The sequence below is a fragment of the Crocodylus siamensis genome, chromosome 1, assembly GCF_052110815.1.
Source record: "Crocodylus siamensis isolate JL-2025a chromosome 1, ASM5211081v1, whole genome shotgun sequence".
NCBI lineage: Eukaryota > Metazoa > Chordata > Crocodylia > Crocodylidae > Crocodylus > Crocodylus siamensis.
In genome coordinates this window covers 372,107,268-372,179,356 of record NC_143395.1, presented here as the reverse complement: position 1 = coordinate 372,179,356, position 72,089 = coordinate 372,107,268, and the positions used below count along the sequence as shown (strand labels likewise).

Genomic DNA, 72,089 nt, shown 5'->3' with positions numbered 1-72,089 from the left:
TGTCCTCTAAAAACTCTCATTCACTTACTCACTGAAGGGAATCCTTTCTCAAGCCATTGATTTGCCTTCCTACTTATTTCCCAATAACACTGTTGATTTCGTCCTGTATAGCCCTACAGTAACATACCAGTGACCAGATCATAACTGTCATAAAAAATTGCAGGTCAGCTCCATGTTTATTACATATGGTATCACTATGAGATCAAACCTTTACCAAAAATGATAGCTGTTGCACTGCCAACAACTGGCAATACAGATATTTGATATGGTGAAAATAGTGATGCCATTTGGGGAGGGAAATGTAACAGTCCATTTTCTGGGCCAGCTTCACTGAATTCTAGAATACAGCTGTGAAAAGCTGCAGACAATAGGGTGATTTTTTCCCCCCCTTCACAAATGACATAAATAGATTTCCTAGGTATGCTAGTGTAGAAGTAATTAGCTTACTTGACTAGAAAAAAAACAAAGACCAGAAGTGCTGATATTGCTTAATTCAAATGTTCTGAGATAAGGAATCCGCATTCCTGCATTCCTTGGGTTATCTTGATATCTTGCCCTATGCATAGATAGATTGTTTAAGTAAACTTTCTAAGTTTCTGTGTAATTTACTATTGTTTTGTTTCTCCAAGGTGTATTTTTTTATCTCTTTCTCTGTCTTTACTATAAATATGCTTGTAAACTTAGAGAGTCTGAGAAATCCTTTGAAACAGACAAGTGGGTGATTCCTCTTGCTGTGTGGAATTCTCCCTGTGATCACAGTATAGCCTTAAATAAAGAAAAGATGGCTCTGTCAGTTCTGATTCAACCACAACGCAAAGTTTGATTTCTTCCACAATTTGCTGCCATGACTCAGATAGAGACGCCCGGAGTGATCAGTTGGGACACGGACATCTCTTCACTGAAGCCCTGGCACCAAACCAAGGTAAGAGACCTTGAAATCTCTACTGGGGCTTTTCAGTGAGAGGTTGTCTCTGTGTCTTCCTGATTCACTACTTGAGGCTCACTCTATCTGAACTTTTGCTGCCAGAACTGTCAGACCCACTGTGTAAGTATTAACTGTGAGTAGAAAGAATCAAGGTTAAGAGTCAAGGTTAAGAGTTAAGACTCTGTGTTGCTGTTGTCAGTGAAAGTATTTCCCTGTATGAATTGAGTTCAGTTCTGTAAAGAACTGTGAGGTCTCTCTGAGGCCAGAAGTAGAAACCTTGTGCAGCCGCCGCGAAGACAACAGATTTGTTCTGTGTGTTCTTCAAAAGCAAGGGTGCAAGTGTGAATGTTTTTCCACAATAAGCATTGACCAAGGCTGAGACTAAAGAAATGTTCTTGAACCTTGTGCCTCAATGCAGAAATTCCCTTGTGTGAATTGAGAGTATGAATTGAGAAAAATGAGCCACTGACCAGGTCTGAGACTAAGGTTGGGTTCAGCCGCCCCAAGGCTGTCCGGAAGGGCGGTTTTGAATGCAAGGGGGCCCAACTGGAACCTCGTGACCCAGTGGACAGGTTTACCCTTTCCCCACCCTCATAATGAGCCATATCTAACCGTAAGTAACTGCATTGTGTGCTGTTATTGCAGTGGAGTCTTGTCTTTGGACATTAGCCACAGCATCTCTACGCCACTAGCAAATTTCACAACCTAACTGGACACCCTGAATAAGGCATTCCTGTATGAAAGACCTGTGTGAATTGAGTTTAAAGATATGGGGAGCAGAGTGTCTAAAGACATACCGGCTCCACCAAAAGGGACTCCAGCATTGTACATGTACACACACTATGGCCATAAACGTTGTAAGTTTCTAGACAAATGGAATTGGTATACCAGAGATGATTTTAGCCGGCAGTTTCCCCTGGAAGGAACATTTGATTTAAGTAAAATTGTTCATCTCCACAGAGACCTTGAGTTAAGAGGTAGTAATATACCACAGACTCAGTGGGACACATTTTTGATTGGTATGAAGAAGCTTTCAAAAGACATCAAGAATCTCAAGTTCAGAGTCTTAAGGACTCCCAAGAGAAACTAAAATTGCAGATAAAAGAATTAAAGCAGAGAGGAGCACCAAAAGGGGGCCCCCCATCAATAGTACCATCAGCACCAAAACAACTTTATCCACAAATAACTGAGAATTTTTCTGCAGAAGATGTAACTGATTTTCTTAATGTGCCACCCCCATATCAGTTCCAGGCACAATCTGAACCTGAAGAAGTCCAAAGTAACCAAACAGACTCTTCTGGCAGGATTAGCCCACCTCACCAGGAAACTATCACTCAACAGCCGTCACCTGCCCCCAGGGCATGCCCACACCCACCGAAGACATGGCGTCTGTCTCCTGAAATCTCAACTCCCTTCTCTTGTTTAAGGTCTGGTACCCAGTATGGTCCAGCCCCTTCTTTAAAATCTAAGAAGGCTCAGCTTATGCCTTTACGTCAACTTCCAGGGCAAGGTCCAAATGGGGAAACTACAATCACAGTCCCTGTCCCCTGGACCCCAGGAGATCTCCTAAACCTTGTTAAACAATTTCCCAACATCAGAGAGGAGCCCCAGAAATTTAAAGATGAATTGGAAACTGTAATCCATTGTTATGATCCAACATGGGCAGATTTGAACCAGCTAATGAGAAGTGTTCTGCCCTCTGAGGTTCGCAACTGCCTCATCACACAGGCTACTTGGCCTACTCAAGACCCCGGAATTGGAGATCACTTAGCAGATGCCCGAAGACGTCTCCTTGCGGCTGTGCTTAAAATTTGCCCCAGGAAAACTGACTGGGCCAAAATACATAACGGTAAACAAAATAAAGGAGAATCCCCAGGAGACTACATAGACCACTTGAAACTAGTATTTGAAAGACATTCTGGTATTGAAAATGCAGCTGAAACTGCCCCAGAAGCAGTTGCTTCTGCTTTTGTCCATGGACTTCTTTCTAAAGTCCAGGAACAGTTGTGCACAATTGCTGTAGGTTGGCAGACTAATCCACTTGCAGAACTAGTCACCATTGCAAATCATTGTACAACCTGCCAGGAAAAGAAAAAGGAATCCACGGAAACTAAGTTAATGTCATTGCAATTACAGACTTTAGACGGGGCAGAAGCCGAGGTTTCCATCGAGGACAGTTCAGAGGCAGGGGACATGGTCATGGGATGGGATGAGGAGGATTTCGGTCCCAAAATAATGGCAGTTGTCATTATTGTGGCCAACCAGGACACTGGAAGGCTCAATGTCCTCGCTGGCCTGGCCAGCCGGGGATGACGTTTAAACCTCCACCACCTCCTCTGTCCCGAATCAGGGAGCCTCCTGTTAGGCCAGCCTGAGGAATAGTAACATCATCACAGCCCTGCTTCTCCCACTTAATCAAGATGATCCCTTTGTTTCCTGCATGATAAATGGCATCTCTACAAAATGTTTAGTAGGCACCGGTACAAGCTGCTCTAGTCTACGAGCTGAAGAATTTTCCACAACTCCCCTCTCCTCTGCTGTTGTAAATGCTGTGAGAATTTCAAATCAAATAGTTCCTCATCCTGTTTCCCAACCATTACTTGTTTCTCTTGGTCCAGTTTCTGATCAACATGCCTTTCTCCTTAGTTCTTGTTATCCTGTTAATTTGTTAGGCAGAGATTTGCTTTGTAAACTTGGCTGTACTATTGTTCTCCCAATGTTGTTTATTTAGATGTCCCTTGTGATAACGAGATAGCAGTACTTGCCGCTTTAGCTAGCTCACTTCCTGAACCTGAGTTTCCTGATCTTTCTGTGTTGCAAGAAGAAATCATAAAAGCTGTCCCTCTGTTTCTCTGGTCCCAGCATGCTAATGAAGTAGAACAAATCCATACTGCCCAGCCTGTAAAAATTAGATTAAACCCAGCTAAGCCTTTACCCAAAGTTGCTCAATACCCTGTATGTCCAGAAGCTGAAGAAGGGATACACCCTGTTATAACTGCCCTTTTAAAGCAAGGTATCATTGTCCCAAACTAAGAGCCCTTGTAATACGTCTATTCTTCCTGTAAAAAAACCTGGAAAGAATACCTACCGCTTTGTACAAGACCTCTGTGCGGTAAATTCTGCAGTTTTACCTACTTTTCCTGTTGTACCAAATCCAGCTACTATCTTAGCCTGTATTCCCCCTAAAGCTTGTTATTTTACTGTTGTTGACTCGTGTTCTGCATTTTTTTCTGTTCCAATACACCCTGATAGCCAGTTTCTCTTTGCATTTACCTATCAAGGACTTCAGTATACCTGGACACGATTGCCCCAGGGTTATACTGAATCCCCTTCTCTCTTTTTTTTCTAATTCTGAAAAAAGCTCTAGATGACATAATATTTTAAGAAAATTCTGTGCTTGTGCAATATGTTGATGATTTGCTCGTGGCATCTACCTCCTTAAAGCCTGTAAAAACAAAGAAGGCACCACATCCCCCACGTTTGTAAATTTACAATTAGAATTTATTCAAATGCAGAAATGTTGTTCTTATGAATATGTTCTTGTTATTGTATGTATGTTTTCTAGGTGGGTAGAAGCCTACCCATGTGAAAAAGCTGACGCCATAACTGTAAGCAAAAAGTTGCTCAGAGACTTTATTCCAAGGTTTGGTATTCCTTTATCCCTAAACTCTGATAGAGGAACTCATTTTACTGGACAGATAATGAAAGAAGTCTGCAAAGTCCTGCAGATCCAACAGAACTTTCATTGCCCATACCATCCGCAGGCCTCGGGTCAAGTAGAATGCCAAAATGGCATTCTGAAAAATAAACTGGCCAAAATTTGTGCTGAGACTCACCTAAAATGGCCAGATGCACTTCCCATAGCCTTTATGAGTATGAAATCTACTGCCAACTGAAAAACTGGGCTCAGCCCACATAAAATTCTAATGGGAAGACCCATGAGGCTCCCTGCCTCACCACCTGTTACTTCCCATTTTTGCGAACATACATTCACTTGATCTTACCATTCTAGACTATTGTAAAGCACTAATGAAGTGTGTTAAGGCTTTTCATTCACAGGTACAGGCAGCTCTCCCCAAAGAACCAGGTGAGCCGTGCCATTCTATCCTGCCTGGAGATTGGGTCCATGTAAAAGTCCATCAACAAAAGTCATCGCTGGAACCTCACTGGAAAGACCCATTCCAGGTACTCCTGACCACCAACACTGCAATAAAGTGTCAAGGACTCCAGACATGGATCCATGCTTCACACAGTAAGAAAACATCAGCCCCATTAGACCTAGAGTCTCCTCCATATCAATCTTGTAATCAGCCTCCACAGATGGGTAGTGAACCTAGTGCCTGCCAGCAGGAGAGCTCAAGACCAGTAGTGAGCCAAGCGCCAACCGGATTTGCCACTACAGAGCAAAAAGGATGTGCCCCAATGACACAACTATGCCCTTCGGGACAGGAAAAAGGCCTCTACCTAGTTTCTGGTTCCCGAGGTGGAGTTGGTTAGTCATGATTTGGATAGTTCTCAATATTTCTTTTTGGTCCATCTTATATGAACTTGACTCATCAGTTATAAAAAAACTCTGTAAACCAAACTACACTTCTGCACCGACAAAGAAGATCACTTCATGAAAATGTGTTCTTGTCTTTAGTTAATCAAATTGGAATAGATTTAAATGTCTCTCGTTGTTGGATATGTAGTCATGTCCCTATCTATTCCACTGGAGGAATACCCATGATACTGGTACTTTTGAATGCAACTCAGATGTTAGCCCCTTCCTATTCAAATTTTCATGGGAACGAAACCTGGCAGAATGTAAGTTGCAACCGGTCTGAATATGTACGATTAGCTTATGCCACCCCTGGAAAGTTCTGTTGGACCTGTAATAGATCTCGTTTTGCAGTAGAAGTCAGTAAGTGTGAGGTAGAATTTAAAATAAATGGTGCTTAGTTTTTTAATGGCTATAAATCTCTAACTTGTTAAAAAAAAAATTAGGGAATGTAGAAGTAATTAGCTTACTTGACTAGAAAAAAAACAGACAAAGACCAGAAGTGCTGATACTGCTTAATTCAAATGTTCTGAAATAAGGAATCCTCATTCCTGCATTCCTTGGGTTATCTTGATATCTTGCCCTGTGCATTCCTGCATGCCTTGGGTTATTCTGATATCTTGCCCTATGCATAGATAGTTTATTTAAGTAAACTTTCTAAGTTTCTGTGTAATTTACTATTGTTTTGTTTCTCCAAGGTGTATTTTTTATCTCTTTCTCTGTCTTTAGTATAAATACGCTTGTAAACTTAGAGAGTCCCCTTGCTGTATGCAATTCTCCCTGTGATCACAGTATAGCCTTAAATAAAGAAAAACTGGCTCTGTCAGTTCTGATTCACAACACGAAGTTTGATTTCTTCCACACTAGGAAACATGGGCCTTGTGAAGCCAGTTGAACATTAATGATATACATGAAGTGATACATATCCAACTTTTTACAATTAGACTTTGTATTAGGCCACATCCCAAATGTCCTTGTTTTTATACTTTAAGGCAAAAGCCTGTCCTGCCTCTCTTGTGTCCTCATGTGATTGTCATAACTGCAAAACTGTAGGTGCTCTGGAGGTAGCCCTACAGCAAAAGACTTAGAATCTGAAAACAGCCACAAGGGTACCCTTCCCCCTCCAAGCAGCCTCACCCCTACACTGTTTATTTAGAGCAGGAACACAAAAGCAGGGGACACATCTACACATGTGCTTTAATGCACAGTAGCCTAATTTGCTACAGTAAAAACTGTGCTAATTTGCTAATGTACAGTAAAATTAGGCTACTGTGCAGGAAACATCACTAAAAAAGTGTACATTTTTGCTACTGCACATTAGGGCAGCCTAATGCACATTTAGTTAGTACCTCACATTAGAGGTACTAAATTTAATGTGTGGTAGCAAAAGCATGTTAATGAACACGTAGACACACTCAGGGCATATTTATTTGGGAGTTGCTGCTCCAAGGAGCACCAGGTATGTCCTAAAGACATACTCCATATTGCTGTTATCCTCAGGAACATTAACAATCTCAAAAGAGATGGGTAGGGCAGAAAACAGCTAGGTCCCTGGTTCCCCCTGCCTTTCCCCTGCCCACTTCGGCTGAACTTGGCAGAGAGAGCCTGCTCCACCCACTGGAGGATGACCAGGAGGAAGAATGCCTCTTAAACAGAGGTGATGGCATTTCTTTTTTGCCCTGTGGCAATTTCAATGAAAAAAAATATTTGTCAAAAATGCCTATGTTAATTGCCAACTTTTTGGTGGAAAATATAATATCTTCAAGGCAGAGAATATCTGCCTGTGTATATAGTCCTGTGTATTTGCCCATGGCACATAGACTAATTTTAGTTGGGACCTCTATTACTGCCATTACAGTAATGTCTGCTAAGAGACGGCTACTAGGGCATTTGCAACTCTGTGTTGTCATAGCCCTTTAAAAAGCTACTACACATTTTATATGCTCTGAAGAACACTAGTATAGATTTTGCCTAACAGCATGTTTAGTGGGATACTTTAATCAGTCTTGCTTTCTTCTTTAGCTAGATAATGAACCAGAATTAGAGAGAGAACCTAGAGAGAAAAAAAATGAGTTAAATATAGTGGAGAAAAGACATAACGTGAACATGAAAAATAAATATTATAATGAAATCTTCCACCCACATGGATACTGGAAAGCAGAGTCCAAAAGTTCCATGCAAAAGTTCACTCATGTTTCTGTTTGCAGTAGGTAACAACAAACAATGCAAATTATAGCTGTGTTTGCCAGATCTTCAGGTAATTTTTTAAAATCTATAATCACTAATTCTTTGTGAGTATAGAAATCTTTTGTTTGGAGCTTGCACTTCATCACATTGTCTAGTCCTTTCAAAGCTCACACTCTAGAAGGGCATAAGCACTAAGGACCTCTAGTGACTTTATGCTACATTTTTTTTTTGTTTTTCAGTGTAGGTGACTAGAATGGATATTCAGAAATTACCATAGGTATTTCTATCTCTATTCTATTATGTCTGCTCATAAGAAACGCTCTGTAAACATGGAGGGAGTGGTTGGGAAGAATTTGTTATTAGCTGAAATTTATAACAGTGATTCTATTTCCTATTATTATTTCTTAATTCTCCAGTATAATATCTTCTACACTGACCTATGCAAAAGGAATTTACTATTAAGTCTACAGAGGAAAATATATCAACAGCATAACTAGAGATGGTCAGAAAACTCCCAATGAAATAGAAGATTCCAGTTCACTGAATCAGAAATGTGCTCAGTTTTAATGGACCATGGGTGTGTCTACACATGCATTTGATCTGGGAAAAGTTTAGCCATGAATAAACACTCCTGGGCATATGTATACATGTGCAGGGTATTGGGAACACATTTGCTGCTCATGGCAGCAATCTTTGCCTGCTCCCACTGGCCCTGCACTGGCCCCCTGCAGCAGCCAGGGTGAGCTCTGGGCTGCCCCTGAGTATTAGCCCAAGGGCTGGCAGGCAGTACAGGGCCAGGACACAGCTGTCTCCTCATGGGGCTAGGACATTGCTCCCTGCCCCCATGGGGCTGCATGCTTCTTGGGCAGGGACAATGTCCTCCTGCCCTGGAAGCAGGGAGCTCCTGGTCCTGAGTTCCATCCCCCTGTCCCATCCACCAGTGTGGCAGTTACCAGTAAGGCCCCTTCTGGGTGGGGAACCTCACTGCTAGCTGCGCAATTGGTCAATGGGGCAGGGGGCTTGGACCAGCCTCTCCCTTGCAGCTTTCTCCAATCCCCATGCCTCCATCACCTGATTGGGGCATGGAGATCGGACCTGCCCCTGACTGAGACAGTTCCCAGCCCCCAACTCTATGATCATGGGGTGGGGGCTGGACAGACTGTTCCCTGCCCAGCTCTGCAATCATGGACCTGGGAGGGAAACATGCTGGAGAGCCTGTTCCCTCCCCAGATCTGTAATTCATAGATTCATACATGATAGGGTTGGAAGGGACCTCAACAGATCATCAAGTCCAGCCCCCTGCCTAGGCAGGAAAGAGTCTGGGGTCAGATGACCCCAGTCATATGCCTACCCAGCCTTCTCTTAAAGACCCCAAGGTAGGGGAGAACACTACCTGCCTTGGAAGTACATTCCAAATTTTGGCCACCCGTACAATTTTTCCTGATATCTAGCCTAAATCTGCTCTCTGACAGTTTGTGACCATTGTTTCTTATTACCCCAAGAAGTACACTGGTGAACAGAGCATCTCTGATCCCTTGCTGCATCACCTTAATGAATTTGTAGGTGGCCACAAGATCACTTCTCAGCCTTCTCTTGCAGAAGCTGAAAAGGTTCAGGTCCCTCAGTTTCTCCTCATAGGGCTTGTCCTGTAAGCCCCTGACCATATGAGTGGCTCTCCTCTGGACTGCCTTGAGTCATCAACATCCTTCTTGAAGTACAGCACCCAAACTGGATGCAGTACTCCAACTGCGGTCTGACCAATGCTGCACAGAGGGGAAGTATCACCTCCTTGGTTCTATTTGTCATGCATCTGCTGATGCATGATAAAGTGTGGTTAGGTTTGCTGATGATTTCATCACACTGATGACTCATGTTCATTTTGGAGTCCGCTATGACTCTGAGATCCCTATCCACTTCTGTGCTGCTGAGAGGGTCACTTCACAGCCAGTAGATGTGCTGGATATTTTTGCGCCTTTCCTTCTTGTACTGCATCCTATTGTGTACTGCCCACTTTTCTAACCTGTCCAGGTCTGCCTGCAATCATTCCCTACCATCTGGAATGTGCACTTCAACCCATAATTTAGTATCGTCCGCAAACTTGGACAGAGTACACTTCATACCAAGCCACTGATGAAGATATTGAAGAGTACAGGTCCAAGAACTGAACTCTGTGGGACCCCACTACCCACGTCCTTCCAGGCCAATACCAACCTCTCTACTACCACTCTTCAGGTGCAACTGCTAAGCCAATTTGCCACCCACTGGACCATGTAAACATCTATGTCACAGCCTCTTAATGTATTTATGAGAATGGGATGTGATACCATGTTGAAGGCCTTGCTAAAATCCAAGAAAACAACATCCACCTCTACTCCTCCATCTAAGCATCTAAGCATTTTTTGACCCTGTCATGAAATGAAATCAGATTGCTCAGGCATTATAGACGTGCTATGAATTCATGCTGGTTTCCTTGCTGTATTATTTTTCCCACTGGACTCCCACAGATATGATCCTTCATAATCTTTTCAAAGACCTTTGCAAGGATGGAGGTGAGACTGACTGGCCTATAATTACTTGGATCCTCCTTCCTCTCCTTCTTGAAAACAGAGACCACATTGGCCCTTTTCCAGTCCTCTGGGACCTGACCTGAGCACCACGAGCACTCAAACAGCCATGCCAGTGGTTCTGTTATGACACCGGCCAATTCCTTCAGTCCTCTCAGATGAAGCTTATCCAGGCCTGCTGACCTGAACACATCCAGTCCATCCAAGTGACTCTGCACAAAGTCAATGATGACAGTTGGTGGGCTGGTGTCCCTCTGATGCCTGTCTAAGAGCCCATTGGGAGACTTATCTTGACCCCTGTTCAAGAACACTGAGGCAAAAAAGCAATTGAATAGCTCAGCCTTGTGCCTGCTGTCTGTCACTACTTGCTCCTTCTTGTTTAGTAGGGGTCCTATGATGCCCCAGTACTGGCCCTGCAACCATGGAGCTGGTGCTGGGAGATAAGGATCAAGAAGCCCTGTGATTGTGAAGTGGGGGCTGGGAGCTCCCTGCTGCCGGGGAAGGGGAACATTGACAGTCCCAGGGGCAGGGGCAATCTCCCGCCCTCTGCTGCCAGGTGACTGGGAGCACATTTGCTCCCAGTCAGGGTCTACACATACACTGCTGCACAGTTACTAAAATTGGATGAATTTGCTACTTACATTTTCAGGCAGCAAATTTACTTATGATTAGAGCCAATTACTGTGCAGTAAGTGTCTGCACGTGTAAACCCAGAAGCTTACTGTGCAGTATAATTATCTCTACTGCACAGTAAAGGGTGTTGTGTAGACTCACCTTTTATCAACTTAGAGGCAAGTTTCTGCCTGGGCTGTTAGGGATGCCAAGCTTCTTGGATCTACAATTCTGGAACACCTGACTGTGAAAACTATTTTGGGGCTGGGGACACCAGACCTCCATGGTTTCTGCATCTAGGGGGCCTCTTCCATGCCAAGAAGGTCACCACAATCACCATATACTTTAGGCTTCCTGTTGTGGGAGCTCCAGCTGTCATTGGGAATTGACTCTGCAGCTTGGGAGTTAGAGGCTTTGGGAGCTTTGCTGCAAACCAAAGCTCCCAGGTCTTAGGGAAATAGAATTGGAAGGAATATAATAGAATAACAACTCCATCCTTCTGCAGTCATAGTTTCACAGGTGGTAGGGTCAGAAGGCACCTGAGCAGATCAAGTCTGACCCCCTGCCATGGCAGGAAAAAGTACTGGGGTCAAATGACCCTGGCCAGGTGTTCATCCAGCCTCCTTTTAAAACCCCTCAGGGTAGGAGCCAGCACCACTTCTCTTGGAAGTTGGTTCCAGATCATAGCCACCCTGATAGTGAAGTAGCGCCTCCTGATATCTAACCTGAATCTACCCTCTGCCGGCTTGTGACTGTTATTTCTTGTCACTCCTGGGAGTGCTTTGGAGAACAGGGACTCCCCCAGTGCTTGCTGGTTCCCCCCTGACTAGTTTGTAAATGGCCACTAGATCCCCTCCGCCCAGCCTTCTCTTGTGGAGGCTGAACAGGTTCAAGTCCCTTAGCCTCTCCTCATGGGGCCTGCCCTGCTGACCCCGATTATGCGGGTGGCCCTCCTCTGGACCCTTTCCATACTGTACACATCCCTCCTGAAGTGCGGCACCCAGAACTGGACACAGTACTCCAACTGCAGCCTGACTGGCGTCGTATAGAGGGGGAGGATCACCTCCTTGGACCTGCTTGAGATGCATCTGTGGATGCATGACAAGGTATGGTTGGCCTTCCTGACCCCATCCCCACACTGTCAGCCCATGCTTATTTTGGTATCAATAATGACTCCAAGATCCTTCTCTGCCTCTGCACTGACAAGAAGGGAGTTCCTCAGTGTGTAGACCTGCTGCTGGTTCTTTCTCCCCAGGTGCAGTACCCTGCACTTGTCAGTGTTGGAACCCATCCTGTTCTCTTCCACCCACCTCTGTAGCCTGTCCAGATCTGATTGCAGTCTATTCCTTCCTTCTATCATGCCCACTTCTACCCACATCTTAGTGTCATCTGCAAATTTGAACAGTCGTAGTCAACCTCTTCATATAATCTCTTTCATAAACCAATTAAGGTCCATCTAAAAGTAATTAGGTTTTTAGTCCAAAGTGATCCTACTGGAAAGCTCCAAGGGTAAGAAACCTTATCCTAATTCATAGCCTAAAGGCATTCAGTTCCAGTTTTTATCTATTTATTCTTCAATAAAGTCAATTAGCTTAATTAGTTCTCTTCCTTTTCTCTCACTTATGTATTTATAGACAGCAATTGTATCCTCTATCAGACTTTCTTTTTTTGGTGTAATAAGCTAAGCTGTTTCAATCTTCTCTTGAATCATAGGATTTCCATTCCCCTGATCATCCCAATAGCTCTCTCTCTACCTGTTCCAGTGTGAATTAAACTTTCTTGAAATACTAGGGAACTGATTCTTCCTCTCTGGCTGGCACTGGTGAGACCACAGTGGAGTATTGCATCCAACACTGAGTGCTGCACTTCAACAAGGATGTGATAAAGCTCATAGTTTCATAGTTTCTACGGTCGGAAGGGACCTGAGCAGATCATCTAGTCCAACCCCCTGCCATGGCAGGAAAGAGTACTGGGGTCAAATGACCCCAACAAGATGTTCATCTAACCTCCTCTTAAACACCCCCAGGGTAGGAGCCTGCACCACTTCTCTTGGAAGCTGGTTCCAGACCCTAGTTGCCCTGACTGTGAAGTAGCGCCTCCTGATATCTAACCTAAACCTACCCTCTGCCAGCTTGTGACCGTTATTCCTGGTCACTCCTGGTGGTGCTCGGCGGAACAGTGACTCCCCCAATGCCTGATGATCCCCCCTGACTGGTTTATAACAGGCCATGAGATCCCACCCTCAGCCTTCTCTTTTGGAGGCTAAACAGGTTCAGGTCCTGTAGCCTCTCCTCATAGGGCCTGCCCTGCTGTCCCCTGGTCATGCGAGTGACCCTCCTCTGATCGTAAAAGGCCACCAGGTTGGTCTGACAGGACCTGCCACTGATGAACCCATGTTGGTTGCCCCTAAGCATGCAGTCCCTTGCTGGCCCCTCCTGGATGTGTGCCAGCATAATTTTCTCGAACAGCTTGCCTAGGATCGAGGTAAGACTAACCGGCTTATAGTTTCCTGGGTCCTCCTTCCTCCCTTTTTTGAAGATGGGGACCACATTGGCCCTCTTCCAGTCCTCCAGTACCTCACCCCAGCACCACAAGTGCTTGTAAAGTTGTGCTAGGGGACTTACAATGACTTTGTCCAGTTCCTTTAGAACTCTATGGTGGAGATCATCTGGGCCGGCTGACTTGAATATGTCCAACCCCTCCAGAAGCTCCCTAACTAAATCCTTGCTAACCCGTGGCCTAATTGTGCCTCCCCCAGGCCCTGAGGGGGGCCCAGCAGGGAGGTGGCTGTTCTGGTCCCTACTTAGGAAGACAGAGACAAAGAAATCATTAAACATGTTAGCTTTGCCGTCTGGTGTGACGACCAAGTTTCCTATTGCGTCCTGCAAGGGCCCCACATTACCCGCGAACTTCTTTTTACCCCCTATGTATTTAAAAAAGGACTTCTTATTGTTCTTAATCTGGGAAGCTAGTCCCAGTTCCATCTCTGCCTTGGCCTTCCTAACTACCCCCCTACATCCCCGAGCAACTACAGAATAGTCCTCCCTGGTGATGACCCCTTCTTTCCATTGGGTTTAAGCCTCCTTTTTAGCAAGGAGACATTCCCAGATGCTTTTGGTGAGCCACGGAGGCTTGTGTGCTCTCCTGCTCCCTTTGATCCTCATTGGGATTACCTTCCTTTGGGCTTGGAGGATCGTCTCCTTAAGGAGTGACCACTCTCCTTGGACACCTGGCTCCCTTCCCCTCCGGGACCTCAGCGCTTCTCCAACTATCCTCCTTAGCTTGTTGAAGGAGGCTCATGAGAGCTCAATAGAGTCCAAAGAGGGCCACTCATATGATCAGAGACTTGCATGGTGAACTGTACAAGGAAAGGCTGAGGGGCTTGGGACTCTTCAACCTGAAGAAGAGAAGGCTGATAGGGAACTTGATAGTCGCTTACTGCTACATCAGGGGTGTACATCATGGGCTCAATGAACAACAGTTCACTAGGTCACCCTTGGGGATAATTAAGTGTCATGGCCATAAACTCCTGGAAGATCATTTCATACTCAATGTTAGGAAAACTTCTTCACAACCAGGGTGCCCAAACTGTAATATAGGCTCCCTCTAGAGGTGGTACAATCGCTTACCCTGGAAATCTTCAAGAGGAGACTGGACAAACACCTTGCTGGGGTCATCTGACCCCAGTTGTCTTTCCTGCCTGGTGCAGGGGGCTGGAACTGATGATCTTCCAAGATCCCTTCCAGCCTTGCAATCTGTGAATGAATCTATGAATCTATGAAAATGGGTTCCCAAAATTGTATGTGGTATTCTAGATGAAGTTTCACCAGTGTCTTGTAGAAAGTATTAATACTTCCCTTCCTTAGCCGGAAATACTTCATTTGAGGTCATACTTGTAGCTCAATCTGTGACAACATGTCCCTACTTTCTGTTATTTCCAGCTCATGAGCTTCTATCATACAGCAGAAAATCTGGCCAGTAAACCAGGATCCTGGAAATGATAGGGGGTCTCAGACCTTCTTAATGATCCCTAGACGGGTTCCTAGAGTCTGCCTCTGTGGGATAGCACATCATGACAAGGACTCTGGGACTTGGAACTCCAGGGTTTCCAAATTCCCAAATGCCTGGTTCTCCAGGCTTCCAGACTTCATCAGTGAAACTGACACAAATGTTTAATTTATTAGTGAGAAACTGCTATGGTCCAGGACAACATCTTTCATTTTGGTTTCTTTAGCTTCTATATTGGGTGGCACAATTTCAATGCCAAGAGGGAGACTGCTAATCTCTGCCAGTCTGACATAAACTAAATCAAAGTCTACCAGTCATGCAGTATATCCAGGTGCCATAAATTCTCAAATATCTTTACTTTTGGATAACAGTAGAAAGGTCTAGGAATATTGCCCATATATGATGGTGAAGCCTAGACATAAAATGGATTTGGGGGAATATGAGCAAGGACATCAATGAATTTATAAGGGTTTCCATTTCAATAATGTCTATAATATCTTTCTACTATTTCCATCCATCTATATTAAAAGTTTAGTATGTGAATTTATGTTCATATATACTACCTGTCAGACAAAGAAATACTGGCCAACGAAGGGAAGCAAAATCTATGGAATTGGTCACGGACAGAATTGGAGATATTGGCTATAGAAACATTTTACTAGGCTGGCCAAAAGAGAATTTCACATTCATCAGGGAATAAATCTTCATTGGCTAAGAAGTCTAATAGGACTTTTCCATCTGTAATGCCTCTGATTCTTTGATTCACAGCTGCAAAAATAATAAATACAGACACATGTTTTTGTGTCTGCATTCCAAACCTGTGCAAAGAGGGATGGATCAGTCCTTGCCAAAACATGAACCTATGAAAATGATTCCACATATAAAAGGTTCAGCCTCTTTTCTGTCATTAACATTCAATTCATTACCCCCCCCCCCGGGTGCTAGCCCAGGGTCTAGCAGGAAGCACCAGGCCAGGAGACAGCTGTCTCTTGGCTGGGGTGAAGATATTGCACCCTGTCCTGGGGGGCTGCCTGCCACCCAGGTGGAGACAGTGTTCCTGTGCCCCAGCAACAGGGCAGCAGATTTGCAAAGAGCTTCAAGGGAGGGGCAGGTCCTAGGTCCCTGCCTCAATCCACTGCTGGGGCAGCTAGCAGCTAGCTGGCCAACCTGTGAATTGGGGCAGGGGATTGGGACCTACCCCATCCTTTCAGGTTTTTCCAAGACCCATTCCTCAATCACCTGATGAGGTACAGGACTGGGACCCACCCCTAACTGGGGCAGTTCCCAGCCCCCACTCCCTGAATGTGGGGTAGAGGCTGGGGAGTTTGTTCCCTGCTTAGCTCTATGAGCATTGACCTTGTTGGGGAACAGGCTGGGGAGGCTCTTCAGTCTCTTCCCCACCCACAATCATGGAACTGGGCAGGGAATAGACTGGTACTAGCAGACTGGGTACCCCACCACCCCCCACCAGCAGAGCATTCCTAGTGCCAGCTCCATGATCATGGGGCTGGCTCTGGGAGAGGCATCATGCTGTTTGACTTCAAAATTCATAGAATCTTAGAAACATAGGAAAGTAAGGATGGAAGGGACCTCACAAAGTGATCTTGTCCAGCCACCTGCTCAAGGCAAGATCATCAGTGAATACATCATCCCAGCCAAGTGTCTGTCTAAGCTGCACTGTTAAACTTCCACAGGTAGAGATTCCACAACTTCTCTAGGCAGCCTGTCCACAACCTTGTCTAGGTCTGAAAACCTTCATAATCCAGAAGTTCCTCCTAATCTCCAATCTATTTTTTCCCAGTGCATCTTGAAGCCATTGCTCCTACTCCTACACCCTAAAGCCACATTAAAAAGCCCATCCCCATCCTTTTCATAATTACCTTACAGTAGTTGAAGGTTTTTAAAGTTTTCTAGGTGCTTAGAGATTTCTCTTTCTGGACATGGCCAGAACTGTTTCATGTTGAGTAGCTCAATTCCTGTATCCTAACTTGGCCTAACTAAATTCATCAATGATCATGTAAGTCCCTGAGGGGCCGGTTGTAGTAAGCCTCACAGTAGGTTTCAGCTCCTTACACTACACCACTTTGGACATTTTCTTTAAAAAAAAAGAAACTGGAAGAGAAATTGATGGTGGTCTAATTTTATATATTAAGCTTATGTTTAGCACAATTGGCCAGGAGGTATGAAGAGTGACCTTAGCCAATGAAACCTATAGCTTAGCAGCTAGAGCACTCTCTGGGAACTAGGGAGATAAGTATTTGAATCTCTCCTGGCTGAGGATAGTCTAGACCCATGCCTCCCATTTATGTGGGAACATCTTAACCAGTGGGCTCTGGCATAAAAGGTGAACATTACCACAATGCTTACTCTAAGAAGAAAGTTCCAAACACTGGAACCAAAATGGAAAGAGTCATCTCTCTGCAACCCTAATGCATACACCTAAACTCCAGAAGAGGCTGTGGGTTCAGGCACACCTCTGTGCTTAGCACTTCCTGTTGGTGAACTAAAACTGGCTTCCTACTGAACATTGTTTTGGGGGTTTTCTGATCTCCCTTGTTTAGTCCCTAACTCTCCACAGGAATTCTATATGGATTTCAGTTTCTAAGACTGAGGGTTCTGATTTCCTTTTAGATGAGCAGGATCCTAAGTGTTAAGCAGGCACCTAAATCTTTTATTAGATTAATGGGCATTTACTAGGTGTCACACTCACCCTGTGCTCCAGGCTGAATCCACAGGGCTGCTTGTAGGATGGATCCTGCCTTGGCTGTGGGGCACATATGGCTTGGCTGGTAGTGGTGGCAGATGGTCTGACCCACGTCATGGAGTGGTGAAGGTGAGAACAGTTATCTGGTAGAGTGGGGTGGTGGATCCAGCCCAGGGGATCAGTAACGGTGCTATAGGGCAAATACCCAAAGGCCAAGCAGTGATTTGCTGGACCAGTGACAATAAGCCAAGTGACCATTGGGAGTAGGGCTGTGGTAGCACAGTGCTTGCTCTTGCTTTTGCTCCCAAGGATCATGTACACTAGTGCCTAGGGGGGGCTGAGTTATGTCAAACCATGTCCTTTGGATTTGCCCCAACTTCCCTATGCTAAATGAAGTGGCTCTTCAGGCCAGACTCAGACCACAAGCCAGGTTTGATATCTCTGCTTAATTGGATTTAGTCCTAATTTAATGTGGGTTCCTTTTGGGGATCCTGGCAACCCTTAAGATTTCCAAGGCATTCGAACTACTTGTCATAGAGCTGAGAGCCTGGAGGTCTTGGGACAAGCTTCCAGGGTCTGCCTCTGTGGGGCACCTCAAGTCCATTTGAACTGCAAAATATGACGTTTTTGTACTACTATCTTTGCCTTACTTTAATGAGCACATGTAGAGAGATCATGATGGTAATTAAGGTGTCTTGCTACAGCTCCAAAGGTGTGAGTGCGACCCTTACTGCAGACTCATGCAGAAGGCCATTCCTAGTTAATCCAACTATAATGGTCTGGGTACACCGTCTGCTAGCCCCAACACCCTTTGTGTTCTATTGGCTAGAGAAACTGGGGTGTCTTAAGCATGATAGTATGATGGTCCAATTGGCTTGAGAGGAACACTGACCATTTTTAAATGGTCAATTTAATTTTTGTTAATGTTTAAAAATTCCATTTCACACTAAATTTACTCCTTTTGGCTGAAATATATTCCAGATTCTGAGTTGATCTCACTGTTGGCATACTAAGCTGATGAAAAAGCTATCAAACGTTTTCATTAAGAAAATAAAAGGGAATTGGATTAGCAATTAGAGGACTATTTGGCCAATAATCAATCCAGACACGACTGAAATAATTCTGAGAGAACAGAGCATATAAGCAGAAAGAATGGTGCAATGCATACATGAAATGTGATTACCCACTTAATAAAGACTGTTTGTCTCAATCGTCCTAGGATCTGAACTGACTTCCATTTTATTTTAATCTAAAGGTCCCTACATATTTTGCCTTTTGTTTGCTTCTTCCTTTGTGTGTGGTACTACCCTAGTAATCATTATCATGAGAAACTAGACAAAATGGTCAAAATTATCAAAAGATATTGCTATTCAAATTTGTAAACCAAAATCTAGTTTTCTTTGTGCCTTTGCAGTGCCTGCAAAATGGACCCTTCACCATCACTCATTTCTAAACCTGAGTGAATATTACGATAATATTAGTACTTGAGTTAAGGTTCTTATATAACAATTCTATTTCATGGCTGTGAAACAGAAGAGAGGTACTAATAGGAATGTTTAACAGAGCAAAATTGCAGGAGAAAGGATAAGTTGAATAGTGGACTATCAAGACTATTACAAAGGAAAGTGGGTCATTAACACCCGTGGAATGAAGATAGGGCTGTCAGTTAATCGCAGTTAGCCCACATGATTAATGCAAAAACAAACTAACGAATTAATTTTTTAATGAACATTTATTGCATGCACCATGCTGCCACTGGCCCCAGCTCTGTGATACTGGTGGGGACCCATGTGCAGAGCCCTGACCTCAGCCTGCCCCACACCTACTTTGAACTCAGCCTGGCAGAGCAGACCATCTCTGGACCAGCCATAACCTGTGCACACAACCCTGACCCCAACCCACCCTGTGCCTGCAGTGAACCATTAAGCAGCCCTGACCATTAAGCAGCAGCAGCAGCAGCAGCAGTGGCAGCAGCCAGGCAGAAGCTGCTTCTCAGCACAGGGAAAAAATGCTCCCCTGCCCCCCTCCACTGCCAGGCCCTTGTTGCTGCAGCCACTTGAAGCCCAAGCCTGGGCTACTCTGAGGCTCCTCTCTACCACTATCACTGCTGCCTCCAGCAGGGCAGCAGTGGCAGTGCAGAGGGGCCACAGGGTAACCTAGGTGCAGGCTTGAAGCAGCTGCATCAAGAAGGGACCAGCAGTGGTGAAGGGGAGAGGCAGCTTTTCCCCCGTGCCAAGCAACAACTTCTGCCCAGCTACTGACGCTGCTGCTCAGCATGGGTGGGTGAGTCTGCAGCAGGCACAGGGTGCCTGGGTTCAGGGCTTTTCGAACAGGTTCTGCCTGGTCTGCTCTGGCCAGCAGAAATCCAAAGTGGGCACAAGGTGAGCTGGGATCAGGGTGGGGCTGTGCATCATTAGTGGTGGTGGGGAGGATCTGCAGGGTGCACAGGCTCCAAGCTGTTGGGTGAGGGGGAGGAGGGTGCTAACTTGTTTAACTGTGTGATCAAAATTGCAACAATTTTTTTTTTAAATCTTGCAATTAATTGCAATTTTAAAAAATAGTTTGTAAGCCCTAATGAAGAGATATTAGCAGGAAACAGGTAGATTATAATAAGGCATGCAGTCAATTGACTCAGTGCTACCTGAATAGAAATGCCACTACCCCTCCCAAGTAGTTGATTTAAAAGTTTGGGTGGAACAGAAATCAAAGAAGACAGGGTGCAACTGTACCATTGTACCCCAGATGTGCCCCTGCAAGACAGTGACCCTGCAGATTGATGCATGAAGGGAAACTTCTGTGGATACACACAAATACATGGGATTCAAAGGAACTCTTCATGGGTCTATCTTGGCTGGACTGGTACCTAAATATCTAATGACATCAGTAGGAATAGTAACTTTACTGTTCCTGGAGAAATCAGGGTTCTTTTTATTTAGGAAGCTAAAAATGGACATTGGGGCCAATATTCTGGCTCTCAGTCTGGTAAATACTGACATTTGATATCTCCATACCTAGAACAGAGCTTACCTATCCCATGTGGTCACTGCATGCCTTAATTCATCTAAATTAACTGATTCAGGAGTGAGCATCAGTTATTATGATGTAACTGTTGTGTTTATATGCTCCTGTAGAGATTCAAGTTAGCTAAATTGGTAAAACTTAAACCATGAATGAAACACAGTTAAGGTTGTAACAGTTTTGCTATACTTGTATGACAGCAGGCACATACAGACACAGCACTTACATCATAATAGCTTATACTGGTGTCATTTGCCAGTGATATCCTTGTTACTTCTTTCTATACACAGGCACCATTTCATGAGCAATAAAATACATGTATGCAATATTCATATTTTACATCTTTCAATTTGGATGTTTTGTTTGATGATTTTTTCCCAATTTCATTAAATAGTTAAAAACAAACATATTGAGTTATTTACCACCTTTCTAATCTTTTATGTTATGTTTTATAAGAGAATACATTATAAATAGAAAGGATTCAGTGTAAAATCATCCTAAAAACTGCAGGTGCAGGAATGTTTTATTATTATAACAAAAGTCTATGCAATTCTTATTACAGTAACTGAATTTAATTAGACCCAAATAAACTCTGAAAAATAATGGAAGCCATATTTCTTTAATAAATGGGAGGCATAATTTTTTTTAAAATTTTATATTTAAAAAAATTAAAAACAAGCCTATGAAACACATTGTGGAATTTGTTTGATGAGATACCATTTTGGTCTATACCCAAACCAAGAACGCCAAATAAAAAATTAATAACTCATTGTGGGATTAATAATGCCCTTACAAATAGAGCTATTTAAAACTTTCGTTGGAAAATTACTTTTATAAAAATATCCATTCTCTAATTGTGAGGGGACGCTCTTCGTTTACCGCCCGCCTCACAGGGGACCCCCGGTGGGAGGGGAATGTGTCGTCCTCACTGCACCCACGCCAGTCTTTCCTGCCACGACTTTGATGGTAACTTGGGGTTCCCAATATTGTGGCACGTGCAGTTTGGAAAACGGTACTCCGTCTCCGCTGAGTCCAGGGGGGTCCTGAGGGCTCCTCCTCCCCTACACCCTCACCCGGTCCTCCGGGAAAGTGGCCGCCTCTCAGGACGGACCACTCGACAGGGCGCTAGCCCCAACAATGTTCATAAAGGGGAAAACAAAAATGCAAAGTCCAACACAAAGTTCCTGGCAGGAGTTCCCCGGGGCCGGGGTTTGTTTGACCCCTAAGCTGACCCCCCTTCCTGGATCCGGGCTGGGATCTTCCGCCTTCTCCCAGGGGCCTCCTTCTGCCCTTAGTCTTCCAGAGAATCACAGGCCCGCCTGTGATTGCCCCTATTTTACAGTACTTACGGTACCCGGCTCCTGCCGGGTGCCGCAGCTTCCCGTGGCGTTAAGCTGCTCGTCTCTCCGCCGCTGGTCGGCTGGGCCTCCTCGCTGCACTGGGGCTTACCCCTGCCCCAGAAGGTCCTGCCTCATCGCCAGGCAGCTCGCACCCGCTCCAGAGTGGATTCCCCGACGCCAGCTCTTTCCCCGCTCACCTCCGGATCTGCTGCTCGCATCTCTGGATCTGCCGCTCCCATCTCCGGATCTGCCGCTCCTGCCCCCAGATCTGCCAGGGCCCTCTCCTGGCCTGCCGGGCTCCTTTTATCCATCCAGGTAGGTCTCGACCTGGATACTTCCAGGTTCCTGGAAGGGGGAAACTTGAGTGCTTGGCTTTCCGCCCGGACCCGGAAGTCGAGCCAGTTTCTGCTGCCGTCGGCATCACCATCGCCCAGCACCTTCTTCACCCCCTCGCACTAATTTATATTTTTGGGAAAAACTGTCAACATTATCACAATTTTCCTTTCATTCCAAATTGTTATTTGCCATTTGTGCAGGGAATGAGATTTGTGGTTCTATTTTTCATCTTTTTAAATAAATATCATACATTCCTTTACTAGTTTAGTATTCTGTTTGCATACAGAATGATAAATCAAAGGAGTCTATTGGGGAGAAACAAACAGGAACAGAACAATTAGAGAAATGAAGTGCTATCATAGGAAATATTGCACCAACAATTCTTGCAGAAGCAAAAAGGAGGTGATTATTGAGAGACTAACTGTGGCCTTATGCCCAGTCAGCTGGAAAAGTTTATTTTCTGAGGTTGAAGCTAGGATCAAGACTTAGGTAATTACTAAAACTTTAGAGAGGTTATCTAGAAAGGTGGCCTGGCATAGGGGTTGTCAGTAGATGGTGGCCAAAACATAAGAAAAATCCTAGAGTAGCATAATCACAGCCCTAAATTGAAGGTATCTGGGCTGAATGAAATGTGTAAGGAAGGATTAGTGTCTCAGGATCAAAGTTGCCTCTTAGCTTAGCAACATGTTGGGCTCATGTGGATGAGGCCTACCATTTCCATAGACAACAGCACATGAAACAATGACTTGGGCAGTATTTGATTCCTCAGCCTACATGATTTATATCTGGGCAACAATGGGCAACCTTTGGTATAAGTCAGGGAGAAAGGCTTCAAGTCATGTATGTCATGGCATAATGAAATGCTCAAACCATTCTGTTATGGTACTGCACACGACTAAGGTGTAGCACGGAGAATTGAGCCTTTTTTGTTATGGTTTTGTGCCTTTCTAACTTCTTGCTGAAATAATAACTAATGCTTTAGTTTAGAGAAGCTATATTTGATTCACTTTAATTAGCTTCTCCAGGCTTCCTGGAGACAAAGGACTGACTGTTCCAAACTCAGTTGGATCTATCAGAATAACATGACTGGGAACTGGGAGGCAGGGAGCTGCAGCCAGGAGATCCACTTTTCTTAACTACCCTTGAAAGAAATGAAAGCCAAGGTAGGTCTTTTACTTGAGGTGTACACTTGAAAGGGAATTAAATGCATTTAAATTAAGCTCACCCTTTCACTGTTTTTCACACATCACCATTTTTACAGAAATCATTATGTTTTGTCTTTACTGAAAACAAGTCTTTCCACTCACTCCAATGATGCCATTAGTAGTACGTTTTGTAGGATTTTGTGTATACAGATGGGTTTTTCACACAGTGAACTGGTATATTAGGTATATGCTTACTGTCAGTCACATAACACGTTTGCCATCCCACGTATTCTCTTTTACTTGTGTATTATGCACTTGTAGAGAATGTATCCTATATCTCCCTGCATAGGTTGTATTATGAAGCTTTTATGATATAAATGATTGTATCAGTATTTCTGTCTCTGCAGTAGTCTCCCATTAGATGGCAGAATCATAGGTTATAAGGTAAAATGTTATAGGAGGTGTAGGGAGAACCTAGAAGTTGTTATGTGACAGAATACTTTACTAGGTACTTCTGTACTCATTTGTCTTGCATTGGCCAGAAAGGCATTGTGGAGCTTTCATTTTTTAAAGTATGTTTCTAAACCTATTGGCTAGAAAAGCTTGGAAATGTGAAGCAAGTAGAGAAAATGTCAATGTTAAAGTTCTGTGTCTGATTTTTAGACCACAGATTAATTTTTAATGGCCAGTTGATGATTTTCAGACATTGGCTACTGGCAAATCTTACAGTCACTGACAGTTGGAAGAAATCAGGAGAAGGCTGATCTCTTGCATTGGGTTTTATACAGAATGGCAAATTAAATATTCTTATTGTTTTGAAAATGCTGTAAGCTTACATTTGCTCATGCCACTACTCATTATTTTTGTTCATAGAGTCACTGTTTATTATTTTTGTTTAAACTGGTAACAAGTCCCCTCCATTCACTTCATCACTATTCATTAAAAGTTTTTGGCACAATACACAAACAAGGACTAATTGGCTAAGCTGCAGACCTGCAGAAAAGGACCTGGGAGTTACAGGGTGCATCTACATGAGACACTACCTATGCAGTAGTCTAATTTTACTATGCATTAATGTGCATGGCAAAAACCATGCAAATGCATTAATGCATAGTAGTAGTAGGCTACTGTGCAGTTATTGTCACTAAAAAGCTATGTGCTGGTACTGCTGCACAGCAGCACCAGTTACTGCTCATTGATTTTGTACTTGGTTATATACAAGTACTAAACTTAATGCACCATAACTACGGCACATTAATGAAGGTGTAGATGAATCCACAGTGGACAATAAGCTGAATATGAGCCAACAGTGTGCCCTTGTTGCTAAGAAGGCTAATGGCATACTGGGCTATATTATTAGAAGCATTGCCAGTAGATCAAGAGATTCTTTCCCTCTATTCAGCACTGAGGAGGCTACAACTGGAGTACTGTGTCTGGTTTTGGGTCCCACACTACAGAAAGGTTGTAAATAAATTGGAGCTATTCCAGCAGAGGACAACAAAAATGGTTAGGGGGCTGGGGCACGTGACTTCTAAGGAGAGGTTGAGGGAATTAAGCTCATTTCATCTGGAAAAGAAAAAAACTTAGAGGAGACTTAATATCAGGTTGCAACTACCTGAAGGGTGGTTAAAAGGAAGATTGAGCTAGTTCTCAGTGGTAGTAAATGACAGAACAAGGAGCAATGGTTTCAGGTTGTAGCAAAGGAAGTTGAGGTTACATATTAGGAAAAACTCTCACTAGGAGTGTAGCAACACACTGGAACAGGGCACCCAGAGGCCGCATCCAGACTAACACAGCCATGCAGTGTGTGATGACATAAATACGTCTGAGACACCACATACTGCAGTGTGGAGAACACATGTAGGTGCAAAGAAGCAGCATAGGGTTTGTGTTTTTTTGTAACCCCTGGATATCCCCTGGCACAGGCATTCTCCAGGGACAACTGGCAGCATTACTAATTGTTCTTAGGGAACCAAGCTTCTATGGTCATGTGGACGTGGCCAGAGAGGTTGTGGAATAGCCAACCTTGGAGTTTTTTAGGGCTGTTAGACACAGCTTCAGCTGGGATGGCCTAGCTGAGGATGGTCCTGCTTTGAGTAGAGGGTTTAACAAGATGACCTTCTGAGGTTCATAATTTTCTTTGATTCTATTATTCAAATATACTATCACCTTACATCTTGGCAGCCATTCTAACTTGAATGTTACCCTTACTTTTATTAACTATTTAGTACTCTAAATGATTTTGCAAGGTGAAAGGCATGAGGAATTTCAGTTCTTATGGAAAATTCCCCATTGCCTTTTCAGGAAAGGGCTGTATTATTTGTTCTGTGTCTCATATTACTGATACTGTAGAGAGAAACACAAAAAGAGTTAGCATTTCTTTATTTGAAAATGTTTAGTAGTAAGCCTCTTGTTTTAACAAATGGAAAAAAATATTCCCTCAAAATGGTATGTCTAACACATTTTGTGCTAGAATTAGCATATTTTAAGTGCATTTACCTAAATCAAAAAGTGGATATGGAATGCTTTACAAACACTGCAAGCCAAATACGTTGATGCATTACCTAACTTAGAAATTAAATGAAGTAGCATTGTTTAGTGAGTACTGGGGAGTTTGCCTGAATGAAGCAAAAGAGAAAGCTATTAAGACACAAGAACACACACACACACAATCAGTCCTCTAAATAGTGTCTGTGTTTTACCATTTTTTAAATTAGGCAAACAGTTGAAAGCATGCAGCAACTCAGATTTGACTTTGCTAAGCTAGTTCCTCCTTCACCCTGCCTGATCTTCTCAAAGGTTTTGCCCCAATTCTACTTCCTCCCTCATGGTCAACCCCCTTTCTTCTTCCACAAGTTCCTCTCACCTCGAAGAAGAGTGGAAGAGCAGATGCCCTTCCCTGGCCCTACAGGACATCACCAGACTTTGCAGATCACTGTGAGAAGGAAGCTGTCTGAAAGGAAAAGTAGAAAGTGTTTCAAAATGTGGTAAAGCTGAGAGAATAAGAAGAGTGTTTTGATTCAGTTCATCTCTTGGGTATCTTCCATGAGCAAAAAACTCATCAAGACTCTTGGCTAGAAGGTATAACTGCCCTTCCATCAAAGGAAAAAGTTTGTGGAACCATGGGGACACAAAACAGCTGAGGACAGAGTTTTCCATTTTAAGAGTACTCCCCATGTTGCCTAGGGACAAAAGTTACACATAAATTGGTTTAAATGATTAGAAATTTGTTTAAAGCTGTAACAGAAAGGAAGCTCAGTACAAAGAAACCAGTTTCAAAATGGCTGAAACTAGTTTAAGATAAATCTTGTTGGATGTAGTATCAGATTTAACTGATTTGGGTCAAACCGGTTTATGAAACTTCTGTCCCAAGCCTCTTCCTGGTTCAATTTAAATCACAGTCTTACAGCATCTCAGCATGCTTTTCTGTGCTGGGCTGGGCTGTCTCTAGTCCCTAGCTGGAGCAGTGAGGGTTGGCTGACAAAAGGATGGGGGGGGAGGGGCAAGCCTGGCAGAGGATGCTGCCCATTCTATGAGGGGGTACTGTTCCCCCCAGGCAAAATCTAACTGGGGTCTGGAGCTAGGGAGGGGGGTTAAACACCCCTTCCCCTTCTCAAATTTACATGCTAGCTGCAACTGTGGGCTACAAATCCCAGAGGCACTTGGAAGCAGGAAGAGGAAGTGATAAATAACCCTGCAGAGTCCTGCTGTTGTAAGTCTGGACTGGAAATCCCAGAGACCTTAGGGGCAGTAGGAAGAGGAAGTGAACACACAGCTAGTGAGCCATGCTCTAGCACCCCCCAGCTTCTGCAGGCATGTGGCTGCATTTCCTGAATCAAAGGTAAATGTCCATTCACTGCTGTTTCAATTTAGTCTGTGCAGTTTAGATTAACCTGCAAAGACTGAATCAATTCAGCCTCAAGTTTTTTGAGGCTGAATTTAGCCATAATGTTACTTCCTCCATGACAAAACTGAATCAATTCAGGAAAACCAAATGACTTATCATATGTGTGAAAACCTGCCTGTCATCAGTGATCATTACTAGGTTGACAAAAGATATCTGTGGAGTGTTTTAGGGTTTGATACAAAGCTGGTCAGCTGGAGAATTTTAACTGACTTCAAGATGTTTTGAACATATTGCTCAGGGGAGTGGTGCAGTTAAGTCCTACACACCAAGTTTAGAGTAGACTATAGATACTAAGATAGCAATAGAAATATGTTTCCTTCTCTGAAGGCATGTAGTTGCTTTAAAATTATCATAGAATCATAAAGAAATATTTTAAGTTGTATCATGAAAGGTTTGTTGAAGAAATTAAGAGAAACACAATTCAGCCCAATTTCTTTAATGAGTATTTGTTTCAAAACAGAAGTATAAAAGTATGCCTGATATTTCCTTTGAAACCTTGGTTCTGCACAATTAAGGCACTTTGAAGAAAAGGATTTTCTTACCCACTAATTTTGGCTTTCTGACATTTGATAAAAAACTTACAAAAGGCAAATGACTTACAAAACAAGATTTATAAAAATGACATAATTTACATATAAACCAACATTAGTACCAAACATTAGCAAAGAGTGTTTTGATATGAAAGCTTTTTTACCAAACCCCAATTTTTATAATACATGTTTCTATGCAGAGGTAATTCTTTGCATGCATTTTTTGTATCCCTTATACTTTAAAAATTAATGGACACAACTTTAGTAAAGGGATAACATTTTTATTGATCTGAAGCTATATGTTTCATAGAAGATTCCAATAGCAAGAATGTTTTTAATATATAAATAGATTTAAAATTTAATCTGCAAAACTCCAGATACATTTTAGGAAGCTCATTTGTAATTTTTGAAATTATTTTGCATAGCTCTGTCAGCCAGATTACCAGGAAACATTTGGATATGTGATGCAGAACAAAGAGATACATTTAGCATATGGTATAAATGTTAATTTAGAAAAGGTAATGTTGTTGGTGTTATTATGACGTTCAAAACATGACAAAAGTTGACATATCAAAATGCATATGATATTACTGAACCCAAAGTGCTAGGCTTACATATCTTACATTTCCCCACATTAGCATTCTAAAAATCACCTAAACTGTATATTTCTAAAAATGATCTAATTTCATTAATATTTCCCTTTTTATAAGAAATAATAAAAAATTACATTCTGAGTTGTTCCCTGCTCATTTTGGGCCCACTCTTGCAAACAATTACTACCAAGTATGAGATAAAGTTCCATGTTAACTTCAGTGAAACTAGGTTTTCACCCTTTATAACGCTGGCCACCAAGAATAGCGTCATCCAATTTAATAGACTACTTACATTAGTGAGTGCTATACCCAGTAGTGAGGCAAACCCTTTACATGGGCTCATGATTCAGTTTATACTAGATTAGAAAATGACATTGTTTCTTTGTGTTTTGCTTTTTTGTTAAGCAACTTCTCTTCCTCTCATATATCAGGCTTTTCAGGTGTAGTTTTGTGGACTCTGTCTTGGAAAGCTTCTAAGGGCGAACTAGCCTTGTCCTCCTCCTCGTTGATCCCCCTGCTTAAAATAGGAAAAAATAATTTACAAATATTGCGATAGTCAATAATATTTAGGTATAAGACTGTTGACCTCGTCTAAAACATGTCTTGCTCTAATGGAAATGAGTTGGTCTGGATTTAGCTTTGGATTACACAGATCTCTCTTGATTTTATAAAACCCTGGATCCAAATACCTCCAGCTCTAGAAATATTTGAAGTCTGGTCCTGATTCTGTAGAATCCTGAAACACTTACAGTTTTTATAACTAATTTCAGCCAAGTTCTCATTGATTATAAATGTCAAAAGTATTGCAGAGCAGATGCAATCCAAGTGATACACTAATATATTAGTTACCCCAGTGAAGGATATTCATATTGCATAAGGCTACTGGAGTTCTCATTGGAAAGCAGTGGGATTTGCAAAACAGTTATTCCCTCACTATTTTGATATATCTACTACTCATACTGATATATAAGAGAATTTTTCTTGATTTCCAGATCCTGATCAGTGGATAGTGCTGACATTTGGGAAAATATAAGTATCTTTTTACCTATCAACTAATCAAAACTAGCATGTTAATAGTGAGAGACACTGAACACCAACAATGCTGTTATTACTGATTTAACATTCAGAGTGGAACTACCCTTTAATTCCCTGTCCTCAATAAATACAATATACAATGGCACTTAAACACAGTATATACTATTTAGGAGTTGCTTTTCATGTGTTGTTAAAAAAAATTCTATAATACTTTACGGTAACATTACCATATAGAAAGAATGGTTAATGTTCTTTCCACTGGTATGTATTCAAGAATGATTATTGTTTTAAAGACATGATGAGGAAAAGTATTTGACAAACATTAAAATGATTCAGCATTTGCTTTTTTGTACCTTGTGTTCTTCTGGTGCCTGATAATCTCCTTACTGGTGTTTCTATAGATGAAATAATCCAGTCAGAAGGTATTTGTAAAAGCATTTGAATTAATAAACATGTTTGAAATTCATAGCTAACTTGAAAAAGTCAGCATTTTGGTATCTCTTAGTACATTCTGGATTACCTTAAATTACCTTGCTGACTTTGATGATCAAAAATGTAAACGCTTATGCTCAAATAAACAATTAAAAAGCATTTTCATTTCATTTGTTCTATATGCCATAACATAGAACAATAATTTTGCCTTAAAATTTTTGTTTTAAAAAATTAAGAACAATCCTTAACCTGGATCACAATGGACTGTGTACTTCATGGACTCCGTTTTCCAAGAAGGAGAGCAAATTGATAATTTACTGAATTCAGAAGCGAAATGTAAAGTCTATGTGATAGTTGTCATTCTTGAAGCTGAACCATCACTGAGATGCCAGTTCCCACTCTTATACAGTCACATATTATACATTGGGAAATATGAATTACAGGAATGTGATGTTAGGCCCCATTCTACAGGATATACATTTTCATTCCCAGAATTCCCTTTTTTCAGGAGTGTGGTTTAGAATAATGATACAATTAATATAGAAGAGCTGTCTTTCATAAAATAGACTTGACTGTGTTCCAGAATACACTATATATACATACATACATACATATGTTTATTACAAAGTATTTCCTAATGTGGGTGACCACCCCTATTCTGTGGCACAGATTAGTGAATTATCAAACATTTGGAGGGTGGGGGGAATGGGGGACAAACTTCATTTGGCGTGCTTGGAGAAATGTGATTCCTATATTTCAATCATCCTTATATCCATTAATGTTAATGTGACTACACTGGGAATTTAAGGAAGACGAAAATATCCAAGGCAAGATTAACTAAGCAAATTTTGCCAGATAAAAGCTGTGTTTACTAACACCTACCACTAACTAGCTTTCTGTTTTCCTTTATTTATTCACATTTTGATCTTGCAAGTCTTGTCACAGTGAACAGCAAGCTTCATAAATGTTTACATACAGCCCCCCCCTTCTATTTCCACATGATCACACCTAAGGTTAGGTGTTGATTGTCCACACAGCACTGTAAAAATCTTCCAAGCCCCACTTTTTTCAAGTGGGGCAGAAAATGAGTGCACTTGAACATCCATTTCTCACCATGCTAATGCAACTTCCTTTTACAAACATGACTTCTCAGCTGAGATTGTTCAGCTACCCATGGAATGGACTTAGAGCTGTTTTTAGGTATGTTACTACTGGGCATCCCTCACCCATATAAGATCAGAATTCGTTGCATCCCCTTTTCTATTCATCATTGAATTTATATGTAGGCACATGCTCCCATCTTTCTTGTACAGGATCAGCTCTTGAGTTAATTTTTAGTAAAACAATCATAAATGCATGCCTTATATAAATATGAATTATGCATACTATGTACATGAAGTCCTGGTACAATCAAGTCAAATAGGGCTGTGAGAAATGGCTGTGTTTCAATTCAGTTTCAGAGTTGGCCATTTTGGAGGACAATAATTCATTTTGGTGTTTTGGATCACTGTCCAGTTTCACATAGGCTGAATCTCCACCAAATCTGTTTCGATTTGGTGCAAGGGAAGCTTTGCACAGCTTTACCTACCCAGCCAAGTGGGGCTTAGGGCCAGAGGCTGCAGGGCCCCAGCAGGTAGCAGGATGGGGCAGTGGTTGGCTCATCTGGGGAAGGGAGAGGGCTGCTGCCTTCCATGCAGGCGAGGAGGCCCCTATGAAGATCTCTGATCCCTGTCATACTGGGTTGCGAGGCAAGGAAGCAGCGCAGAGTGGTGAGCAAGTCTGCTGGTCACTGCTGCATGACTCAACTCTGCAGGGAGCAAAGATCCATGCCAGGGATCTGCTCACTGCTGCTGCCTGCCCCGGTGATGTGGGGTTGTATGGGGCTGGGAGTGGCAGTGGCAGCAAGGAGACCCTGGTGCAGATCTCTGCTCCCTGCAGAGCCAGGTTGCATGGCAGGGTAGCGCTGGTCCCTGCCACATGACCTGGCTCCACCGGCAACAGAGGTCTGGGGCTGCATGGGGCAGGCAGTGGCAGGGAGAAATGTCAAACCTATAAATATGCCTTAAGTGATGTTTCTGACATTTATACAATCAATTTAGTTAACATAACAAGAAATCATATTTGCAACAAATCAAAATTTCTTAGTAATGAAAACAGACTAGGAAAAACTTCATTCACCAGCAGTTTTGGATTCAGTGGAAATTGATCAGCAAAGGAATAAACACAGTTTGGTAAATTACCTTGAAATGCTGGAATTAGCCCCTGGCCCCATCCCTCCCCTCAAAAAACCCCACTACTTTAATTTTTAATTGCAGTAGATACTGTGAGAAAAAGTAACTAGAAAGAGTAAAACATCCCAGGCGAAACCCTGAAACAAATCTGACTTCCAAGAATTTCACTGCCTACCTCAGTGGTTCTCAATGTTTTCCTACTGCAGCTTCCTTCCCATTTAGCAAGATGAGACGAGTTGAATGATACCAAACCTGCTGCCACCTGCTTATGATTTCCCAGGGGTTGTGTACCCCCACACTGAGAATATCAGGTATAACAAATCAACATTAAAAAATGTAATAAACCAAAATCACAGAAAACTTACGTGGTCTCCTCGTTGTGCTACTTACTCAACAGGTAGTTCTTATTATGAACATTCTCTCAGCAATGCCGCCTAAACTTGCCGATAGAAATTTTTAACTTGCACACTACATGATAAATAATGTATTTAATTTTTGAGTGTCAAAATAAGCTTTGACATTATTCTCTGCCATGTGTGGATGAACATATCCTTTTTTTAAAAGGACAGAAGTCTTCCTGCCAAAACTGCAGATGGGGAACTAAATATCTTCTATCATGGATGCTATAAAACCCCACCTGAAATGATCACTGGAGATGAAGAAGATCTCAGTGCCATTGAATTTTGAGACAAACTAACCTTCCAGATGAACTGTCTTGATTTCTCTCTCGATAATCTGTGGTTCTCCCTCAATTACTTTAGTAACCTTGGTGTACTCTGTTCCAGCTACGATAAGCATTAAAAACAAATGAGTTAAATCTAGGATAGCATTTTTCCATGTTCAAGGGTCCCTGACTTGAAACATTTCAGTCCAGGAGTGTTGTGGTGAACAGGATGCCAAGTTCTGTTGTCTGCCCCTGCCAAGTTTTGCAGCCTTGACACAGAGAAGTCACTTTCTCTAGATCTGTAAGCCATTTATTGCATCTTGAGTTGGGGCTTGGTTTCAGCAAAGACAGCCAGTTGTTACCACTGGCACTGCTGTATGATAAATTGTATGAATTACAGCCCATTTGAGACTGTCCTGTTGCTTTAAAAAATGGGAAATACATATATTTGTAACTGGACTCATTGTTAAGTCCTTAAGAAAATTTTCCACTGCAAAGCAGAATTGATGCAGTCAGAGGGAGTGAAGAGGAATCACTACCCTTATTATAATAGTCATAATGCAGCATGTATATCTGCTCCTTTTGACTACAGGTACTCTAAGGTGTTGGGGTGGCAGCCAAAGATAGAGCTTTAGGTAAATAATGACAAAGTAGAAGACTAAAGGCAAAGTAGAGAAAACTAAATGAAAAGAAACAATCCATAGAAAGATATCTACTCATTTGATTCATTCTGTAAAGCAGGATGCTTCTACTAACCACCTTACAATAGCAAGGAGAAGAAAAGAATTCAAGATACTGTGTTGTATTTTCCAATTTAACAAAAATACTTAATTTATCATTGTTCTATACATCAACTGCAAATTCTATCATTATAAATCAATTGGATTGAACTGAACATTTAGAGAAATGCTAGATTCTGCAAAGATCAGAATCACATTAGTTCACGCCAAGATCAGAATCCTGGAATTCATACAAGCAGAATTTAGATGCATTTGAACAAATTCTGTATTCCTTATCTTTGTGACGTGACTGGAACCAGTGAATTTTATTCCAGCACTTCTATATTTTTCTCCAGTGCTTCTGGTAATTTTTTATTTTAAAAAAGTTTCAATAGACTCTAGTGCTGGTAAAAAGTTTGAGTGAAGCAGCCGTGGAAACTCTACCTTTAGAGCATGCATACCATATACAGCAGTGGTGGGAACTTCCCCACACTGCCCTAGTCATGGCACCTTACATCCTGACCTAGAGATAGCACAGTTATGGACACAATTGTAGTTCATTTTTCATGACCTGTGCTCTGAGACTTCCAGTTAGGTTAAAGAGGACCAGTCAATGTCAACTCTGATGGCTTTACTTTATAAAGAAGCTATAAGCTGCACCCTGCAGCCTTTACAAAAACATTATTTAGGAGAAGCTGTAATCTATCCCCGATTGCATTTTGTCTGCAAGTGCAGCAGAATGTGGTCAGTGAATATGTGATTGGCTATGACTTACTTCTAAATGTGTCACTTAGTAAAAAATGAAAACAATAAAAAAACAGATCTGGCTAATCTAAATCAGAGATTCTACCATGTGCCAAGAGAAACATCCAAGTATTATTTGGACTTTTATGATTCAGGTTTATACTAGGTTCTACTAGAATGCTTGAATTCTTTTTGTCTTTCACCCTGCTGTTATAGGCAGTTCTAATCTATGCAACAAGCAGAAGACATTCCATATCTTTAGATAAAGATTAAGTTCATTTGCACAAATTTTCTACTGTTTTTTCCTAAATCTACTGGTTATTTATTGACAAAACAGTTAGACTTAAGAGACAGAAAGAGAGAAAACCATTCCTTGGAATGCTGTATTCAAAGAGAATTAAAGTTAATGCTTTGATCCACATTACCTGTAAGTATTTAAAGAGCGATGCTAAACATGCCTTTGTTTGTTAACTTGACAGCAATGAATATTCATTTCTGGAGAATTGCAAAATATATTGAATTTAGCCTAATCAAATACTTTCCACTATATAAATGTTTCTCAGAATTGAAAATTTGCTGGAAAAAGCACCATAGCCAATGGAATAAATCTTCATTGCTGCCCTTGGTTTGAATTATGTAACCTTTTAAAGACTGAAAAAAGGCAAATTTTTATTTATACTTTCAGGATCAAGACCATATTGTAACTAATTGTTAAACTTTGGCATTTTATCTCTCAGGATGACTTTGTCTTTTTTTTGCCTTCTATAGCTTTAACATCAAATTAGATCAGTCTTTAAAATGTTTAGAGATCAATATATCTGAGAGAAGTTTCAATTTCCATAACCTGTTACAAAGAGGTTAGTTGTCATACACTCACTAACCTCCCTGTAGAAGTCTTTTGATTTCTTCGTCTTCAAGTAAATGACCATCACCTTCAATGAATTTTGTCACCTTGGTAACCTCTGATAGGATACATGTTCACGGCATAAAATTGATTTATATACAATGCTGACAATTCTGTTACAGTACATTAATGATTAAATTCATAACAAAATTCATCTATTACAATGATAAATGCCATGCAAAACACCTAAATTACATTGCATGCCAAACACATTTTTATGCATATTAGAGATAAGCAATTCTCAACTTATAGTACAAAGTCCATTTAATTATAATGGGCCAAAAAATATCTGAACAGTCCTCGGTCTGGAAGCGTTTCATCTCTGGATCTGTATTTTATGCAGAAGCCCTCCTTTTGTATGCTTTTTTGTTAAAATCATAAACTTTATGATATTCAGGGACTGACTACTTGAATATGTCTTGCTGAACCTATTCTCTGTTCTAGAAGGATACTAACCTTCTTCAAGTAATCTCTTCAAGTTTTCATCGGTATCAGATCCACCGCCTGTAGTAATTTGGGTAATTACAGGACCTGTAACAAAGTACCGCGTGTTAATGTGTTGCTCCTATGAAATGCTTAATATGTGTTTTCAACAGCACCATTATGTTAAAAAATCATAATGAAACATGATTCTGAAGTACAGCTTTCAGATACAGGAGAAGATGCCAATTAGCAAGATACCTAAGTGTAGTCCAGTGAAGTCAATGGGAAGGCACACATGCTTAAGGTTTGACATTTCCTTACTTATCAGGACCAAAGACCTGAAATTCCATATGTCATTTCAATATAGATACTCTTTCAGTATAAGAATAGTATAGGTGCTATTATTTATTGATAATACACTAAATGTCCCAATACAATAATTCATAACTGGACTATACACTAAAGAAAGAATTTCAGGATAAGGACTTTGTCATTTGCGAAACCACAAAATGGTGCATACCCTCTGGACGGTGTTAGCACTGTTACAACTGACTAGCTCTACTTTGCAGGATCAATCCTTTAATCAGTATGCACCTATATTCAGAAACCTTTAGAACAAAAATGCAAACAAAGCTACAATCAAGTAAAACAAGAAGTATAATTTTCAAGAGTCCTAAGTGAGTTTGGACTTTCAATAAGATTTATGATACTCCGTGTTCCTGTCCGCTGACAATGGGGTGCTCTTGGGTAATAGCGTAGAGAGGCCCGGGAAGGATGCGAGTCCGCCGACTGTTAGTTCAGACCTAGTTAAGGATTACTTGGAGGGCTTAGATGTGTCCAAGTCAGCGGGCCTGGATGACCTTCATCCACGGGTCCTGAGGGAATTGGCTGGTGTCACTGTGGAGCCATTGGCATGGCTGTTTGTGGACTCCCAGTGCTCAGGCCAAGTCCTTGAGGACTGGAAAAGGCCCAATGTGGTCCCTATTTTCAAGAAGGGGAGGAAGGAAGAGCCTGGCACCTACAAGCCAGTCAGCCTCACTTCTATCCTGGAGAAGGTCTTTGAAAAAATAATCAAGGGCCACATTTGTGAGAGCCCTGCAGGGGAAGTGATGTTGAGGGGTAACCAACATGGGTTCATGCAAGGCCAATCCTGCCTGACCAACCTGGTCTCTTTCTATGACCAGGTAACAAAGAGCTTAGATGGGAAGGAAGAAGTCAATGTCATCTTCTTGGACTTCCAGAAGGCCTTCGATACAGTGTCCCACCCAATTCTGGTGGGCAAGCTGAGGGACTACAGCATTGACTGCGGTCACATGGGTTCCAGGGGTGAACCCAGAGGGTGGTGGTGGATGGGTCAATGTCAACCTGGGAGGGTGTGGGCAGCAGAGTCCCCCAGGGCTCGGTCCTTGGGCCGGTGCTGTTCAACATCTTCATTAGCGACCTGGATGAGGGTGTGGAGAGCACCCTGTTCAAGTTTGCTGATGACACCAAGCTGTGGGGTAAAGTGAATACAGGAACCACATCCAGGCAGACCTGGATAGGTTAGAGAAGTGGGTGGATCTGAACAGGATGCGGTTCAACAAGGACAAGGGCAGGGTGCTGCACCTGGGGAAAGGGAACCAGCATTATGGTTACAGGTTAGGGGCTGACCCTCTCAGCAGCATAGAGGCAGAGAGGGATCTTGGAGTCAGGATTGACTCCAGAATGAATATGAGTTGCCAACGTGATGAAGCAGTAGGCAGAGCCAACCGTACCCTGTCCTGCATCAACAGGGGCATCACTAACAGGACCAGAGAGGTCTTGCTCCCCCTCTATGCGGTGCTGGTCAGGCCAAAGCTGGAGTAGTGTGTCCGGTTCTGGGCACTGCACTTCGGGAGGGATGTGGAGACCCTGGAGAGGGTCCAGAGGAGGGCCACTCATATGGTTGAAGGCCACCGTGGCCAGCCGTATGAGGAGAGGCTGAGGGACCTGAATCTCTTCAGTCTCCGCAAGAGGAGACTGAGGGGGGGATCTTGTGGCTGCCTACAACTTTATCAGAGGCCACCAGCAGGGACTTGGGGAAAATCTGTTCACCAGGGGCCCCCGTGGAGTCACCAGGAACAATGGCCACAAGCTGAGGGAGGATAGGCTTAGGTTAGATATTAGGAAGAACTACTTCATGGTAAGGGTGGTCAGAGCCTGGAATAGGCTTCCCAAAGAGGTGGTGCTCTCACCTTCCCTGGAGATCTTCAAAAGGAGACTGGATAGGCACCTAGCTGGGGTCTTATGACCCCTGCCACTCCCAGTGCTCCTTTCTGCCCATGGCAGGGGGTTGGACTAGATGATCTGTCTTGGTCCTTTCCAACTCATTGATTCTATGATTCTATGATACTAAGTGCTAAAATCCCATTCCAGTAATGGTGCTAGTGGGTGTATCTACATGTGCATTAATGTGCTTTAGGTAACAGGCATTAAATCTAATATCTTCATTGCGAGATGCTAGGAAAACACACATCAGCTCATCTCAATGTGCATTAGCTAAAAAGCATGGCGAGCTTATACATGTGCAGTGAGGCCTCTCCGACACACTGAAATTACAGCATGGAGCAAACTCAATTAATCGTGGTATTTACCACACTCCAGCAGACTCCAATGTCATATGTATCAGTATCCCTAATAAGTTAAAGTGTCCCCACCACCATTTTTCTAGCACAGGGACACTGATTCACATGATGCCCTGGGAACTTTAATTAGAGTGGCTCCCGGATTAGTTATATCCCCTAAGAGCCTAGGTCATTTAACTGCTTTAGATCATTGAATGCTTTCACTCTTAATTTATGTTAAACTTCATGAAATTACTTACTAACATTCTTACTTTTTCTGATTTTGTTTAGATGTTGACACTCTCCAAATTTTATTGCAAAACAAATATTGACAATTTATCTTTTGCATGCCAGTTAAGGGAGTTTTTACATTTCCCCCCACATGGGTCTTTTTAGCTTGAGTGGAAAAATTCTTAAAAGAAAAAAAATCTGTAACTTGGCATAATTAGTTAAATGTTTGTAAAACATTAACTCCTCAGATGAGCAGTGTTAAGGACTTAAATTTGCCTTCCTGTAAAGGGTATACAAGCCCAAATGAGACTTAAGTGGAGACTTGAACAAACTTCATTCATACCCTGTATCTGACACAGTCTGACAGTTTACCTTGAATAATTCTTTCTTCTGTCACCTGTTTTTCAGTCACCTCTACAGGCCGTCCATCAATGATCTTTGTGTATGTTTTGATAATTGGCTCTAAAGAGATTTTCCAAATTAAAAACATTAATAAAAAAGGTAAATAACATATGAAGCACATCATATTGAAGACCCCCCCTACTTATTAGCAAATACGTGAGAATAATGCATGGGGACTTTGGAAATCTAGTTTTAATTTCTGTCTCTGCCAACAAATTGTTGCATGATCCAAGACATTCCTTTGACCTCTTTGTGCCTCTCTTTCCTTGTCTACCCTCTGCCTAGTCTTGTCTATTTAAATTTTAAACTCTTCTGGGAAGGAACTGTTGGTGTCCTCATGATACAAAAGGTAATAGTAAGAACAGTTCTATATACTCTACCTCTATTCTTGGATCCAAAACAACAGCTAAGCTTTTGCCAAAATTCAGGAATGATCACATATAAGTTTTTGGTTGAGGTCCATCTTTGGTATAAACACCTGGAGCAGTGGGAGAAAATTCTGGTCTCTCTGTCCAAGCACTCTAACTTTCTGTATATAACTGGCTACCATGCTTTAGCTTGCAAGCTAACAGTTATTAAAGAACTGTAACAGAAACAGATGGCATGCCAGCATGTGAAGTGCTAAACCTATTTCACTGGATACAATTATGGGACATGGCTAGGGAATAGATAGTGAACATAGGAATAGATGTTTCCTAAATCACATGCTAAAATCAAATGGGATATCTCAATCTCAAAAAAAGAAATTCCCCCCTCTCCCCCTAACCAAACCAGATGACCCTTCCTCATTGGATTAAAACCTAAATTGGAATTGTAAAACTTTCAAAAGATTTCTAGCTAATATACTCTAGGCAATGAAAATGTAATCACCTCCATGAATCACTTTAGTTATTGTCTCTCCTCCCCCGATCACCTGGATTTCTGGTTGTTCAACTCTGGTGAATGTTGGCTCTATAAAATATTATTTGAAAAAAATTAATCAACCTGTTACAAATATGCCTGGATGTAAACAGTGCATGGAAATACGTATTATTCTCAAACGAGTTGAGATAAGAATGGCATTAACTTCTCCACTCCCTATAATTTATCATTTTATTTACATTATTATAATAGTGGTGTAGATTTATATGTGGAAATAACACTAAGAATCAATTCATAGGAGTAACTATGCAATCCTGCATTTTCTCTTATATACTATTTAGTAGGGCTGTGCAAAGCTTCAATCACTGGTTCAATCCAGCAGAGATACAACCTGGTCTGCTGGCCAAATCTCCAAATCTGAATTGAATCAGGAGACCCTTTAATCTCTCTAAATTGAATTGCAACCCTCCAGATCGATTTGGAGAGATTCAGAAAGATTCGATAATTCGGACATAGACAGCTTTAAATGTTTTTTTCTACATACCTCAAGGTACCAGGCAGCTTGTGAAAGCTGACATGCTGTAGTGGATGGAGAGTCCCAAGGGAGCCTGGGAAGGGGGTTCCCAGTGCACTCGGCAGCAGGCCCAGAAGTGGACTAGAAGCACTTCTGGTCCACTTCTGGGTCTGCTGGGGAGCACACAGGGAACACTCTGCCCTGCCCCCCCAGCTCAGTGACTGGTGTCTCTTGGGTCTGGGGGGGCACCCAAGGTCCCCCTGTGGCCAATTGTCAAGATGAGGCAGGGCGCACGGGGCTCCCCTACACTCTTGGCAGTGGACCCGGAAGTGGTCCAGAAGTACTTTTGGTCCACTTCTGGGTCCACTGCCAAGCACCCTGGGGACACCCTCATGCTCCCATGGGATGCTCCATCTGCCCAGGATCTTAGTGATCATGAGCCATGCGTGGGACCTCGAGCTATGTAGAAAAAACATTTAAAACTGTTTATGGCTGAATCACTGATTCTCCGAATCAGCATAAAATCTTTAGATTAGGTCAAATCAAAAATCGGGGCAGTGATCCAAATCAATGAATTGAATCACTGTCCCCAATTCTGGCCAGATATGAAACTGAATCGACTATGGCCTGTTTCATACACCCCTACTATTTAGCAACCGGTAAGTGCTAATTTTTTCTAATGGGTATCTGCTTCCTGTTCTATACCTGAATTGTAAACATTTGTTAATTACTCTGTGTCTGTTATGACAAAAACATCCCCTTAGGTTCCGCAGGTAAAAGGAAGCCTTCCCAGATGTTAGCAGGAAAATCTCTTCTTTGGAGCATTATCTTTACTCTTTTGAACATTATGGGCATGTCTACACATGCAATTAAGGCAACTAAATAAATTCTTGTACTGTTCATGCCAGAGTTTATTGTTCCCGGGTGCCTTGTTTGCAGTTGTGCTCAGGTCCACAGCACTTTGAACTGGGAGGGGACCCTGGGGTCAGCCCGCCATGCTAGGGCTACTCTGACTCAGCTTAATGTGCTGCAGAGGGGCTGGCTGGGGCATAAAAGTGCTATAGTGTGGGGCTAGCCAGCACACAGCCCCCACACTGAAACACCCTCATGCTCCAGCCAGGCCCATGACCATCTACACAAGTGTTGTGGCAAAGTAAATAACTTTGCCTTAGCATAGTACTTGTGTCTGGCAGTACTGTCTTATGTCAGAGTATATAGTTTACTCCAACCTCATATGCAGAAGCTCATATGCAGAAGCTGATGCTTTACTGTAGAGCTAATTAGTCAGCTTTGCAATAAATGTCTTGTGGATATGTGCCTTAGTGACGCTAAGCCTGCTAACAGCTTTTTCAGGGTTTAATGATGGGTTAGGGCTGAAGGAGACTCCTGATCTTCTTCAGGTGACTGATTCCTATTACCCCTATAGCCAAAGCAGAAAATAGTAAACTTTCATTGTGACTTAACTATGTACATATTTTTAGTAGACAGTGAGGCACAGGAGTTTTTGTTCTCCTTTTAGGTCTAAATAATTCGTCACCATTGTTCAGCCACAATGTAGAGCACATTGGCATGTCACAAAATGTATAGTTCTGTTAATCAATCCTACCTTGAATAACTTTTCGAACTGTTGAACCACCAACTACTTTCGTGATTTTCCTACCGGGTATTTCTAACAAACACATGTAAGCATTTTAGTACCACAACAAAAATAAGTCATATTCAGTTGCTCCTGTTCTAACGATAAGACTTCCCTGAATTCTAATTGATAACATGTTAAATAATACCAAAAGAAGAAAGAGTTGATCTCAGTACTGGATAACATTTACTAATGGTAGGTTTTAAGTAGTGCTAAATTATATTTTTTCACCTTTGCTCCACTTTAGTTCTGTGTTAGACTGGCATAACAGAAATGTGGAACATAAGGGTAAAGCAATACTTTTCTGCCTTGTCCAGGAAGATTAGCCATTGGCACCATCTCAAGTGAGTTGGAAGAATAATTATCTTCTTACTATTGCTTCATGATTTGTCCTGGTCTTCCTGGCATAACTAGTAGAAGTAACATTTCTTTAGCCTCAATAGGCTTTTTGGAGGTTCTTTTTATTGGGTGGAAAAGAGACTACTGTTTCTGGGAAGCCAAGAAGAGCCCAAATTGGCTTTATGGGGATTGCTCCTGAGTCACCAGTGGTGAGACTGGGCAGAGTCAGAGCCCTGGCAAACAGAAAGCTTTCCCTGGGTTATAGCCAAAGGAAGGATTACCAGTTTTGGCAGCTAAAGGAGTGATTAGTCAATATTCACAATTTATACTCTTATTTCATCTCTCTTTGGTGAGTGACATTGATCTGTATATACAACAATACCAACACACATTCTGGTCTGCATTAACTGAACAACAAGCAAGATCATGTCTCTAATATTGTGATGAAGCTCTCTCAAGAACAATGAATAATAACCATGATACAAACTTTATACATTATAATGTAAGTTATAAGGTCCCTGTCTGGTACCTGGTAAAGTACAGAAATGTTCATTTTGAAGTGATATAAACAAAACACACTTAAAAAAGGTTATCTTTTTCCAAAAGCAAAACAGATTACAAATGCCATTTTAAAAATTAAATTAAGATGGTAAGAAGCCACTTGGGAAGAATAGTTTTAAGAAACCTTTGTGATAAAGAAAAATTGCCAGCTCTTGTTGTATTTTTATTATTGCTTTGAAGCAAAATGCTGAAATCTGGGTTTGCCCTCTGCCAACATTCAGCCTAGTCCATCAATGTATTTCAGAACAAAAAGGGGGCACTTTTACCTTCTTTTCTGATTATTGGCTGGACGTTGCTTTCAATCACTTTAATCTCTGAAAATATAGGCAATGGAATGTGAAGCACATATACACATAACAGCATCCAAACAAGGTTATTGTTGAATGATACCCAACTTTCAGATTGGGTCTGCTATAAGGAATTGGGTACAATCAAAGTAAATGATGTAAAAGTATAATGTAGAGAAATAGATTATGAAGCCTTTCAATTCTAGTGAGCAGGCATACATGTCACACAAGTAGTATCTGTTTAACAAATAATTTGGCTAAATATAATATTAGATTTTATTGTTTATATAGCATCAACCATGTACTAGGTGTGATGGCTACACTAGTATGTCATTTACTTTCATTGCCAGTTGCATGCCAACAGAAGATAAATAAAAGATAATTAGAGACTCACTCATGCAATTTTGAAATGCTGTTCTGGAGAGAGCACATGCGATAGGCAGAGGAAAAAGACACCAACCTTGAGTCACACCATTTAAAAAACTGAACTTAAAATGTCAGCCTATCCATTTTGAACTGTCTAAAGGAAAGTGCAATATTTTCCATTTCTAACTAGAGTCTTAGACCCCAAAGCCTAATCTTGATTCAGTCATTAAATGTAATCCCTGAATAAAATGGCAAGGAGGTGGTAAATAAGATTTCCTCCTTTATGTCTTTTTGCTTCACAGGGATCATCCATAATGACTATTTCTTGGTAGTGACTCAGTCACAAGCCCCTTGGGTGCACAGAGGAGGTGGGCACCAAGTCCTCTCTCACTTCATAATATCAGAAGAACTGGTAACATAGAGAGAAGAGTACCACAGAGGCTGATGTGGTATGCTGAAACTTCTGTGAATCTGTGCTGCTCTGAACATGGTTATTGGCTGATAATTGAAACAGAGCCTTTTCCCCTACCACCTTAGCCCATGATCTTTAAACTGCTTCCTTCAGCAATTCATCAGTGCCTGAAGCAGCCCAACAATAAAATGATTTAACACTTAAACAATTTACTTAGAGAGCTTGTGGAGTCCCTAGTCTTGGACTATTTTAAGTTCCACATAGATAAAGACTTGTCTAGTATGGTTTAGTCAGGGGTTATCCTGCCCCAAGTAGGGGGTTGGATTAGATCATCTCTTGTAGTCTCTTCCATTCCTATTTTTCTGGGATTCCACATAAACCTTTTACTTAGTGATATTCTCCATTGCTAGCTTGTCATATTTTTGTATAGGTGACTTTATTTTTAATTGAAAATGTAATACTTTTCCGGGTTTATTTTTTAAAAGATATATCAGCAAGTATATCTGGAAATAATGAGTGAACTTACTGTAAAATGTCAGTGGAATCTCCTTGAACGTGCTGCCCTGAATAAACTGCAAATCAAAAGAATTTATTTTAGTACATATGTAAAGACTTCAAATAAAAGCTGTACATTAATTTTTTCTATTCAACACTTCGTAAGTGCCAGATTCATAGCCCACTGAAAGCAAAGACATACACAGGATGAGCACATAAATGGGCATTGGTTCAGGCCCTATGCTACCTATCATTCTGGTAGTCTGTTATTCTCACATTGAGGATATAAGGTTATGAAAGTTTCCAGCTGTTGGGTGCATCATGGCAGTGGAAATCACAAGGGACATCTGCATAATATACACAAGAATGGACATGAGTATATCCTGAAAAAACAGTTTACAATATAATAAGGCTCTGTTGATCTGTGTTAGCCAATGAATAAGAAGCCTTGGAGTTTATTTCTTCTGGTTTTCCAGCTGTACCTCCTTCAGTCCCACATTTGGGGCTGAGTGCATAGTGACATAGCAACTTTGTTACGCAAGGCTTCTTTCATAAAGAAGACCTCTCAAGGAATGAGATTTCTGCCACTAAAACAGTAATGTGCGATGAGAATACGGTCCAGATCTGGTCCAAAGTATATCAGAGAGTTCAGTGTTCAAATGTACTGTAACCACAGTAACTTGGAGAGAGATTTGGTCACTCTGGTATATTAAAATGTATTTCCAGACAGTACATGTAATGGCTTATTTAACGAATTTATGGAAAGTGGACCTTTACTTTAGGACAACCAGAGGACTCTCTGACATATTAAAATATTGTTCACTGGAGATAGTTTCAGGTGGAGACCCCCTTTTTGTGTAACATAGATGTTTGCATGCATACTAGGAACATCAAAAACCATCAAACCATTGTTTAGCAAGTACCTTAACTTGAATGTACTTAATCAGCTTATTGAGGATTGTGAGCAGTTGATTATTTCCAACTGGTAAATCTGCAAAAGGAGTACAAGTATTTGTAGAAACAGAAGGAAATGCAAAGAACTGTAGTTCACTAACTGGCATGAACTGTATATTTCTGAACTGAAGGCATCTCTTATGCTTAGCAGACAATAATATTTGGATTTATAATTGAATGACACACTCTGACAATTTTCATTCCATTAATAAAAAAATGTTTTTTCTATATAAATGACAATGAAAGCAATTTAGTGTTTGTAAGATTAATAATGCCTGGAAGAAGTAGCATTAATGTGTATTGGGCACAAGCAACCATAACTACTTCCTTTGGCCATCATTCTTAATGATCAGAAGGGGCTGTGATTATAATATTGGGTCCAAATCTTTTTTTCCACTTCTGTTTGTCTCTTGCTCTCATCACACATAATTGGTTGGGTTAATAATTTGGACCATCCTATATTTTTCTTTTGGTTGGAGATGTTGTTGCAGTTCAAAAAGATCTCTCTGAATCAGATGACAGTCATCCATAACATTAATAATAAGACAAAGTTTTCTTCTTTCTACTTTGCATAAAGGAGGTGACTTTATAAAAAAAATCAACACACATAGGGCACATCTATATGTGATGCTACATGCACTACAGCACTGTAGTAGCATCAACAGGTGTCAACACGTGACCAGCAGCTACATTGCTATAACAGTGCACTCCCCCATTATAGTTTGTTATAGCACCATTGTTTTTTTATGACTCAGTCTGAAGGGGCAGATAGTGGTGTGTTACCAAAGTAGATGCATAGTTTATTTTCAGGGACTCAAGCCAGGTGAAATAGACTTACACTTGGGCAACTAAGAAAGCTTCTGTAAATAGGTGGAAGAGAATCTGGACCCATGATGTGAATTTTTTCCCCGTATGATACTCACCTGCTGGATATAAGAGCTTATCTACAACATGAATGACACCATTAGTTGTCATGAGATCAGATTCCTTTGACTTCAGGTCATTCACCAGAAGCGTGTCATTTACCTAAGAAACAATAATGAGAGAACACAAGATAGTGAACCTATATATTTCCAAGAAACGCGTTTTATCATTCTAGCAGTTGCATATTCTTCAAGTATGAATGTCTTTCTGTAATGTGCATTCAATTCATGGTCATGACATGCCAAATCTTTATTTCAAGGTGTATCAAGGGAATTTGTTTAACCAGACTTACTGTTTTCAAGTACAGTTTACCGCCTTGGATAGTTTTGAGGATGTTTGTCACTCCAGGTTCAAAACCACTGCCAATGAAAATTCCTTGTGTCAGGTGATAAAGAATAATGTTCCTGAGAGCATTTTTGTCCCCTATATAAAAAAAAAAAACCATTAAATAATGTTGTTTAGTTGATTTTTTAAGATATGGAATGAGCCTCATTGCACCCATTGTTTAGGCAGTCATAGGAGATGAGATTTTTGTATTTCATATGTTACTCCTGCTGACAAAAAGATGAGAGAGAGAAAATGAACCAAACATATGAAAGGAGTTAGTCACATTATTTAGCAAACTACTGGTTCATACTCAGATAATATAATGATAATAGTGGTATAAAAACATATAGAATAAAATAACATTCAGCGTTAGTCACTTGTTTCTAAATGTTATGCCTCTGAATGCTCCAGTCTGTTCTATTCCAATGTAAATCCCACAAACAACAAGTGTAATGCAGCATCAAGCTCATTATGACTAGAATAAGATTGATTTTAAACAGCCTGCAATATTAAATTTTCACAAGTTAAACTTTTTGAAAGAGTAAAATATCATCAATTCTGTATATCAGCGGTTCCCAACCTTTTTCTTATTGAGTACCTCCTTCCAGATTTACCACCTTCCCACATAACCTACCAGCATACATATTATATTTTAACCCCTTAAAAGCCAATTATTATTATAATGAAAATTAAATCTGCCATTACAGAATTTATCCTGCACACCATTCAGAAATGTCTTATGTACTCCCAGCTGTACATGTATTGTGGTCTGGAAACCCCTGCTGCATATGAATTGTCAGAGTGAAAAAAGGGATTCTGTATGTAAACTCTTTCCACAAATCCGGAGGTCTTAAAATGACTAGCAATGAAACAGCTAATAATTGACATCTAACTTATCATAATCACTCACTGTGATAACACCTCCCAGACAGAAATAATGACAATTCATACCTCTATCAATACACTATTCTGCTCCCATTAAAGTTATAATGAACTTTCCATTGTGTTAGAGAAATATGCCAATAAAGCTAGTTGTGTTTGGCTGCACCCTAGAGTTGGTGGGGGTGGGTAAGCTAATTACAGTTCAGAGATAATGTTGATATTTTGGAATCAGATTTCATTTTATTATGAAAAGAACGTGAACATTTTCTTCTCTCCCAGTTCATCTCCTCAGGTGAACCAATTTAGTTCTGGCCAGCCATTTTTTTTCTGATTTAACCTCCCTGAATGTTTCTACAGATCTGCACTTAGGCTAGGCACAGACATTCAAAAAACCAAAGGTGGAATCTGTCCAAGTTATGTGATTTTCTGCAAGCAGCACAGTTTAGATGCTAGTTAACCTAAACTTAGTTAAGTCTATCTAAATATAAGGTCTGTATTTTCCCTCATATTCAAATCCTTCTCTATTGAATTCAGTGGGAGTTTTTGCCTTTCATTCAATGGGTCCAGGATTTCAGCCCTGCTAATTCCATTTGTAGTTCTGTTCTGCTACTTACTGATCAATATTTCCTTTTCTTCATTAGTCAGCCCTTTAAAGGCATCATTGGTTGGGACAAACAGAGTCCATTCTCCAGGCAGTGTAAGAAGGTCTTCTAAATCTGCAGCTTTCACCAGACTGAGAAATGTGCTAATCAGAAAAAAACATGTTCTGTTATATCTCAGTTCCCATAGATTCCTTCACAAAATACATTTTGAAAGAAACTTTTGGAACACACAAGTCTGTTTTCTTAGGAAAGAAAACATATCTAGTACTTTCCCTTGTGATTAGGTCAAGTGATTTCAAGGAAGAGAGGGAATGGAGAAAGAAGACATACATAATTAAAATTTACTGTGGAGCTAATTAGGCACTTCTGCAGTAAACATCTCCTGTAGACACACCCAATGTGTAGTATCTTACTCCACAAATAGTCCTATTGAAAACATTTTGGCCAAAACCCTTCTAGACCCTTACCCTCTAGATTTACCACTAGTTGAATGGAAGGGACCAAGTGAGACCATGAAAACAGACTTGCAGTGCCAGGGCCCCTCTTTGTACCGGAGAATTTCCAAGTGGGAAATGTAATGTTGATCTGGCCTCCTATTGCCACACAAATGTTATAAAAACACTGGACTGGTGCTCAGAGTGAGACTCTATAACAATACTATAACCGTTTCCTATGTCTCTGGTATGGCTGATTAGAAAATAGAGTTAGTGGGGAAGAGGGGCAGCAAGGGAACACCTTCCCTTCCCCTGGCCCCTATTTTTGTTAAAAAACATGATTTTTTCTAACCAGGCCTAGTCTACATAGACAGTCTCCACAGAGATTTCTACACTATCAAAAGATTGGCTTACCTAAATTGTTTATTATTCTTTAGTGTTTCATGCAGTGATTTTTCCGCTGGTTTGATGATCTCGCTGAAAAGGTGAAGAATACCATTCCTTCCTTCTTTACTTCCTCTCACCATACATGAATTTTCAATACATACAGCCTGATTAAAAGAGAAAAAAGAAAAGTGACCCAACAGCAGAGCTCTGATAATGACAAGCTATTTGGATGAAATGAGACCTCATTTGCAATCCCTATCATTTAAAAATATAATTTATCTAGCTTCTCCTTTGCAAATTTTCTTTTTTTAAAGATCAGTAACAGGTATTGTGCAAAAGGAAGCCATTACATAGGTGTAAAATAAATATGTAAATATTTCCCATGCTGATTACTTACTTCACTTGAAAAGTGTTGTTAGCTTTTTTTAAAAACTAAGACTTTGAACTCTTTATTATGAGTCAAACCTTGAAGCCTTTACTTTGCTTTCAATTGAATTTCTATTCAGGCAAAGTTTCCATTTATGTAAGTTTCATTTAATTATAATACATCAAAATAAAATTAAAAAACCTCAAGCCCTCTCATGTACAGTGATATAAAGGCCTGTCATTTGACTTTTAATAGTAAGCATAACTGTAACACCAATATCGTTTTCCATTCAACTGAGCTTACACTCTGTGTAAGGGTTTGGTTTCATTTTATTTGTCAGAGATAGGATAGTTATGTTGTCCTTTACTTACTGTGCGGTACACAAAGACTCTGAGAAGTTTTCCTCCCAAGGTCTCTAATTGTTGTCCATTGTAGAGCTCATTGAGGCCAATTTTCACTTTCAAAACATGGTTCTGCAGGATCAGTTTCAGAAGACGTTGATCCATCCTCAGGGTATCATCTATTAAATTTAAAACACAATATATAAATTATTCTTGCATTCAGGTAAATTCATTGCACAGAGTACAGTCATTTATTCAAAATTCTTGGATTTCTTTGCAACTTAGATTTCAGTGGGGTTCTGAAGAGTATATTGACAGTAAATAAGAAAGGCTGAAAATATAAAAGTCACATGAACTGGGGGTTCTTAGACAAATGGTCACTAATATATTGTTACATTCACCCATTTCTGTTAAGCATCGATGTATATTTTGCATTTTATTTTAGGTCAAATATTTCCAATGACCAAACAGGTATCGATATCATTGACATAAGAAAACTGTGCAGACTTAAGATCAGGCCTTTTATGATTCCTCTTTAGTATAATGAATTTCACTGAACATGGGTATCGAAAAGGACAAAACTTCTCTCGTTCTAAATTTCATCATTTCATTGGGTCATAAAATAAACACAAGGGAAAAAATTCCTCTAGAAAGCCATGATGTCAGCAAATATGATTTTAACATATTTTGATACTATGTAAGAGATAGAGCTGACTCTCTTCTAATATTACCTACCAGAGAAAGCACCATTCAGAGGAGCCAACAGGGTGTATTGACCCTCTGGTCTTAGAGAAGAAGCCAATCCAAGCTGTGCCATCAGGTCTGTGAAGGTGGTCTGCTGGGCACCGCCAAGCTCAAGGACTTGCTTAGCTGCAATTCATAAAAGGAAAGGAAATGAAAGTCAGTCTTAGTTTGCATGGGTATAGGGTTTTTAAATAAGTCCCAAGGAAATACACAGGCAAGTCCACTCAACAAACCAGCCAGTGTAGACATCTGAAAATGCCATCTAGTAAAAAAATATTCTGGTACGTATACAATTTTATAGCTGTCACTCACCAGAATCAGGAATCAACACTTTATCAATGAGGTGAATGACACCATTGCTTGTCACGATATCTTTGTTCTTTACCATCTTGATTCCATTTACAGTCAGGCTTTCACCATCACATCCCACTTCCACTGTGTTTCCTTCCAAGGTCTCATAGACTGCTCCACCCATGATGGCTTCAGAGCACTGGAGAGTATTTAAAATATGGAACTTGATGAGAGCTGAGGAGGGAAAAATAAAACATTCATGTACAGGTGCTTAATGGTAACAGGATTACATAAAACAGTTTAATGGATTGTGACTAAATTGGTGTGCAAACTAATCTAGAATAATCATCTTTATTTTTCATCAGTTACTACAATACCTAACAGGTTTGTTGTAATACTTCCTTAGTTGGGACTAGATGACCTCTTGAGATCCCTTCCAACCCTAATTTTCTATGATTCTATGAAATTGCACTAACTACTAAACCACTGGCTAGACTTTACAGAGAACTGTTTCCAACATTACTCTTGAAGCTGGCTCAATGGGCAGCCAGAAGAGAAAGTTATGTAGGGCCAGGTGGTGGCAAATTAGAAGAGTGGTTCTTTGAGATGGATACTGAGGAGAAGGTCTTAACTTCTAGCCTGGGCTCCTGTTCCCTATACGGCAGAAATAGTTTCAGTGTTGTTTGCCCATTTTCTCTAATGAATATTAAATGCAAGGTAAAGTGGGAGAGCCCTCAATTATACCTCTCCCATGGTTTTGTGGTTAGAGTACTTGTCAGTAAGTAGTGCAGGTTCAAACCTCCTCTGGGTGAGCTGTAACTAGAACCCGACTCATCTTTCACCTGGAGACATTCCCTAATTACACTTCCAGCAAGTACACATGTAGGGCAATCCTCTTGCACCACAAGTACAAATAAAAATCAAAATGCAGGTTAGGGTCCAAAATTGTGGTTGCGCAGCTACACAAATGTTGTTAGCTGTGTGAAGTTGAAACAGGACTTAGCCTTAAAAATGTCTGGTGTTTTTCTAAAAAAAAATTGGGGGTAATCCCCCACATTTTTGGAAACACATTTTATAATTGCCAAAAGAAGCTTAAAAGACATAAGCAAAAAAATGCTCTTTGCAGTTAACCTAGAAAAGCACCTTAAATAGTCATGATAATACATACAGAAAGTGCAGTTGCATAGGTTTCCATAGATTGTTTCCAGACATCCTGCTTTTACACTTATTTTGAATCCCTTGGGACCTGTTCTGGTAATTTGAAGCAGGAGGGAAATACTCACTCTTGCACTAGTCAGTAACTGCCTTTTCTTAATGGGAAGGACAGATGCTAAGAGCAATTCCAACAATAATGATTCTAATGGGACTTCCTTTTATGGAAAGTAAATTTTTATGAGGTACAAATGGATGTAGTCAATGTTCATTACTTTTAGATACATAGTCTCCCATTTGACAACTCGGTTGTTATAGAATTCTTATTCCTAGGTAGCACACAACTGTAGGTAAGTGTGTTAGAGAGTGTTATGATACCTTTGCAAGGCAATCTGATCAAGAACTGGGATTCAGTGATGAGTAACATTTTAAAATAATACTATTACACTGCCTTCAGCTTATTTATGCAAATGAGTATTAGTAGAACAGGGAAACTGGTATTATCTCTATTGTTTGAAGTGCACTGCATAATTATTATTATCTGATTCTAGTAGTAATATTGTATCAGATCCTACACTGGATCAAGTCAATATATTTCCACTAAAAATTAACAAAGGTTACACCATATGTTGATCTGACCCACTATATTCTTGTTTTTCCATTGGGCGCTGGTGATTCAGTAGTCCTGCTACAAATACGTCCATTAAACCAATGTGAGTTCTGCCTCAGTGGCCAAAACTACACATGCGCTTCACTGAGCATGTCTACACATGCACCTGACTGCACAGTCTTTTAGTACATACTTTAGCAGTTAGCAAGTACTAAATGACTACACAGTAACTGCCATTACTGCACAGGAACCACAATTATTGCGCAGTCCTGGAAGTGCACGGGTCACTTTCTGACCCTACCGTGCACTAGCAATGTGCAATAGTGATGAGCTACATTGCCATAGTATCTTGTGTAGATGTGCTCACTGTTGAGTAGACTGGCTGCAGAGTAAAGTGTCACTATCTATGTGTATGACAGTATTAGACTGCAGTAAATTAATTTACACTGTTTGTAGTACTGTCGGGGACAGTAGTATCTTATGCTGGAGTAATTTACTGTGATTAAATATGTGTGTAGACACTGACAGCAGGTGTAAATTGCTCCTGGTCAGCCCAGCCAGCTGGGGGCCAGACTGCAGCCACATGGCTCCAGACTTTCAGCACCCTCATGCCCCAGCCAGCCTCTCTACCTCCCGATGCTGCCACCCAGAGCCCAGGGCTGATCCACAGTGTCCCTGCCAGCCCAGGCCTGCTCCTCCCTGGCTCAGATTGGTGCTATCCTGGGCCTATGTGTAGACACTGAGTTTGGGAATAGTTTAGTCCAGCTCAAACTGCTTTGGAGATTATTGCTTTGCATTAACTGAGCATGTAGATGCATCCATTGAGCATAAGATCAAAATTAAAGCTTATAGGGTAAGATCTTACCTTGGAGTAAGATAAGTGCCTAAGTTTTAATGGGGAGATTCCCAAGTTAGTCAGGACATGTTTACCTCTCCCCCGCCCCCCTCCCCCCAATTAATTTCAATTGGATTTAGGAATCTGTCTATTTTTGTTAATTGCTAAAGAGGTCAGATTGTCTTGACTGCACTTTTCCTATAATGAACAAGAGCATAACCTTCAGTTTATTGTTACTGACTCAGCACAAGACAGGTGCATAGCACTTCACTTAACAAATTGCTATGGGTATTTCCAGTCAGAATTTAGCCCATAGAATGCATGCACCCTTATTATGGAAGACTTATTTACGGGACGAGTTTGGGTCAAAACCCAAGTCAGATGCCACCTTGCAACTCTATCTGAACTATAAAACTGAGATCCTTTCCTATTAGAAGCATATAAACAGTTATAATGTTCATACATTTTCAGTGATTCTGGAGGTTTTACAATTCCTTAGTTTCTAACTCCCAATCTGGTTGTGCCTGAATTTCATATTTGAATTTTTCAGAAACAAACAGGTAAAATCATTGAAATACCTTCAGCAGCCACCTTGTCACCCATGATCCTTTCCAGGACTCCCCTTGGCAGTTTCTCAAAAGCTTCATTGGTAGGAGCAAAAAGTGTATAATGACCAGGTTTTCCAAGTGTATCCAAAACCTCTGATGCAATGGAAGCAGCCTAGAAAAGAAATTTCCTGTCAGAGAACATAGCCTCTCACAATGCCCTTAACATAGAAAACTTAGACAAATCCTGTCTGTGTATGCTCAAAGCTCCAGTGAGAACCCTGGGATGTGTGCATATGAATCTCTAGGTAAAATCTGACCCATAAAATTATCTGTAAATGATACCATGTTTTAGCTTTCTAGGATGTTTATCCAAATATTTTAGGTTGAAATTAACAACAATATGCTCCAGAAGACTGCCAAACTACAAAAAACAAGTAAATAGTAAGAAATTAAAATCTCTAGAATGCCTTAGCTTAATGTTTCAACTTTCTCTGATGACTTAGCAGATGCTAAGAGAGATTTAGTTACCATTAACACTGAAGCAAATGTGCTGCAACTCTACTGACCGAGCTGGAGACCAGCCAGTCCATATAATATCTTTAGATTCAACCATAACAAAACACTCAACTCAAAGTATAAATACAAATAATGTACATTGACTAGTTTATAAAAAAGGGTTATACAACTTGGTTGCCTGGAACAGAAAGGGACTGAACCCATTTACAAAGGAGATGCCTTTCAGTCCAGTGGTCCTATATGCTTGAAAATTTTGTTGAACAATTCATTAAAACAATCTTATTTTAATATTTCTGGACTTATTTTAAAACAAGAGCTACATTTTGCCTTGCATCTCCTCTTTGCCTTCCCAGCATGAAAGTATAATTATACTGTGTTTAGTATGTCACTAACAGGGGTCCTGGGTTTCTCTGATTTAAAAAAATCCAATTTTCAGTTAAAAAAAAAAGTAACCTCAAATCCACATTGTCCATGATTAAAATGAAGCACCACTTATATATTGATGTATATATAGTAGTGTTTCATTTTAATCATGGAAACGTGGATTTGGGGTTACTTTTTTTTTGAACAAAAATTGGGATTTTTTTTTAGTTCAGAGAAAACCAGGATCCCTGGTCACTGCTGCTAGTAAAGCAGGGAAGCAGGGATACACAGAAGGGCAGGTTCTTCCTATAGGAGGGTCCTCTTTGTACAACAAAGAGGTAAGATGCTTTTAACTTTCCTCCTTCTTCCATGGAAGAGAGAAGGACGAGAAAGTAGAAAAGAAAGGAATAAAGAATCCCTCAGCTCCAGAAGAGGAAGAGAGGTCTGGGTAGATCCCCTAGTAGCCCAGTGCTGTGGCTCTGGCACATCACCCGCCCATCTGTCTGTCAGCCTTTTGAAACCAGTGAGATCTGCTAAGCTCCAATGCCAGTTGGTGCTGTCTTTATTGCATCCATGCTTGTCTGTAAATGTCATCTTATTCAAGTGGGGCTGGGTCCTGCAACTTTTCCTTGCATGGACTAAATACCACAGTTCTTAAAGAATTAGGCACACAACATAATCTGCCCTACTGACATAAAAGATCCTCTGAAGTACAGGACTGAGCCCCTACTGGAAATATGTATTGTCCTTTCTCATTGCATTATTTGGTGGACTAGTCCTTAATTTATTTTATTTTCCTCAGAGTGTATAACTACTTTCTTATAGCTAAACATAAGAGAGATAGGGAGAGAATTACAAAATCAAAATAAGTGGGTTTTTATTAGCATTTTCCCCCACTCACTCTAAGGGATGAGAGATCATCCTCAACTTCCAGGTAATCTTGAATAGTATTTCCAACAGGAGTCAGGACACGGTCGATGACATGAACAACACCATTTGTAGCAATCTGGTTGCCATGGATGATCCTGGCACAGTTAACAGTAACAATCTTTTAAAGAATCAAGCAAAAAAAATGTTAACAGGCATTTGACCATACACTTGGCATGCATCTCATATAATACTCAAAGCAAGTATTAGACAGTGACAGTGTATTTATTATGTTTTCCTTTACTTTTGAGTTAAGATGAAGGTGAATTTTAACACTTGAAATGTTGGAATTTTTTTTCCCCTTGGAAAACACCTAGAAAACATCTAATAAAGAGATCTATATGTTCAGGTCACTTTGATCTCATCATCTAACTCCATTACCTAATCACGGTTATTTAGATTCATGTTCCATTCCCCTTCAATGGATAAAAAAAAAAAAATGTGTTTCTTTTGGCTTGTGATCTTCTAAGTACTGATTTAACAATTTCCATGAATTGAAGAGAACAAAAATACTAGTGACTTGACTATGGCCCTTCTAAAATGAAGATAATAGATACTCTTATGGCATTAAATAAATACACTTGTTCCAAGGGCTGCACATGAAAGAAAGGATTTGATCAAAATGTATTTTGTGACACATGACGCACATCTAAACAGAATATCTACCTGTTTAGATGTATAATTATAGTAATCTCTCTTAGTCACAAAAGGCTCCCTCTGTTTAAAGGAAAATTTGGAGTTTGTTTTCTTTTTCTAATAATAATTAGCCCATGTAACTTAATTCTTTCTTTAAAATTTAGCTTTCAGTGTATGAATGTGTCCTTTATAAATAGATTTTAGTTTAACATTTGTAAAATTAGAAGCATTACTAACATGTACATAACTTTCCTGCCCAGGGCAGGGGGTCAGACTCAATGATCTACTGAGGTCCCTTCCAATCCAAACATCTATTAATCTATGTTGAGCACTAATCCCACCATGACCTTCTCTCTTCTTTAGACAAAGAATACTGAAGTAAGAGGAAGTGAAAATATGAAATATTGTATAAAAGATACTTATGACAAACTTACCCCATTAGGATAGTGGTTAATAAGCAGTTTCAGGTCATTGTACATAGATACAACAGTCATGCCATTCTTAAGATCCTTTGTCAACATACGCTTATTTAGCATATGGTGATGGAGAGCATTGTACAGTTCAATATTTACGTTGTCAATCAAATTCTTATGAATTTCCTGAGGAAGAAGATTCAGTTAGACATCTCAGGGATATTCTTCCAATCAACTAGATATATAGTTAATATATACTTATATACACTTGTCAAAACATATGCTTTCAATATAGTTTTGAACATACATTTCTTCTGACTAGGCAAATATTTCAGTTCCTTTCTTACTAATCTTCGGCTAGCTAAAATATTCCCTAAATTGATTTGCTTAAGATCAAAGACAGCAGGGCTCACAACCTAAATAAGTCATATGAGGTATTTGATTTGAAATAAATCAATATTAGATTTAATTAAAATTGTTATTATAGGACAGTTCCCCAGAGTCACCAACAAACAAAGCAATTACTCTATTCCCCTTGCTGGTATTTCCACTATTTTCAGTGCTGTTTTGAACATGATAATGATGCTCATGCTCAAACAGGTACTATTCACAAATGTTGACTGTTTCTACAATTTAAGGAAAAAATATCTGTAAATATGTAAAATATCTATGTCCTTCCAACACAGTTCTAAATATCAAATAGACAAAATGTGTTTAAATGTATAATCTCTATTAATATAGAAGGGTCATAAAACCTTCTTATTTGGTGTAGAGCTCTGTGGTTAATCTTATGCTATCCTAAAATAAGGAATCATAAATATAGAAATATGTAGTTACTGGCTCTAACAGGTTCCAAGCTTCATTGCTTGGTGCAAAGAATGTAAACGATCCTTTTCCTTCAATTTCTTCTCTCAGCTTTGACATATCAGAATACTGTTGTGTGGAGGTAGCTCCAACAATGCCCAGGGTACCATAAACATGATCAATAGGAGCAACTGAAATAAACAAGAGACAGCAGTATTGTAAATTCTTCAAAAATGGTGGCAAACTTTGAGAATCAAATCAACTGCCATTATTTCAACTGCATGATAAAATGTATGACACGGAACTCTTCCATCTACAATTTTTTAAAGAAAGAATTACAAACTATTCAAATTAAGTTACAATTGGCAATATACATTTAGGAATACATGAATAATTGCCTTAAATTATTTGCCGAATGAAAAAACTGATGAAAATGAACTCCAGCCTCAGGCCAAATGTCCCATTCAAGTTGAAACATTTCCTTTGGGGGCATTTATTTGCTTAAATTTGCAAAGCTAAATTTGCAAGTCTGTATAAGAAAGAAACTGTAAATTATGCTTCTTGTCTCTCCTGTTGATACTCTTCTATGGTGGCTTGAACTTTTGCTGAGCCAGAGGGTGAGCAAAATGCTAACCTTGTTGTTCAGTCACCCACTTGAATTTGGACATCTAGATTACACTACCTGATCTAGTAAAGATTTATTTATGCCAAATGGAAGAGTATCAACGGGGAATATAGTGAGAACCCTCATTACCTGCACCCCTTTCCTACATGGTCTATAGCCATGAGATGAGTAGAATGGGTTCATATCCCCTCCCAGAAAGAAGGGAATTAAACAACGCAATGAAAAAAGGAGAATAACAGCTCTCCCTCTAACTTTGTGAACCTAGGTTCTTTTTTTTTTTTTTTTAACTCCTAGATGAAACTGTAGTAAATTCAACTCAAACTTGTGAATAGTTTTAGAACTGCTGAAGCCCACAGTTTTAAGTGAACTTACTATTTGCTGAAAAAACACTTGCTTAGCTCTAATTTCAGTCCACAGAAAAGATAACAGGACAAATAACAGAGGGGTAGGAGTATTCCACTTTATGTTCTGAAAAAACTGAAAAGTTGCTTTTTATGGTTAGTGAGTTAAGTACTCTTTTGTACCTCTACTGCTCACCCACCCACTAATTCTGATGCCATTTCACATCCAGTCACTGGCTCCACATTCTCTCTCCCCTGCATAATTCTGCTTGGCTACTTGAAGCAGTGAAACAAGTGACACAGGACTCAAAATGCCTAGGGAATGCATAGACAGTTTCACCAGTTCCTGCCTCCTCACATAGTGGGACTGGTACTTCTGATGGTAGGAAATCTGCCTACATCAGTAGATTAAAAAATTGTCAGGACTAATCATACAGATAGCCAGATGTTCAAAATTTAAGGGTTTTAAATACATTTTTAAAAATGGCATCTAACTTGTTATTCTTTTATTTTGAGACTTCAGTCTTAGATATTTGGGGGCTGTTTTCTCATGGTGCTGACAACACAGAGCTCCCATTGACATCAAATGAGGCTGTGGCACTCAGAAAGCAAATCTGGTATATACATCCTTGATATCTCATATATAGAGCTGACCAGATGAATCTAAGAATGTACCTGCTGGGCATCCTCTCATACCATCCATCTTCATGTAGCCAGGGCAACATTCATATAGGACAGTTCTATAAAATACAGAAAAAAACTGAATGAAACACAATAGGACAAAGGTTACACTCATTACCTCATGTTCTCTTTTTTCCCCATGTTGTCTACTTCTACTCATTTTGTATTACTATATGTAACTGATCATCCAGGTTTAAGATTCAGTAGCCTATTTTCTGTTTATATCAGAGTAGGGGGTACTAATTGCTGCAATATATTTATTCACTAAGTATAAAACATTTAAAATTTGCAGCCTATCCAAATTGATTGTTTGGAACACGTATAGGAAGCAAAATGGATTTTTTGAAAAGACACAAAAAGGGATGATGTGATTTGAATAACCAGTAAATAAAATGAGCTTGCTAGTAATAATTTCAGTGAAGTGGATAGGTTTGAAGAAAGCCAAAGAGAAGGTCATGGTAATCAGGGGTCATTGGATTGTCAGTGTACAGACAAGACATGTAAATGCAGCACACGGTGGGGTCGATGCAAAGGAAAAGGACTGGCATTTAGCAAGAACCAAAGTTGAGGACCAAACTTCTCAGAATTTAGTCATGAAGGTAGATGAAATATTCCAGCAACAGGGTATAGAAGCAAAGGATGGAGTTAGGAACAGCTTTATGAATGCTGACAGAAAGCAAGATGAGGAGATCTTGGAGACATTGAGGAAGACAGAGGAAGAAACATGTGAGGACCATTTAAAGAAAAAAGGCCAATGAAGGAAAAAGAAGCCAGTAAAGATTGAATGGCTGATTATGTCAAAACCAGTAGAAAGATGAAGAAGGATGGGGAAGACAAAGAAAATGCCATTAGTAACTAGCTGAAGCAGTCTCACTTAAGGTGAAAACTAGACTGGTGCAATGAATCAAAGACTGCATACATACATTCAAATAACATGGGAGAATTTTCCTGGCTTTGTTCTTTTGGTAAAGAAATGTCCCCAGAGCCATATGTACAGACATTCAAAGGAAGAAGGGAAAGCTTGCAGTGTCAACACTGTGCAGCCACAGAAAGTCCCTATGCACACATCTCAGAGTACTTTGCAAGGTCCCTTAGTCTGCCAAGCAACAGATGGCAGCAGTGAACATGACAACCCTCACTGGCTGACCCATACCGTGTGGATCAGGCTGTTTCCCTGCCATACAATGTGGGGGTTATGAAGAGGGCATGTCCTTCTTTCTGCTGGAGCAGCAGAGTCCAGCCAGAGACAAACTGTTCATCTCCTCTGAAGATAGAGGGGAAGAAGGAGGATGGAAGACTATGTTCTTTTCAGGGAGAAGCCATGGCATATACAGACATTTGCTCTCCCAGGAGAAACTCTTCTAGGAATAATTTAACCCTGGTTTTTCCCAGGTTGTTTTTCTCCTGAAGCAGCCATTTTAACTCTGGGAGAAACAGCCTGAACATTTGTGCCCATGTGGTTTCTCCTGGGAGAGCAGGAACTTTGTACAAGGCCAAAGAAAGAGTTAACAGAGGGAAACAAAGCAACAGGAGTAAGAGTTTATGTATGAAGGGAAAAGAAAAGGAATTGGAAGTTAACTGAAAAATCTATACCAGCTGTCTTAGAAATGACTTATCTTTGAGTCATTCTATACAACAGCAAGCTGATATTCAACTAATGATAACTCCATAGTATTGCATGCAGAATTACAGATTGTTTTTCTGATATCATATTGCAGCTTGAAAATAGACATTTTCAGCCTCTTACTTCAGTTAAGCTTTCAAAGTAGTTACTTTCCAAGTTCTGTGAATCACTGGAAATAACTTGCAATCAAAACGTTACATGATTTTGTTCTTAAGACATATGGGTTTTCTGGGATTAAATTTGCACTCCTTTCATGCAGTTCTGGAGTTCTAGATAGTAAGTCATTGAAGGCTTTGATCTACATATATGTGGTTTCAGTTTTGAGTTCCAGGTTTTCAGCTGAAGGCTCTCTAGAGGCAGCTTTGTGTGGTTTTGTTATTTTGGTAATGAATTAGAGCTGACAAAATATTCACCACAAATATGCTAAATTAAAAAGCTTACTCCAATTACTTGAAAGTTGGATTTGAAGAGCCATAGAAATGAGAGCAGACTGAAATAACGTTACAGGCAGGGGTTTCAAGTGAGACTCTTAGCTACATAATCTCTTGCAAATTGACTGAGCTGATAAAGAACAAAGAGCTTTTAATCAGAACAAATGCCCTATGTCTTATTAGAGACAGACAAGGGTCTTATTAGTTATTTTGTGCTACGAATGTAGGTTGTTTGACTTCCTTCTCTTTCTTTTTAACAGGATTTTAAAAACACAACTTTTTCCACTAAGTTTTCTACATGCCTATTCTAAGTAAGCTTCAAAAGTTATTTGTAGTGTTGAAATGACCTCATAGCTCTGATGGTTCAGGAAATACAGAAGAGGCAAGGATTCTTGTGAATGATATTTTTTATCGAACCCAAAGATAGCACTCACAAAAGGGATTTGTGCACTCTTAAAAAATAACCTCTCTTTCAATTAAGACAATTCCTTTTAAAAGAGTCCCACAGGAAGGCAAGACAACTATATATATTGGACTCCTATTTCACAACAAATAAATCTGAGCAGGCAAACCTGGCACGTATAAAACTGGATTGTGACATCTGGCAAGGAGCAGGGTTTTACCTTCTCTTCCTCCATGAAAAGTAGCAACAGTGAACCTTGCTTCCCTTTAGCATGCCAAACCTTTGTCCTCCCTGCTCCTCCTCATCTGGTAAGTTTGTGTTCTCCAGGGTGCACCTGAACAAGTTTTTGGCCTTTGTACAGGCCACATAAGTGTGAGAGGAAGGCTGTTCACCCTTTCCTCCCCTACCCTGAATGCCTCTAGGTTTTCATTTCATGGTGTATAGGCTGCCATGGTGTGTAAGTTGACCCCATTTTTCTGATCCAAAAAGTTAGGAATGTCATAAATCCTGTGTTTAAGTCAACCTCACTTTTTGGATCAGAAATATGGAGTCAACTTTTACCAACCCCTGTGTGCCCTCACTGCAGGCTGGGCACTCAGGGGATGGGCACATGCCACAGTGCTGCTCAAAGAGGAAGGGGCCAGGCTCTGTACTCGACTGGAGTCGCCTCATCCCTTGCAAGCAGCACTGCCTGGGCTGCATCAGCTGAGCACCAAGCCTGGAACCACTCACAGGGGATGGGGTCATGCCATTCAAGTGCTGAGCCCAGTTTCATCTACCTGCGAGCAGTGCTGCTGAGCACTAAGCCCAGCCCTATCCCATGCAAGCAGCACCACACTCAGAGCTCAGCAGGCACCACTGGGCTCAGCACTCAGCAGCACCGCTCACAGTGAAAGGGCCAGGCTTGGCACATGGCTGTTGTGGTCCCATCCCCTGAAAGTGGCACCAGGCTTGGCACTCAGCTGGTGCAGCCCAGACAGTGCCACTTGCAGGGGATGAGGTTTGGCTTGGCACTGGGTAGCACCACTCACAGCAGACAAGAACAGACTTGGTGCTTGGCTGGTGCATCCCCATCCTTTGCAAGTGGTGTTGCCTGGGCTGCACCAGCCAAGTGCCAAGCTTGGTGCCGCTTGCAGGGGATGGTGATACTGTGTATAAGTCAAGGTTGAATTTTAAGAGTTAAAAATTGGGCTTCAAAACTTTAGTTATACACAAGTGAAATGCAGTAATCAGAAAGAAGCTGGGTCTTGTTCAGTCTCCACAGCAGAACAGCAATTAGCTGCTTCCCATATATTTCCCAGCATATCATAAGAAAATTTACTTTTTTCTAGGCAGAAAGTGTTCTAAAAGGAATCTGGTAAATGTACTGTGTATTTATGCTATCTCAGTTTGCTTCTGGTGATAGGAAAGAGAGGGTAGAGCTAGAGCCATATCACAAGAAATAACAGGTTTCCTCTTTTCACCACATTCAGCAGAGAAAAGATACAGTCTGATGCAAATACAATGAATGTGAAGTAGAACATCAGCCAAAGAACATAATGGACAAAGAAAATGCTTCTCTGGCCAAGAACTACAATACCCTTGGCTTATCATATTCCTTTTAACATACAGCATGCTTCCTTTGAGGGACCTCTAGGAATTCAAATCTGGCCATCCAAAGCTATTATGACCTGTGGGGAGGGTGAACCTAATAGATCTTATACCAAGTGGCTGTTAGAACCAGTAGCATTTTTTTAAATCACTGTTGGATATGATTGCTTATTGGTCTTCATATACGGAACATATGAAGATAGGTAGCTACTGCTGTCTTTGCAGTAACATTACACTCCAAGAAGTTTCATCAACATAACTCTGCCAGTTCAGCACATAATGAGGTCACACAAGACTGAATGAATACATGGATAGCTATGTAATAATGCTGAATTCTTAAGCAAAGAAAACGAGCTCAATGCCACTCCTGTCTTATACTTCTGGACAGTGGGTATTCCCAGGGTAAAATGTTCGTGGCCAGTGCATTCTGGTGATTGTTATACCTGGATACCAGAGCAGGCTCTTGGGGATTTGACAACTTCAAATTGTCAACTGCAGAGCAGCCTTAGGACACCTTTTTTTTGTAAATGGTTTCTTGTCTTGTTTAATATCCACAAACACATCCATGGTCCAAATGGGACCCTTAATTCTAAAGGGCCTTCAGCTCAGAAGGTCATTTTGAAAAGCTGTTCATATAATAGTAGATAGGAAATGATAGCAAGTAAGTAGGCTTTCTATCTCCTGAACATGTAATGTGGCATTCTGTTCTTTCCTGGTCATCTAACTGGCCACTTTGTGGTCATATTCAGGGCATTTTTGACACTTATGTGCCATGGGGAATTCCTGAACTCATGTAGACAGCTAAACAGTCACACACAGATGAGACAGAGAGTCTCCTTTTTTCCCTGCAAATAGCTGAGTGGGTCAGGTACTCATTTGGGAAGCTGGAGCTCCTGAGTCATGGACCAACCTCAACCAGGAAGCATTTAAATTTGAGTCTTTCTGACTTCCTCAACACAGCATGCTAACCACCATTCCACAGCTTCCACCCTGCATTGCCTTTCATCCTGATTTCTCAACAGCTGTGTTAGCTTCAAAAGGATCACCAGAGAGGTACTGAAAAGTAGCTGACCTCTGGTGTGGTGGTTAGTGTACTAAGCTAGGAAGTAAGAGGGTCCCAGATTCAAACGTTCTCTGGATGAGAAGGGCCCATACCCTGGGTCTTCTGGTTTTTCAGGTAAGTGCCCCAATACAGAGCAATGGAAACAGAAGAGGTGCATACACACAGCCCCTCTTCATTGATGAAACTAAGTTCCATAGATATGGGTTTTGATTTCCTCCATTTTCAGATGTCAAAGTCCACTATGCAGCTACAAGGAGCACATATATGTGCTGTGGAAGCTACTATATGTGCTCAGTCTATGTGGCTATGTAGCCGCATATAGTTGTCCATGTGTACAGGGGCATGACTCCAAAAGTAAGATTCTCTTGGGAGTGTAAGTGTCATAATACCCTGTAGATGACCAAGAAATGAGGACTTAGTTGATCAAAAAAAAAACCCCCAAAAAACAAAATGCCACCCTTACTGTTTTAGTATTTAAGATCTGAAAACTGCTAACTTTGGCATTGCTAAAACCAGAAGAAATATTGTTGTGAAGTCTGCAGTTTCATTTTAGATACACTATTGTTCAAAGTCTCCTACTAACAATAAAATTACTCTAAGTACCAGCTAATTTATACTAGATACTCTGATGATGATGGATGGTCACTTGCGACCAAGTAAGATTGTCTTAATAATGAGTCAGGAGATATATAATTCCCATAAGGAAGATGCCTGTGCGTGACTTCTTTCAGCATGAGCTTGATGTTGCATGCCACCAAACGCACAGTCCTTGACCGATAAGGATCTCAGTCCAAGGCATAGAATCCAAGACAATTGAAGACCCTTGATCTGCTTCAGTTTTCATCTGCCTTTACAGCTGCTGAAAAGGGGGTTACACTTTTCTTCTGCCTGGTCCACCATTGAGGTCTTCTTGACTCGCTCTTAGTCAGGAATCTCCCACTCTACTTTGCTGCCATAGGTGACCCTATCAGGAGCATGAAGATCCCGACAGCCTTGCTCTCAGGATCATTGGAACATGCAAGCCTCTCCACCATTACAAGTCGGAGATCCCCAGAGAGGACTGGATGCTGTACTGTAATCACAAATTACCAATACTTCTATAATTTAAACTTAATCTGAGCTACTTTTTTTTCCCTCTTAGATACACTTTTCAGTCATCGCTTAACCTAAAAGTGCATGAAAAATTAAGAAGAATTAAGAAGGTGTGATAGCTTTGTGCAAAGTGATTTTCAGTGATCCCAAAATATCCTCAAGGACTTTATTTAGAGTACTGTAAAATCTCTTTATTTTCTCAGAATATTTCTTTGATCACTTCATGATGTCTCTTGCCATAAAAAATAACACATGTTACCACTGTGGCTTAGCAAAGTAATGAATACTGTCCATGTCATCTTAAAACACTCAGTAGACTTTCACGGACAGGGTACTGCTAAAACATGACATTTATGAAGTAAACTTGCATGGGTAGGTCATATTCCAAAGAAAGCCTTCAAAATTTCCAAAGAAGTTCAGACTAAATCATTTGAAGGAAACATCCTTCTGCCTAATGTATTTCCTGTGGGATGAGGTATAATGCCAAAGAAGTCAGCGGTATGGCAAACTTTACATAGAAGGTGAATAAGTACTCTGGACCACTGACACAATATACTCTGAAGGAAAGAGTTAGAATTGCAATGCCATCTGGAGGAGAAAGACAGACTCCAATGGTGAAAGAAAATTAAATAAACTAAAAAAAAATTGGTTTCTAGTCAGAGGGATGATCAAAAAAAATTCTGTGGCACCAAGTTGAGCCCTGGAAATTAATCTCCATTGTTTTCTGAGAATCTGAAATCTGAGGTATAACTAACTGAGTTAAGCACATTAAATAAAGCAGCAGATAGACCATGATCCAGATCATGATCCTTCTGCAGACTCACCTTGTCAAAATCTATCGGATTAATTATTATTAATGTATTTAAACATTATAGATTCTAGCTATTATTATAAATTTATAGGAAACCTTCTGAAAATTTAAAGCAGTATCTTTGCCTGTTCAGTCAGATAACATAAGCCCATTTAGGAGCATAATAATGTTGTTACTTATCTGAACCTCTTGGGGAAATATGGAGAGTGAATTTTATCTCAGTTTACAATAGCAGAAAGCCCAGGATGAAAGCCTGGCCTCACTGAAGTCAATGGACGTTATTCTAAGGGCTTTAGTGAGACCAAGATTTCACACCTGGGCGAGGGACAGAAGTTAGACATAAAGCGGTTTAAGTAATCAGAAACTGGTTTAAACCTGTTACAGAACAGAAGTTCAGTGCACACAACCTAATTTCAAAAGGGCTGAAACTGGTTTAAGATTAACCTGGTTGAATGTGGTATTAGACTTAACGGATTTGGGTCAAACTGGTTTATGAAACTTCTGTCCCAGACCCTTTTCTGGTTCAAATTAAAAAAACCACAGTTCCTCAGCATCCCAGCATGTTTTCCAGTCCTGAGTTGGGCTGTGCCGTCTGCTTCCACAGAGGAGGGTTGGGGAGTGTGGGGGAGAAAGCAGGGACTTCTCCCTCTTGCTCCCCCTCCTGGCAAATCCCAGCTGGAGTCTGGGGCCATGGAGGGGGATTAAACTTCCCTTCCCCTGAATACAGAGCTGCCGTGCCCTGCCCTATTAAAAACTTACTGCTGGCTGAGACTGTGGACTAGAAATCCCAGAGGCACCTGGAAGCAGGAAGAAGTGATAAGGAACCACATAGTATTCTACTGTTGTGATTCTGAACTGCAAATCACAGAGACCTCAGAAACAGCAGGAAAAGGAAGCAAACACACAAACCATGCTGTCTATGTGCCAAAGAACCATGCTCTAGTGCCCTCCTAGCTTCTGGCCTGAGCCACTGCAGGTATGTGGCTGCATTCCCTGAATCAAAAGTGAATGTTTGTCCAGTTGTTTCTCAGTTTAATCTCTGCAGCTTAGACTAAGATGCAAAGACTCAATCGATTCAGCCTTGGGCTTTTTGACTGTCTGTACTTAGCCCTGGTGTCTGAACTGATCTGAGAATCACTGGAATATTTGAAAGGCAAGATTATGTGCTGGAATTATATCCTCATTATTATATCAAAAGCATAACTGACCTCACAAAACCACATTACACTAAAAGACATTGAAAATATTTTCTCATAAAGAAGACTGGAGACCTCCTTCACCTCTTCCTTCTTTGTCTTTCCCCATAATTTCTTATAAGGATCCATTCTAGAGTTCTGTCATGACACAGAATGTCTTCCAGGAATCTCAGAAATGCAAAACAGTCTCATGACCTTCCAACACTGATCAGCACCAGTAGCAACCACAGGGACTATTATGAATTCACAGATCTAATGTTGAATTTTTAAAATTTTAAACCTGCTCTAATTTTAAATTTTGTTTGAACACGTAAACTTTTAGGAAAAATATTGACGAAACAGTCATTTTCAAAAATAAAAATATAATCAGAATGTTTAATTTTGAAAATGTTGAATAAAGTGTGTTGACTTTTAAATGTCTTTGGCTGAAGAATTAGTCCCAGTCTTCTTTTTTTTGGCAAAAAAAAAGAAAAAAAAAAAGAGGTTCATCTGAAAAAAAAGTTGCCCAGACATAAGTCAAAAGGACATTAGTGACAATCATGGTGCATTTACCAAAGGCCCTTTTGATCATTAATTTTTTTTAAACCATATTCATGTATTCTGGTTCAAATGTAAGAGACCAACAAAGTATGTATCCTCCTTTTTCAAAAATTGATTTTGAAACCTAACCATGTAAATGTTAAGATTTCCGTCACTTCCTGTTCAAATGGTCCACTATTATCCACTCATTGTAGTCTAGGAGTAGAATTTTCCAAAAAACCTCTAAGGGCATGACCAGATGAGTACACATAGGTATTTTCCCCAGGGATAAATAGCAGTGGCACATAGTTATGCCACTGCTACTTGTACCTGTGGAACGTCCATGCGTGCATGCTCTGGCATGTAGCAAGTTGCCCTGGATGAGGTAGGGGAAGCTGGGGACAGCACCTGGACTGGCCCCAGCAGCCTTATATTGGGTCCTGGGGCCTCCTATGACTCCAGCAGCAGTGATCTGATGCATGGAGTCTGGCCAGCATCCAGAGCTTTGCTCTGGCTGGCCAATCTCCAGTTTAGGTGGTGTATGCTGCCTTCACACGCTCCACCCCAGTTTTTTTAGGCACAGATTTTTTTTGGCACTACAATCTTCCAATGTAAAAAAAAAAAAAAGCCTCTGTGCTGCAAATATTTAATTCTAAGGATAACTGTTCTGTCAGATCTTCTAGTCAACATAGCAGCAGTGAGAAATGCAAGTCAGGAAGAGTTCTGGCTTAGTTCCTTATGCTAATGTATCTATGCCCCATAAATACTAGATGGTCAGAGATGGATAGTGTCCCATTATCTTCACCGACCACAGGGTAGTGAGACAACTGATTTTATTTGGAAATCCTAAGGTCATATTTAAAACAAAAATTATAGAAACATATTTATCTATGAAGCAAAAAAAGGTATCAACCTCAACAGTGAAACTGCCCTAGTCCTACTTTCCTCCTCTGGCATGTAGTTAAAGGCATAGTGGCAGCACATGACTAGAGCCAGGGAATACTAAATTCCATGTCCCCCCAACCCATCTTGCATATTAGCACTGGCCAGGTCACTTAACTTCAGTCTGAGGGTATGTTTAGATTGCACAAAGAAGGTGTAGTTGTAATATATACCAGTATCCCGGTCTTTAATTCAGGGATCTCAAACTCATTTGGTCCTGCAGGCTGAGTTTGGACTATTGGGCTCTTCACAGGCTGGATGACCCACCTCTGGATCCGGCCTGCAGGTCTTCTTGTTGCAGCTGTCAGAGCTTCTGTGTCAACACCAGTGGTCAAAAAGTTAAGCAGAGCAAGCCGCTGCTGCTCAAACTCCCCCATCACTATGGCTACCAGAGTTGTGCTGAATCTGCATCTCTGGCAGCCAAGGTGATGGACTTAAACAGTGCCAGAGTTAACTCTGCTGCTGGCATAAACAGAGGTTCCTTCAACACTGGCAGCTAAAACAAGAAGCCCCATGAGCTGAATGACTCACCTCCATGAGCTGGATACAGCCTGTGGGCTGTACATTAGATATTCTTTGTTTAATGGGATAAGCATCGGTAACAATATCAGTGAAGATGTGTGAGCTATAGTGAATGTTAACAACCATATACATACCCAATGCCAGGAAGACTAGTACTCTGATTTCTAGTAAACACTAAATCCCACACAGTTGTGTCTATACTGCTTTAATTACTGATACTCCCTAGCGTGAGCTGGTATATGCTACAATCATGTCTGTCTGTATAGATCTATCCTTTATTTCACCAGCTTTATTAACACCTACCTCTGAGTAGGTTGCTGAAATCAATTACTGTTTATAAAGCAAGTTGCATTTCTTTGCTAAACACTGTCTTAACAGTTGCAGAATTTCTATTGCTGGCAATGGGAATTTGTAATTTGAAGCAAACATTTGGAGGCTTCTGTAAGAATATATTATTAAGCATGGAATGGTCATGAAATAGGAGTAGGTGTCACTTACGCTTTCTTGCCACAGATGGCTCCCTGGTACCAGTTTCTGCACGTGCTAAAGTACTTCTTTTTGGTTCCCATGACTTGCTGAAGAGCACAGACATTCGGCCTGGTGAGGGTAAAACAATTCAGATGAGAGAAAAGGACTTCATATATATTTGAAAGAGAGTGACTGAAAATAGCTTCTAGTATAATATTTATGGGACAGGAGCAAAAAAAAGAGAGAGAGAGAGAGAAAGAGAGAGAGAAACATCTGGTTCTAATTCCCAGGGCAGGTGTGATTTCAGACAGCCACAGTCCAAGCTCCTGAGATGGCCCTGCAGGGTTCCTTGGAAAGACCACCCTCCCTTTGAGGGAAAGGTGATTGCTTATTTATGCTAACTCAGCCCCCTCTTTCTAATGAATTGAGCCTGTTAGCTGTGCCAAATCAAGCTTTATTATGCATTACTTTTTTTTCCCTTAAGTGAATTACCATCAGCTTGGGACTGAGCTGTGAATACCTTCAAGCTCTTTTCATTAAAGGTTTCATCTTGTACACAGCTGTGTGGTTGTAGGTCATGGGGAGGAGTAGAAAGGTGACTTTTTTCTTTATTCAAGGGGGGGACCACAGCTTCTGTAATTAAATCAGCTGTTTTGATTGCCACTGTTTGGAATACTAAGCACACCTAAATAAACAAGCTAAGAATTATGTGGGACCAGGGTAAATTGCCATATAACAAAGTCAGAAAGTTCTACTACCCAGAGACTTTCTTAAAAGAACATTTGAAGGAGCAAAACTATTTTGCCATGAATGTGTATATTATTACAGTATAGTAGTTTATCCATCTGAGTGCTAGAATATAACCTTTCAAGGAAGAGGAAAACCTTAAACATTTTTTATTCTAAAAAAAATTCAGTTCATCTTGGAAAGAGGAAGAAGCTTTGTACAATTAAAAAAAGGATCAATTTCACCAACATATCTGGAAACAGCTCTGTTTAAACATTTTTCTTCTCTCTCTGAGAGCAATTTTCTACTATTAAGCCACCTTCACTCAGAAGAATGATTTTGATTCACTGCGTTTGAGTGCAATGCCAGACAACATTCTTGTATTACTAAACTAGGAACAGAAGTTTTACCATGGGCTCTCACTGAGAGTTTACAAACCAGAAGAAAACTGAACACAGTCAAACTTTCTAGCAGGACAGAATTAAAGAGAGAGAGAGAAAAAAAACCATGTTAGAGAGAAAATAGTGTTAGATGTACACCTATCTTGGTCAAATGTCCATTTAAACATACGTGATCACTTACTATATCTGTGACAAAAATATAATAACCTTTTAATGATACAGAAGTACCTACATTTTATTTATCTCCAAGAGTTTTTTTTTAACTTTCCAATAGTTCAGAAAGTCTATTTTTGCAGTTTCCTTACAAATAGTCATTTGGATTATTTCATAATAAATGTATTTAAAAATTGAGATGTAGGCACAGTACACAAATCTCATTTTACATGTATATGGGAGCAAATAAGTCTCCCTTTTAAAATGTTAAGTCATGTACTTACCCTTGTTCACGTGCCCTTATTCGACTGTGGGTCAAAATCTTGTCATAGTGAGCAGAAGAGTCTGCTCTGTCAAAAGCAGACAACAGAAAAATGGAAAAGATGGATAAAAAAAGGATCTTCATCTTTAGTCCTCTATTGCTCCTGGAAAGCCTAAGGAGAGAACTGGCAAACAGCTTGGAAGAGCTTACAGTTTATATACATGCTAGAGGGCTGTGGGAGGAGAACAGTGTATCAACCTGAAACTTTGTACCACCCTCCTGAGAACAGTAACTTCAATTGGCTGCCAGATTCAACCAGCTAAATTAACACCGTGCATTAAACATGCCAAGCAAGTTATTTTTCCCCCGGTGTTGACTAATCTCTTCCTTATTACATAAAAAGTGGATGCTTTTCATTTTTCTAGTTGACATTTAAATGTTAAAGAACTTCAGGCTGTAATTTATGACTTACCATTTATACTGAAGAAGCATCCAGGAGTTGAGATCAGGGTCCTGCTGTGCTTGTACATCTGCCCAGAAGAACTCCCTTATTTTCCATGTAACTTTTCCATGCCTGTGCATTTCCTGTTGTGACCTGAGTTCAGCCATTTTATTAATGAAATTGATTAATGTTACAATCAATACTTCTTCAAAAACACTGGCACAAGATAGTATGTATCCTCAGAAAAAAAACCTAATGTTAACATAATAATTGTGAATTAGTTATTAATTATTTAATGGCAATGTAATTGGCATATTATATATTCACAGCTTTTATAGACATTAGCCAAATAATTACAACAATCCTCTGAAACAGATAGAGAAGAGTAGTTCTGATTTTGCAAATGAAAGAACTAGTGCATAATGGTAAAGGGACTTCCCCATGGTTACAAAATGAACCAGTGGCATACTGGAATACAGGGGTATATGTTTTA

General features: G+C 40.6%; 1 protein-coding gene across 4 annotated transcripts; it reads right to left on the bottom strand.

Moving 5' to 3' along the window:
- Positions 1–27,706: 27,706 nt before the first annotated feature.
- On the bottom strand, positions 27,707–71,342 carry POSTN (periostin). 4 transcript variants are annotated; one of them, XM_090027148.1, is made up of 25 exons: positions 71,177–71,341; positions 69,643–69,741; positions 58,946–59,010; positions 57,338–57,495; positions 56,522–56,686; positions 55,426–55,572; positions 53,676–53,817; positions 50,522–50,734; positions 50,201–50,335; positions 49,496–49,644; positions 48,785–48,921; positions 47,949–48,079; positions 46,418–46,548; positions 46,125–46,227; positions 45,171–45,238; positions 44,279–44,324; positions 42,954–43,001; positions 41,758–41,820; positions 39,647–39,727; positions 38,747–38,836; positions 35,595–35,669; positions 35,116–35,196; positions 32,806–32,892; positions 29,798–29,839; positions 27,707–28,926 (listed from the first exon to the last, which is right to left on the bottom strand). In XM_090027148.1, the coding sequence occupies exons 1-25, from the start codon at positions 71,296–71,298 to the stop codon at positions 28,883–28,885; spliced, it is 2,622 nt and encodes an 873-aa protein (XP_089883274.1). In that variant the 5' UTR covers positions 71,299–71,341; the 3' UTR covers positions 27,707–28,882. The 4 variants fall into 4 exon arrangements, with proteins under 4 accessions (XP_089883274.1, XP_089883292.1, XP_089883283.1 ...); XM_090027166.1 differs by lacking the exon at positions 32,806–32,892; XM_090027157.1 differs by lacking the exon at positions 41,758–41,820.
- Between the last annotated feature and the right edge of the window lie 747 nt (positions 71,343–72,089).

Bases quoted from the DNA above. Each gene is read 5' to 3' on its own strand.
- POSTN (XM_090027148.1), bottom strand. From the start codon at position 71,298: ATGAAGATCCTTTTTTTATCCATCTTTTCCATTTTTCTGTTGTCTGCT. The intron at 57,496-58,945 runs GTACATTCTTAG...TGTTTATTTCAG, and splicing joins TATGAGAGGATGCCCAGCAG to TTGCTCCTATTGATCATGTT. The intron at 50,735-53,675 runs GTATTTCAATGA...TTCCCTCCTCAG, and splicing joins TGACAAGGTGGCTGCTGAAG to CTCTCATCAAGTTCCATATT.